This window comes from Rhea pennata, chromosome 21 (genome assembly GCF_028389875.1).
Source record: "Rhea pennata isolate bPtePen1 chromosome 21, bPtePen1.pri, whole genome shotgun sequence".
In the NCBI taxonomy this organism is placed as follows: domain Eukaryota; kingdom Metazoa; phylum Chordata; class Aves; order Rheiformes; family Rheidae; genus Rhea; species Rhea pennata.
The window spans coordinates 3,418,664-3,488,820 of NC_084683.1; the positions used below are offsets into that span (position 1 = coordinate 3,418,664).

The 70,157-nt window shown below is 52.5% G+C and overlaps 1 protein-coding gene and 2 pseudogenes across 1 annotated transcript in view; 1 reads left to right on the forward strand and 2 right to left on the reverse strand.

Annotated features, from left to right (window-relative positions):
• The first annotated feature begins 1,199 nt into the window (after positions 1-1,199).
• LOC134149722 (uncharacterized) lies at positions 1,200-19,629 on the forward strand (annotated as a pseudogene).
• Positions 19,630-23,703: 4,074 nt separating this feature from the next.
• On the reverse strand, positions 23,704-24,514 carry LOC134149723 (exosome complex component MTR3-like; annotated as a pseudogene).
• A 25,066-nt stretch (positions 24,515-49,580) lies between these two features.
• LOC134149725 (capping protein, Arp2/3 and myosin-I linker protein 2-like) overlaps positions 49,581-70,157 on the reverse strand; it is a 27,553-nt gene continuing 6,976 nt past the window's right edge. The window contains 28 exon segments of the mRNA XM_062592933.1: positions 49,581-49,747; positions 50,048-50,365; positions 50,793-50,864; positions 51,138-51,174; positions 51,522-51,641; positions 51,985-52,381; positions 52,931-53,034; positions 53,347-53,401; positions 53,484-53,659; positions 53,962-54,075; positions 54,677-54,772; positions 54,847-54,940; positions 55,876-55,944; positions 56,801-56,973; positions 57,142-57,199; positions 57,587-57,683; positions 63,012-63,093; positions 63,367-63,436; positions 63,792-63,896; positions 64,043-64,119; positions 64,507-64,584; positions 65,150-65,259; positions 65,724-65,810; positions 66,227-66,321; positions 67,155-67,243; positions 67,332-67,407; positions 68,828-68,913; positions 69,763-69,833. Coding sequence (XP_062448917.1) covers positions 49,581-49,747; positions 50,048-50,365; positions 50,793-50,864; positions 51,138-51,174; positions 51,522-51,641; positions 51,985-52,381; positions 52,931-53,034; positions 53,347-53,401; positions 53,484-53,659; positions 53,962-54,075; positions 54,677-54,772; positions 54,847-54,940; positions 55,876-55,944; positions 56,801-56,973; positions 57,142-57,199; positions 57,587-57,683; positions 63,012-63,093; positions 63,367-63,436; positions 63,792-63,896; positions 64,043-64,119; positions 64,507-64,584; positions 65,150-65,259; positions 65,724-65,810; positions 66,227-66,321; positions 67,155-67,243; positions 67,332-67,407; positions 68,828-68,913; positions 69,763-69,833 — 3,173 coding nt within the window.

The window sequence follows — 70,157 nt, forward strand, 5'->3', positions numbered from 1 at the left end:
CAAACATGGACTTTGTGAAAGCTAATAAGAACATAATAGTGTTTCATTAGTGGTAGTACTGTTAAGATAACACGGGGAGCTAAAGAAAGCAAACTTTAGGAGGAGGGCTGATCTCCATTACTAGACCAACTGATCTGGCTGGAAAAATAGGAAAACTTCCTGACGTAGGACTTGCATTCCCCAAAGCTTCTCTGTCTTTTTCAAACTGGGAGATCTGAAAACGAGGTTGGCTTTTTGGTTAACCTTTTTTCTTTTTTTTCCCCCTATGATATTATGTAAAAAACCACCTAAATTTCTGTTTGTGCGTGAATTAGTGTTTAGCACTTCGTTGGTAAAAGTAAATTGATGTAAGCCAATTTTCACCGAGTGACGATTTTAACCAATTTCACTGAGTGTCCAACAGTTGGACAAGAACTAGGTAAATGGTGAAAATTACCCTAATGTTTTTAATAGGACTTTTCCAATTGTTCAATTATATTGATACTGTTATCTGGATAAGCACATTTGGTCAATATTGAGTAAATGTAAATTAAAACTGTTTGCAATAGTCAAATGAGCTTGTAAGTTTGAGAAGTACGAGCCACAGAACGAGTGTTTGGGAAGAAATCTGTTGCATCTATAGGTTTCTAAGCAGTTGTTCATGGAACAGTTGATGGTTGTCAAAAGCTGGTTAATCATAAATCTGATGATAGCATTTTTACTACTTCTAGTTATATTTAAAAGGACAAAATATTTTCCTATTATCTTTCTGTGATATCTGTTTCTTTATGAGAATAGGATCTAAAGGGGCTGTGTATGGAAATCACTGAAAGTGTAAAATTTTCTAGTGGAATTTGAAACAGGACATACACTACAAAAAAGTTTGTGGATTCCCAGGTTCACTTTTATTGTGTTACATATGGGTTAGACTGAGAGAATGCTTCTAAAATCAGTATTGCACGATCGTCAGTCTTACTGAGCGTATGTTGGAAATCTTGTATGATACAAGGAGTGTGTTACACTTGCCTTTGTGTGAAGATCACTATGAGAAGCTTGAAACAAGAGGGAAATGTGATCAGAGAACTCATTGTACGGTTTATTTAATTAGAAGACAAAAGCCCTAGCAGTGCCCGAAAGCTCTTGGGATTTGCTGCTGCTTAAGGAAATACGACGTCAGGCAGAACCGCCTTAAGATGACAGACTGCTCTCAAAGACTTAGGATGGAGGTAGATTGTATGTGTATGTGTATAGATGTTTATGTAAAATTAGGGGCACAGAAGTTCTTGGAGTTCAGTAAAGGGAAGTGTGAAGTCCTCACTCGGGTGGGAATAACCTCTTGTGCCAGTGCAAGCTGGGGGCCGACCAGCTGGAGAGCGGTTCTGCAGAGAAGGCTCTGGCTGCCCAGGTCGTCAACGAGCTGAACGTGGCCCAGCACTGTGCTGCCTACGAAAAAGAAACCCAGTGGTATCCCGGGCTGTGTTAGGAAGGGTGTTGCCAGCAGATTGTGGGGAAGCGATCGTTCCCCTCTGCTCAGCGCTCGCCAGGCCATATCCACAGTGCTGTGTCCAGCTCTGGGCACCTCAGCACCCAGAGAGACAGCGTGGACCTGCTGAAGTAAGTCTGGTGAAGGCAATAACGTGGTTAAGGAGCATACGAGGGGAGGCTGAGAGAGCTGAAGCTGTTCAGCTTGGAGAAGAGAAGGCTCAGGGAGGATTGTCTGAGTGTGCATAAATCCCTGCTTGGGAGAGTGTAAAGAAGATGCAGCCAGACTCTTCTCAGCGGTGCCCAGTGACAGGACAAGAGGCAAAATGGGTACAAACTGAAACACAGAAAATTCCACCTGCACACAAGAAAACAATTCCTCACTATAAGAGTATTTGAACACTGGAACACATTGCCCAGAGAGGTTGCAGAGTCGTTGTCCTTGGAGATACTCAAAACCCGACCGGACACAGCCCTGAGCAGCCTGCTGTAGCTGCCCCTGCTTGAGCAGGAGGGTTGAACCAGATGATCTCCAGAGGTCCTTTCCAATGCCAACTGTTTTGTGATTCTATGATAAATAGATATAAAAAATACACTGAACAAAACCGTTAAAAGGATGTTCTATTCATATGCTTTCTGCTGGTCTCAACTTCTTACAATAGGTGTAGGAGAATGAACAGGATTATTTTTATGGTTCGGATATCTTAATTACTTCATTGCAACAGTTGTCTGTGCTGGTCCATAGACTTTAAACCCCACTGCTAATTGCAACTGCACAACCCAATACTTTTTAATAACAGGAGACCAGTTGATGTAATCTGAGGAAAATAATGCTGCGCAGCACTCCATAGAAACAGCTTCGGTCTCATGGTGATTTTTTCTTGATGGTGAACTAAAAACAGTAATGCTCCACTCCCTGCCCCAGCTTCTAAGCCTTTATAAGCACCCCAGTATCCTTCTTAGAAAGGAAGGATGTGGGCTGCTCTTGTCAATCGAGAAAACTTGGTTTGAGGTAGTTAGCATTGTAACAGTGTGACCCAGTGCAATTTTTTAACTATATATTTAAATATATTTTTAATCTGTTACTATCTTTTTTTGCAAAGTGAATCTCTGGACATCTAACTATATATTGTTACATGTGGGTGTGTGAAACTGAGCCTTGGTTTTACGTGCAGCCAGAGGCAGTGATTATACAAATGGTATGTGTGCATTTGAAATACAGATTACGCATGGATTTTTAAGTGGCAAAGGTAAGTGTGCCACTGTTAAGAGTGGAGGTGTGTTACAGTTTTCATCCGTTCTAGACATTTAGTTTTGTACATATGGTACATAGTACGGATACATGAGCCTATTGCCTTATGAGCCTTTTCCCTTAAAGACCTTCTGTGCTGTATCTTGGCTCTCCCCTCCACTATGCTCTTGTTTTTCTTTTTCTCGCTAGTGACTGAAGTGGCAATTGTGGGCTGCCGCAGTGGATGACTGCTGGCTATGCTCTGTCTTCCTGGTGGCTCCCGAAGGCTCGCAATCCAACGCCGCCCGTCTCTGGAGGCTAAAGACAATGATGCATTGCAGATTACAACAGTTGTTTCTGACTTAAATTCCTGGTTTTGCCAAGAGAATGATCAAGGAGGCCTGCAGGCCCATGATTTTGGTGGCAGTGAAAGGCTTGGGTCCCTGTAAGTGTCTTTACCAGGAGGTTATTCTCCCACGACAGCATTTCCAACCAGGGCGCTGTATCCGTGCTACGTGATACTTGATGGGAATGGTCCGTGTTGCAACTTTTGTATCTGTACCACCTGCTACTTGGTGAGAATAGTCTAGTGCTGTAACTTTTTAGTGCCTAGAACAATACCGCTGGGTTAAGCGGCATACAAACAAGTAACTGACAAGGTCTCGGAAATCTGTGAGAAAGAACAGCGGTTGGTCACATATAGATTCTGTGGCTTCCAGCCACAGAATCACCATGAGAAGCAGCCAACATGAAGGTCAGAAGCTGAAGAGTAGTGAAATAGCGACCCCCAAAGCCAAATGTGGCCTCCAAAATAAGTCTGCACGCATGCGCAGTATCATAGCCCGGTGATGCAACCGGGGCAGAGTTGGGCTAGACTCCCCGCACTTGCTGGCCCCAGGTGCAGGGACTCCCGCCTACCGCAAGTAATCATAAATGCTGGAGTTTCCCGAAGGAGAGAGAGGCTGCTACACAACAGAGGACCACGTTGCCTCCTCGGGGACGCCTGAGAAGATTGTGCCTGCCGACTCTCCCTCTCACCATGCAGACGATCGGGACAAGCATTGAGGTGGTCCTTCTCAAGATTACCATCGGGTCGGTCTGTTTGTAAGTATCTCCTAATAAACTGCTTGCTACTGAAGAGTGTTTGTGTGTGTGTGTGTGTGTGAGTTTGTGCTGGCTGGCCAAACCGGATGTTTGGCCCCCGGGAATCTAACTAGGACAGGCGCTCCTCAAAACAAGCCTCCCGGGAGTGCGTTTGTGCTGAATTGCAGCAGAAGCAGAAGCTGGTGCTGCACACAAAGGGCTGGGGCTCAGCATCCGCCCCGTCTGCTTTGCCAGGTTTTACAGCATACAAGACAGTGCTGTCCTTTGCAGCAATCCCTGTCTTTGGGCACCATCCCAGCATTTTCTGGTATTTTAGATAGTAGATTGAGGCCCCTTTTCCCAGACTGCTAAAACCCTGAGCAGCATTGCAGAAGTCCATTTGTAGCTGCCTTAATCAAATACTTTGTTTTCTCCTGGCTGTGAACGTGGTTGTGGTCAGTGCTCTGTGCTAGGGGAGGGGACTGGTAAAGCTGGTGGCGGCTGGTGTGCTCTCCTCTGGTGTTACTAGTGCATGCCAGCCCGATGGACTGGGGGCGCCCACGGCTGAGCTCTCTGCTGGCAGGAGCTGTCCCTTGAGCACTCCTCTCCCCCACTGCTCCCTCCCGTGGAGACCCTTTCCCCAGCAGTGGTGAGGAGCAGGGGCACAGGGTGGCGTCCCCCGAACTGCACGGCCCTTAGCGTACCTCCTTGCTGTGGTGTGATGAAGATCACCAGCGCAGGGATCTGGGCTCCTGATGTCAGCTTGGCCAGGTATTGCTGTGTCCTACAGTCACGTGTGCTGGGCTCAGCATTGGGGAAGGAGCCCAGACTGATCCCCCCACATCCCTCTGAGGCCCACTGCCACCACGCAGGTGGCAGCATGGCCTTGGCACCAGGGGCTGGTGGAGCATGGCACAGGCTGCCATGTGACTTGGCTCTTGGGAGAAGTAGCAACCTAGAGCCTGCCAGCGCAGGGCCTGTCTTGTAACCCCTAACCACAGCTTGCATGGAGGTGAGTACCTGCCTCAGCTGTGGACACCGAGCAGGAGCCCCATGTCTGCCCCACTGCCAGCCCCAGTCTGTTCCTGACCTGTGAGCAATGTTGGCAGTTGGCTGGGCTCGGGAAGATGGCAGGAGCACCTGGGAGGCTTTAACAGCCCTATGCATGCATGATGCCTGCTGTACACAGGCTCTCACCTTCCTGGCTTGGTCTGGCAGTGGTGTCTTACTTTTCTCCTTGTTGCCCCTCCTTCAGAGCACCAGTCCATTGACTTAACAGGAGCCCCAAGGAGGGAGGTGGTGAAACCTAGGAGGACAAGAGATGTCTTGGCTGTGGGGGGCCCTGCCTCAGAGGTGAGCTGGCTGGCACGCCAGGCTGAATATGATACTGACAGCACAGCCTCTAGGGCACCTTTCTCAGGAGCGTTGTTGGGGAGCAGCATGGCTGTGATGGCAGCTTCCCCTTCAGGGAAAGGTGCGAGTGCACCACAAGCCTGCCCGAAGCCTGGTCCAAGGATGCAGTCAGAATGAGGCAAAGAGGAAAGGGGGAAAGGAAGGGTCTGGTTGTTGGGGCCATGAGACAAGGCAAGATGATCTCCATCTCTGCCCCAGAGCCATGCCTCCTCTGATACAGATGTTCTGGTGCAGGAGCTGAACGTGACAGTGTGCTTCCACACGAGCCCATGACCTGCGCCCGCTCACACAGCCCCTCCAAAGCCCTTCCCGACAAGGTCTCTGGCCTCAGCTGACTGCTTTCCTGATACCTGTTCACCGATGACGCTGCTCACCACGTCCTGCTCCGCCTTGTGATCCAGTGTGTCTCTTGTCATCCCCTTCTGAGCCTGAGAAAGGGAAGGAGGCATTTGCAGGAAGGGGGATGAAGCCAGCCCTAGTCCTGGGGGCACGGCTGGCAAGTGGCAGCATCACCCCCCTCCTGAGATGCCTCCCTCCCATCTGACCACAGTCCCTTTCCTGTGGGGGGTAAGAGGAGCGCAGAGGAGACGCATCCCATGACTCTGATGGCAGACCAGCAATAGCACCCGTCTCTTCCTTTGGCTCAAGACCAGCTTGGAAGGTTTCTTCCCTGGAGCTTTCCAGGGACAGTAGTGTCTTCCCTGCGCTGGGGAGCAGCTTGCCAGCTGGCACAGAGCAGTCTCCGGCACTGCCACCACCACCCCTGGCAGATGCATCCCGACCAGCTCCCTGCAACCCCATCTGCCTGCTCTCAGCATGCAGCGAGCGGTAAGTCTGGGTCCCCCCTGCCTGCTCCCGGCATGGCAGCCATCTCCCCGCGAACACTTCCACTGGGTGCTGTTGGTAGTGTTCGTTCTTGCCTGCTGTCTATGTGCAGACCCTCAATTTTTCTCACTAGTTTGAATATGGCTCCTCTACAGAGGCTGACCAAGCTACGTCTAGGTAGAGCAACAGAAGAGGGCTGCTGGTGCTGTGCATGTCGGCGAAGGAACTTTGTGAGCTTGCTTCAGACCTGCTGGTCTCTCCATCAGCTTTGGAGTCTCAGGCTCTTGTCCAGGCTTGGCAGCTCCTCTCCTTCCCCCCACCCCAGCAGCAGGGACCTGAAAGCAAAGACGTGGGGAAGCTCCTTGCCTTTGGTGTCATCCCTGCCTGGAGCTACCTGCTGACAAGCCCCTGGGAAGTGTCCTGGGGGTGAGCAGGAGTTGTGAGCAGCCCTACCCCACGCAGCCCCCTGTCCATGGGGGAATGACCCTGCCCTGCGAGGGCTACTCCTTCACCCTAGAGCTTCCCCAGCCCATGTTCAGCCTATTTGTAGTTATCCCTGTGTTGTCCCCAAACTGCATTCTGTTATCCAGTGTGCAAGCACCCAATAGACACACAGGGTCCAGAAAAATTGTTTATTTCATTTCTGCGCAGAGATGGGTGCAAGGTGGTAGATCCACAAAGCTAGCACACCTTCTCTGCTTCTTAGTCTTCTACCCTTGTTTTCCTTGAATCTTGTTTACTATTTGCAGGGTTTTTTTCACTGCATCGCTCAAACAAGCGTAGCAGTGTTTCTTTGCCAGGAGACTTGCCAAGTGCTGAGCTGATGGTGAATCAGCTGGGCAAGCTGGTGGGGGAGCAACCTGGAGCAGACACTGACTGCAAGAAGAGTGAGGAAGCGATGGCCTGGGATAGCAAGCAAAGGTACCAGGTGGTGTGTGTCACGACAGCAGCAGGAATGCAGGGAGTTGTGGTGTGGGCTGCACAAGGAGCCACTGGAGAGGGCTGAGGAGTAGCAGGCAGAGCCAGGGGTGGCCTTGGAGTGGCTGTGTGCTCTGGAGTTCATGAAGAAGGGCAGCCTGTGCAAGGGTCATGGAGTGCAGGGGTGGAGAGAGGAACCTTGGTGGTGCTTCCCAGCTCTCAGCTGCCATCCTGGCACCAAAGCTGAAAGCAGAGGCTTGAAGACAAGGCCATGGGGATGGGTATGCCCATGGGGACTGCCAAGGCTTTGTGCTGGGGGTGCCCACAGCGATCCCCAGGGCTTGGTGAGGGGTGTTGCCATGGTGAGTAGCAGGGCTTTGTGATGGTGGTGGCATGGTGCCTCCAAGGCCATGGTGATGGGGCGGTCTCCATGGGGACTGTGTCCCTGCTGTGAGCAGAGCCCCTGGGGTCCTCACTCTGACGAGAGCCACTCCATGAGGAGGCAGCAGCTGCCCTTGGGGTCAGAGTAGCAGCTCTGCAGCAGAAGATCATGCCGGAGGACAAGGAGCAGCAAGCAAACAGCTGCTGCCAGGCTGCACACGCACTGCCAGGCACGCCGGAGCGCAGGGGTGAGGTGAGCCACGGGGCTGGAGGCAGAGGCAGGCAGCAGGCATGGGAGCTGCCCGGGGAGCCCCAGGCTGGTTTGGCAAAGGAGCTTGGGTGAAAGAGGCAGGCAGGAGCTGCTGCGGCCAGGTGGGAATTTCTTGCTGACCCTGAGGATTTTTCCTGGGTCAAAGCACAGCAACCTGCATGCTCCAAGGCCCCCACAGAGCCTGTGAGCTCTGCACTGAGGGGCAGAGAGCAGCTCTGGGCCCAGCTCAGCCAGGCTGCGTGCAGTCAGAGCTTCCCTTGCACACAGCCCTCAGCTTGTCTGCTCTTCAGCAGCCACCTGTACCAAGGCAACCGCCTCCACCCTGTGAGTTCTTCTGCCCACAGGTGGGCCAGCAGGAGCTGCATGCAGCAGCGCAGCGCAGCTGGAGCCCAGTTTGCTCCCACCAAAGGCACAGGCTGCCTCGGCTGCCCAATGCACAGGGCTCACAGGCTTCCGCACATGTCCTCGCAAAGGTGCAGAGCTCAGCCATGATGATGGCTTTGAAAGCATCTGCCTGACTCCTTGGAGCTGCCGAGGAGCAAGTGGGAAGTGCTGGCAAGGAGCAGGAGGTCTATGGCTGCCGGCAGGCTGACTGCCTGTCTCAGCCTGGCAGCCTGCAAGGACATGCTGGGGGAGCCCAAGGCAACTGCCTTTGCCCGTCTCTTGCCCCAGCACTGACAAAGCCTCTGCCCAATCAGCCTGGCTAGCAGGAGAAGCAGAGCACCCTCTAGAGCCCTGCCTTGCTCTCCCCTGCTCCTGCCAGGGCTCAGCTCCAGTCGAGGCTGCCTCCTGCAAGGCTTGGCCCTCTCCCAAATGCTTCTTACAGCCCTGTGTCCCTGGCATCATGTACAGCCGGAGGCCCAAATTCCACGAGCATTCAGTTTTTTTGGCTTTGTACGTCATTTCCACATGGCAGATTTTGGAAGGACATGACTTCTTTGGGGTGTCTGACATGGCATTTTCATACACCACCTGCTTTGCCATCCCACTGCTGTTTGTGCTGGCATCTCCTTATTTATTTTATTTCCCTCACATACACACCCCACTTAGGCTTTCTCAATGTTAGCATGCTGCTGAAGCAAAGGAAAGGAACTGGGGTGTGTGGTGGCGGTAGGCAGGGAATACAGAGGGTGTTGAAAAAGTGCAGAAAGCAGGTGTGCAAAAGTAGGGGACTCTGCTGAAAGAGTGAGATTTTTCTGCTGTCTTGCTATGGGCAAAAGCCGGAAATGGAGAGCAAGAAGAGAAAAGAAACTTCTGTCTTTCATAGCAGCTCTATGGAAAGAAGCAGAGACAGGATGCAATGAGGCCACATTGGGGCCCCTCACCAGCAGGCAGTGGGGCAGGGGCTCATTGTAAAGGAGTTTTGGGTGACAAAACAGGAAGAGCATCCCTCCTCCTCAGCTACAGAGGTGAGCCAAGGACAAGCAGCAAGTGAGAGGGAGGACTGCTGGACCAACACCATCAGCCCAGGCAACAGTTCCTTTTTCCCAACGCTCCTGCAGCTCCCTGGGAGCCTTCTGGGGCTCCTGTTTGAGGAAGCACACAGAAACTCTGAACTGAAAAAAACTGCTGTGGGTCCCAGGCAAAATCCTGCCTGAGAGGCTTGTCTGGCTCGAGAGACCATGTGGCAGCCAGGACTCCTGGATCCGGGGGCTGGGGCTGCCCTGATGCCCAAGGCCCCTCTGGAGATGAAGGAATTTATCAGAAATGTTTGGGAAATAACTGGGGGAAGGGAGGGGATTGCTTTCCAGGATGTGAGAGGAAATCTCTCTGCTCCCTGGCTGGGCCATCTCCAGGGCAATGGCGTAGTGAGCCCCCACATGATACGAGCTGAGGTCACAGCAGGATGTGCTGCATCACAGGGAGGTCTCCATCGTGCCATGGGTGGGGGCCCTCACTTCCCTGCGAGGCAGGGCTTCAAGAGCTGGGCTAGCTTTCCCCCACACTGTTCTAGTTAGATTCCTGGGGGCCAGACATCCGGTTTGGCAAGCCAGCACAAACATACACACACACAAACACTCTTCAGTAGCAAGCAGTTTATTAGGAGATACTTACAAACAGACCGACCCGATGGTAATCTTGAGAAGGACCGCTCCAATGCTTATCCCAATCGTCTGCATGATGAGAGAGAGAGTCGGCAGGCACAATCTTTTCGGGTGTCCCCGAGGAGGCAATGTGGTCCTCTGTTGTGTAGCAGCCTCTCTCTCCTTTGGAAAAATTTCCGGTATTTATGATTACTTGCGGTAGGCAGGAGTCCTGGCACATGTGGCCAAAAAATGCAGGGAGTCTAGCCCAACTCCGCCCCGGTTGCATCACCGGGCTATGATACTGAGCCCGCGTGCAGACTTATTTTGGGGGCCACATTTGACTTTGGGGGTCGCTATTTCATTACTCTTCAACTTCTGACCTTCATGTTGGCTGCTTCTCATGGTGATTCTGTGGCTGGAAGCCACAGAATCTATGTGACCAACTGCTGTTCTTTCTCACAGATTTCCAAGACCTTGTTAGTTACTTATTTGTATGCCGCTTAACCCAGCGGTATTGTTCTAGGCACTAAAAAGTTACAACACAGACCATTCCCATCAAGTATCACATAGTATCATGCAGATGGGGAAGATGCTACCTCAGAAGAAGTCAGGGCTCTCAGGGTGTGGGCAACTGTCTTTATATACCCCATGCTCCAACGCCTGACCGTCTTGGTATGCCTGTGCTTGACTATCTGCTGTGTGCTTGTGCCTTTGCAGAATTGGAGAGCCCAGACGGGACCCAGTATACAGACACAGTCTCACCAGTGACAAAAAGGTGGATAGAACATGTCAGTGGCCCTGCTGGCTGTGCTCTCACAGAGGCAGCTCAGCACAGAGGAGAGACATTTGCCTCAGGCTGTTGCAGGCTGTTGCGACTATGGAAGGACAGCAGGACTGACAGTAACACACCGATTCTTTCTCTCTTTCTAGGTTGCTCCAATTGTAGAGGCTCCCAGTGCAGTCCTCAAACCACTGAGGATGGAGGCAGGATGCCAGGGTGTGTCCCTGTACCTGTCAGCATCTTTGCCATCATCATGAGCCTCTGTGAAAGTACCTGCAAGTGAATGAGATGAGGCTGTGTATGGATGCGAGGGGTTCGATGAATGTGCTTGGCTTCCATGGGTGACCTGGGGTGAGGGTTCACCTCCTGGTACCTCTGCTGTGCTGCACATTCTGCATCCCAGAAATGTTTTTTCTGATAGCCCACTCAGCAAATGCTATTGTTCCCCTTCCTTTTCCTAGAAGGTGGTGGTGCCCTGTAGGATGTGTGAAAGACCCTTATAATGAATGGCAGCATGTGTCGAGTGCCTTTGTGTGAGTGCCCCAAAGCCTTGGTAGCTTGAACTGAGCCCAGTTCTTAGGCTCCTGTCTCTGTGAGGGCTGAAGATGTGCCCAAGGTCACATTTTCCATGGCACCAGCACTCAGTGCTTTGTGATCCCAGCTGTGGAGCCCAGACTCCTGCTGCAGAGGCTGTGCAGCCAGGAGACCTGGCATTCCAGCAGCCCTCCAGCCTGGAGCTGTCTCTTTGTTTGGGCCTCATTTCAAAGGCTCTGCATCCTTTTTCCCTTCACAAGGGCTCCATCTAAGGAAAAGAAAGGAAGCGAAGTTACTTTGGGCTCAGGGGGCCTTCAGGACTCTACGTTGTATCTGCAACTTCTGTATTCCTAAAGAAAATCCACATGCCCTCCCCTCACCACCTTCCTAGCTGGAGGTTCCTGAGGGCATGGAGGTGGGAAGCAGCAGCCTGCTCTGCCCAAAAATAGCAGGATCCTGCCCAGTGTAAAGAACCGCATCATGCAAAGAGCCAGCTCTGTGCCTGATCTTGTGCTCATCATTTGCACATGCCTTGTGAGCCTGGAGTGCCTTGGCCACCTTTGGTATTAGTGCAAGAGCTTCCCTGTGTGTCTGGGTTTTGGAGTCAAGGGAAGGCCGTGAGGAGAGCAGTGCCAGGGGCGTGTGCAAGTGGGGAGTGCCCTGCATGTCTGTCTTCTTGCTGGCACTTCGTTGCATGTAGCAGACGAGGCAGCTGTGTGGGGCAGAGACGGTGGCACAGCTGGCACAGCAGAGGTCTGGTGTTATGTTGAGGGCTGTTGCAGTGCTGAGTTGCTCTGTCAGTGTCAGACAGCCTTTCCAGTGCAGCTGCTCCCTGGGCTGATTCCTCAACGTTGCCCCTAGAAATGGAAGTGGCATCCTGCTGTCAATTTGTAGGTGCTTGTATCCGTACTATGTGATAGTTGATGGGAATGGTCTGTGTTGTAACTTTTTAGTGCCTAGAACAAAACCGCTGGGTTAAGCAGCATACAAATAAGTAACTAACAAGGTCTTGGAAATCTGTGAGAAAGAACAGCGGTTGGTCACTTATAGATTCTGTGGCTTCCAGCCACAGAATCACCATGAGAAGCAGCCAACATGAAGGTCAGAAGTTGAAGAGTAATGAAGTAGTGACCCCTAAATTCAAATGTGGCCCCCAAAATAAGTCTGCACGCGGGCTCAGTAACAGCCCGGTGATGCAACCGGGGCGGAGTTGGGCTAGACTCCCTGCATTTTTTGGCCACATGTGCCAGGACTCCTGCCTACCGCAAATAATCATTAATACCGGAAATTTTTCCAAAGGAGAGAGAGGCTGCTACACAACAGAGGACCACATTGCCTCCTCGGGGACGCCCGAAAAGATTGTGCCTGCTGACTCTCTCTCTCATCATGCAGACGATTGGGATAAGCATTGGAGCGGTCCTTCTCAAGATTACCATCGGGTCGGTCTGTTTGTAAGTATCTCCTAATAAACTGCTTGCTACTGAAGAGTGTTTGTGTGTGTGTATGTTTGTGCTGGCTTGCCAAACCGGATGTCTGGCCCCCAGGAATCTAACTAGAACAGTGTGGGGGAAAGCTAGCCCAGCTCTTGAAGCACAGCACTGGAGCTCAGCTTTCTTTGCTCTTGTCATGGTGGCAGGTTGGGAGCTGTTGACACCTGGAGCTGAGGGGGCAGGGGGTGTCAAAGGCTACTGCAGCAGGGCCCAGTGCATGGTGATCAGTGCTGCTCTTAGCCCCTAAGAGTCCTTGGAGTTTTGTGGTGAGAAGGAGGGATTTCTGGTGGGGAAAGAGCCCTGTGAGTAGGAAGAGGCTCAGAGGAGAGGGGAGCAGGTGTTGGCATGGCAGGCCTGGGCTTGCAGCAGCTGGAGGAGGTGTTGAAGGCCAGCACGGGGCGAGGGTGTCAGGCTGTCTTTGGCAGGAGACTGTTGCCAAGTGCTGAACTGATGGTGAATCAGCTGGGCAAGCTGGTGAGGAGAGACTTGTAGCAGGAGCAACTTAGAGGAGACGGTGACTGCAAGAAGAGTGAGGAAGTGATGGCCTGGGATGGCAAGCAAAGGTGCCAGGTGGTGTGGGGAAAGGCAAAGCCCTTAAGAGAGCAGCAGGAATGCAGGAAGCTGTGGTGTGGGCTGCACAAGGAGCCACTGGAGAGGGCTGAGGATTAGGAGGAAGAGTGAAGGGTGGCCTTGGAGTGGCTGTGTGCTCTGGAGTTTATGAAGAAGGGCAGCCTGTGCAAGGGTCATGGAGTGCAGGGGTGGAGAGAGGAACCTTGGTGGTGCTTCCCAGCTCTCAGCTGCCATCCTGGCACCAAAGCTGAAAGCAGAGGCTTGGAGGCAAGGCCATGGGGATGGGTGTGCCCATGGGGACTGCCAAGGCTTTGTGCTGGGGGTGCCCCCAGTGATGCCCAGGGCTTGGTGAGGGGTGTTGCCATGGTGAGTAGCAGGGCTTTGTGATGGTGGTGGCATGGTGCCTCCAAGGCCATGGTGATGGGGCGGTCTCCATGGGGACTGTGTCCCTGCTGTGAGCAGAGCCCCTGGGGTCCTCACTCTGACGAGAGCCACTCCATGAGGAGGCAGCAGCTGCCCTTGGGGCCAGAGTAGCACGTACCCAACAGAGGATCAAAAAATGCAGAATAACCCAGAAGACCTTAGGTTCATTAAGGCTTTTTAACATATTAAATTTCACACCCCTAAATGAATAATGAGATGGAAATGACATGATAATGATGTTACCACCTCTTCTTCGCTTCCTATGCTAATTAACAAGAATGTGAAAGCGCAAGCGCAGGGCGGTTACCCGAGGTAATGAAATTGTAACCAATAGAAAGATTTGTGTAAAATACTCCCTGTAAAGTGTGTATAAATCAAGAATGAGAGGGGGAGAAGGTGTGCTAGCTTTGTGAATTTACCACCTAGCACCCATCTCTGCGCAGAAATGAAATAAACAAATATCTCGACCCTGTGTGTCTATTGGTTGCTTGCACACCGGGTAACAGAACCCAGATTTTGGGACAACAAGGGAAAAGGCACCTCACCATTGCAAACATCAGCTTGCCGGCCTGCCAATGGCCTCTCAGGGCCTCAGGCAGCAGCAACCTCACAACAGCAAAGAGCAGCCCTGCAACCAGCACTGCACGAGCAGGCACTGCTTCACAAGTCACCTCACAGGCACCAGCAGCAGCCAGCGGCCTGCCACTGACCGCTGACGCACAAGGCACAAGGCACCTCACAAGCCTGCCTACAGCTCTGCCCTACACGCAGTGTGCCACAAGGGCCCTCACAGCCACCACCAGCACCAAGGGCAACAGCACTGGCAAGGACGGTCTCAGGCACACGTCGCCTCAGCACCACACACAGCAGCCACGCCCCTACCATTGCCCTCTTCGGCATGCCACTCATGTACAACTCTAGCCACTTCAGCACCACCAAGAGCACCCACGCGCCTCGCACTGGCCTCGAGGGCCTCATGCAGAATGGACCTCACAAGCCTGCCCACAGCTCACCGCAATCACGCACGGCTGCACGAGTCACCTCACAACTACCAACAGCATCCAGGGGCCTGGCCCTGGCCTCCGAAGCACACAGCAACAAGGCACCTCACAGGTCCCCACAGAGCACTGGCCTGGCAGACACTCTGCCACCAGCAGCCTCCCAGCAACTAGCAGCAGCAAGCGCCACAGCCTTGCCAATCAGAGCCTCGGGCACAACTCACCTCACAAGCACAAATTGCAGCCAGGGGCCTAGCACTGACCGAGCACGCACTGCTCCACCAGTCACCTCGCACAAACACTAACAGCAGCCACGTGCCTGCCACTGCCCACTAAGGCACGCAGGCACAAAGCACCTCAGCACAAAGCCTGCTTACACCTCTGGCCTCTCAGCCACTGTGCCACAAGCAAGCAAAGAACCAGCCACGGCACCAACGGCCAGAGCACTGCCAAGGAGGGCCTCCCACCAAAGTCGTCTCACAAGCCCAAAGAGCAGCCGCGGGCCTAGCATGGCCCTAGCATGCACTGCTGCACAAGTCACCTGGCAACAACTGACAACAGCATCTGACAAGCACTGCCCACAAAGGCACTGTACCACAAGCCAGCTCCCAAGCACTAGCAGCACCCATGGCCTGACACCCAAGTGTCAGCCCAAGTGGCTACAGCTTAGTGGCACAGACAGGGAAGCTAAGGTTGCTCTTTAAACCCTCCAGCAGACATTCAGCTCTTCCAGAGACCCCAAGCTCCAGCACCGCTCCCTCTGTGGGCAGGTGAAGCTGCTCCTGCTGCCTGCAGCGACACCCTTGGCCCTAGGGGGACCTTGTCTTCAACTGCCCTTCTAGCACATAGCTGGAGAAGGCTTCCCACTCCCAGCAGAGCAATGATGCTCCAAGCAGAGCTTTGTCTCACCTTGTGCTAGGTTTAATCTAACACTCATCAACTCTGCAAGAGCTGAAATGGCAAAATGAGCTTCAGCATCTTTCTTCCCCCAATCCCCTCCTGGTTCACAGAGCATGATTTATTACAACCATGTCAGCTGCCTGCATTGGAGGTGATTTGCTGACAGATCACTTCTTAATTTGGAGCTGAGTGAGCAGACAGCAAGGGACTGTGAAATTTAACATCAGAAAGCGCTGAATGCAGATTTCCAGATAGCAAGGCCTGCTCCAGCTGGTGCTGCACAGGGGGATCTTTCCATTGAGGACACCCAAATACCCTGCTTGGCTCTGGGGGCAGACTGCTGCCAGCACAGAGCCACCTTCCCGGTACTGTCCTGCATGGAAGCCTACTTGTTACCCTCTAAGATGCCTCCTGCTCCCCAGGCAGAGGAGGAGGTTGTGCAGGATGAGTGGATGTCCCTGTCCTGCTGTGCCCACATGTTCCTCAATGTGGCTGTCTCACAGCAGTGCTGTGCCATGCTGTGGCACGTCAGTGGTCACTGCAGTGTGAGTGACTCTCTCTTCTTACCTCCTGCAGCAGTAATTGTGATCTGGACTACAATCTCTACAGGGATGACTTCCCATACTGGTGAGTGTGGCCTCCCAGGCCTGGGATGTGCTGATTGCATGTGGGTTGGCAAATGATCGCAGCTCTGTTGACTGATAGCAGTGAGCTGGGTGTCCCAGGCTGGCAGCCCCAGGCATCTGTTCCCCACTTCTAGGAGAAGTTTAGCAGCACTGCCCTCTTCAAGGAACACCTGTACCCAGACTCCCGGGGCTGCATACCTTGAGGGTGGAGCAGCTGGGACAGGGACAGTGTGTTGGCCTGCTCCAGCAAGGGGCAAGGCCAGGGTAGGCACTGTGACCTCCTGTAATGCAGGTATACCTTTGCCTGGCACAATCCCTCACCCGTCGGTTTTGCCTGAAGGAACAGAGCCAGAGATGTTAACCTGTCCTGCTGCAATGCCTTCTAGGGCCTGCTCACACTGCTGTGGTTTTGTGCTCTTGTAGGGTATATGAGTACCAGAAGATCCCGCCCCTCATTAACCACATCTCTGTCAAGGCCAGATGAACTCATGTTGGGGCAGGAGGCAAAAGTAGTCTAAGCCCCCAGCCTGGGATGAGGAGCAGCACCAGCTCCATGACAGGACGGACAAAGTGTAAGTGTTAAGTGGCCTGGGTAGAAGGGAAGGAGCAAGGTGATAGTTCCATTAAGCCCTTGAGGATGCTGGAAGCATTTTGGTGATCACAGAGGTTGGAGATTTGCTCATGGAGACAAGATTGTGCTGTGGGAGGGAGAAACACAGTGACACAGACTCACAAAGTATCAGTTCCCCTGGTAGTTGCTAAGCCACAGAGGCCTAGGCTATGTTTCTTGATGCTTGACAGCAGTGCCTGTGCCTGAGTGAATTGCTCGGTGCTAACCTTGCTGCTGTGAGTCCCCTGCTCCAGCAGAGAAACAGCCCATCCTGGGCTAGCTGCCTGTCTGGGGGCTGTCTCCTGAAACCATTGCCACTGCCCAGAGACGCGATTGCCCTGGGAAGGCTGAAGGAGCCTGGTGGGAGGATGCTTTGGAGCATGCTGCCCCCGGATTGTGGATTCCCCTGGCTCTGCCTTTTCCCTGTCTGGGACTCTAACAGCTCCTCTGCCCACACTGCCTGTAGTGTGGGCCGAAGAGCTGCATTCGATCAAAGGGGAGCTGAGTCAGAACAAGGCACAGGTGGACAGTCTGCTGGAAAGCCTGGACCGCATGGACCAGCGGAGAGACCGTCTCTCAGGTGAGGGGATGTTATACATGAAATACTTAATCATGATGGGGAGAATCCCAGCTGGCTCTGACGTCCATGTGTCTGTACAGAGCTTGTACAAGGCCAGCCTGCAGGTACAAGGAAGCCTGGATGCCAAAGTGTGAGCCTAACCCCAAGTAGGAGCTGCTAGGCAGTGTGAAGTTGAGGGGTGGGCACCATCTCTGCATGCAAGGAAGTGAGCTTGGCCTCCAGAGCCTGCTGGAAAATTCCCTGGGCCTCTCTCCTTCCTAGTAATAGGAAAGCTGACCACAGACTTTCGGCATCATGGAGTTTTACCCCCTGCCCTGCGAGGATAAGACTACTGCTCTGCTCAGGCACTCCAAGTTTTTGCAGTCTCTGTCCCTGCAGGATCAAAGGAGATTGAGAAGAAAAGGGTCGAAGTGGATGCAGAGATGCCATCCCCAGCAGGAGAGGGGCCACGGGAGCCCCAAGGGAAGGAGGGATCCAGAGCTGATGGACACAGTGACCTGCGCAACATCGACAGTGCAGAAGAGAGCACAGACACTGAGGAGACAGTAAGGCCAGGGCCAGCTTTTGTACTGGGAGGCAGGGTGCACCGCGGCCCTAGTTACCTCCTTTACCAAACCTTATCTCTACTTGAGCCCAGATCTCTCTGCCCTGGGGTTTGTGAGGGTTTGTGAGGGCTTGGAGGAGGATTCAGGGCTGACCTACTGCACAACTCTGCACGATGAGGTGTAGGAGCAAGTGCTGTGTTGTGCTGATGTGTAGCCATAACCAGTGCCTAGATGCTGGAGGAGCCCTGAGAAGGGACTTCTTGGCTGTGGCCCTGCCACTGCCTGTATGGGCTCTGCTGGGATATGCCCGGAGTAGAGGAGATGCCTAAGCAGTATGGCTGTCCCTGCCCCGGGGTTCTAGGGCACCTGAACTGCCCTGACGTGCTGTCTGGGGCTACAACTTTTGTAGGTTTGGGAAAGGCCCAAGGAAGGTGGTGATTTTTGCCCGTGCAGTTTATGGCCCTTTACCAGGCCTGCGGCCAGCCCTCCCCGTGCTGACTGCTACCAGGACCACTCCTGCTCAGCCCAGACTGGCCCTTGCCAGCACGCCGGGTCCAGGGCACAGCTTTGGCTCCCAGGGCCTGTGCTCTGCAGCACTAGATCAAGCTGTGTTCCCAGGATATGTTTGTGCCCAGGGTCCTTAGGAACATGGAGATAGAGCTGGCCCCTTTCCGGAGCCCTGAACCAGCATGGCCACAGGAACTCCTGCCCTGCAGCAATGGTGATCAAGAGAGCCAGGCAGGGCAAACGAACAGACAGCCCCTGCCCCATACCTGTGCATCATGCAGCTAACAGCTGTGAGTGTCCTACTCCAGCAGTGCAGGGGTTAGCCCAAGGTGCAAAAACCATCAGCATGCAAATATCCTTTATCAAAGCTGTTCAACGCAACAAGCACCTGCAGCTGCTTCTCACATGTGCCTCCTCTGAGCTTTGAGTCAGAGGTAGCCATCTGCCAGGGAGGCTGCACTTTCCCATGTAATCACACAGCCCTGTGGGGCTGTGGGATCCCAGCTGCTGCGATGATGTGCAGTGTTGGCAGCATCTGCTCTGTGTCATTTGGACTCAGCACCTTCAGCTCTCTTTGCCCCAGCAGTGCAGGATCTTGGGGTGACCGACAGGCTGATGACAATGGGAGTGGAGATAACCACTTGTGGCTCTCTCAGTACCTGCAAAGATACTGCAGCCAGAAGGAGGATGGGGAAGCAGGGACTGTGGCCAGGCTAGGGCTAGGGAGCCGCCCGCTCTGTTGGGACACTTCTCTGGTGGCTCCTTGTCATGAGGAGTGGAAGGGGTGTCCAGAGAAAACAGTGGTGGCGTGTGGCTAGCTGTGACAAGGAGGCTGGAATAAGTCAGTCCTAAAAATATCCCCTGCTCTCTGATCGCCTCATACAAGCCATGCCTGAGTGGGCAGACCTGCCTTTACCCACCTGAGGCAGAAATGGACTCATGAGTTGGAGGGTGTCACTGGTCTCTGGGCATGTGGTGGCACAGGCATCCATTTCCCCAGGGCTGGTTGCCTTGGGATGCCCCTGGATGACAGTGCAGGCTGCTATGCCCCCCACCCTGCTACCCTGAGGGCACACAGCAGCAGGCACTGTTGCCTGGCCAGCTCACTGCAGAGCCCTATCTGGCTGCAGCTGTGATGCTGGCAAAGCCTAGCCTGACTTGTCAGCTGGGCACAGTGGTGATCTGCAGCTCTTGTGCCCTGTGCAATACAGAGAGAACAGCCTGAGGCTGCTTTGGCACTGAGACTGTTAGGGGGTGACTCCAGGCTCCCTCCCTTGACTCTGAGGCAGAACAGGTACATATGCACAGGCCATGGTGCTGCTGCGCACTGTGCTGGGCAGGGTGATGTGTCTGGTCCTGCCGACGGGGCCAGAGGGTTCCTCATGGAAAGGCCATGCTGTATGTTTTTTCTTGCAGATGAAAAACCACACATCAGACCTCGAGGGGAGTCAGTAAATGGACTGGGATACCGTGGCCTTCCTGGTGGGCCAGCAGTTCCTGTCTTGTGTTCGTCTTTCTTTTGAGGCCTACACCTAGTGCCACACATGATGCGAAGTACCCACTGTCAGCACTCATGCCTAGCATGGGCATCCCCTGCCTCTGTTGCCAGCAGCCCCATGTTCCGCTCCTACGAGACTTTGGCCTGCTGTGGTAAGAGAAGCCTTTGTGTTTGTGCTTCCCCCCCCCCCCTTCTGTTTTTAGTCTAGGGATAAATAAATGTGTATGGAGGGAGGGAGGGTTAGAGGGTAGAAGCAGAAAAAATCATGTCCCAAAGGAACATCAGTGTTGAGCAGAAATCTAGGCCACCTTGTGAGCAAGGGTCCACCCTCTTCTCTCACTGTGCTGCCAAGGGAGCAAGGAGGCCCTGGAGCTTGGTGCAGCACACTGTATCACAAAGGACCCAGCACCATTAGCTCTTCCCGTGCCAGGCACTGCACCAACGCCTCTGTGTGCTACACAGTTCACATGTCAGCCTCCTGTGCCCTGAAAGCATGTCCTCAAGCCTGCCCTTCCCACAGCCCTTGTCTGCACACTTTGAGCCCCACAGGGAACTTGTGCCAGCCATGGCACTGTGTGGCCTCTCAGAAAGTGTGGCCTCTCAGAAAGTTCAGCGGGTGCCAGTACAGCCGGCCAAGGCGCTCAGAGCTGCATGGCATCATGTCGTGACAACCCCTGTGTGGTCGTCCTTCTGCTGTACCATCAGAGGCTGTGCAGATGAGTACCGCCCTGAAGTGGCTCCAGGGGGCCTTCACAGCAAGGGCTGAGTGTTTCCGGGGAGGGAGCTGGGTCTGCGCGCTGAGCTCAGCCTCAGCGCTGGCAGACGAATGCAGAAGGCTGGTGTAAGCTATAGTTTTCCACCTGTGTCACTGGCATCACAAAACAGGGCAAAGTTGCAGCTCTGTCTCTTCTGGGAGGTGACAGGTTGGAAATACCCCTCATTGCTTATGGGAGGCCCAGTCATCAGGAACTGCACATGGAAGGGGCCTTTGCAGCCCGTTCTGTTTGGTCTGGCAGCTCCTGCAGTTCGACGCCAGCAGCCTAGTGCGGTGTAGTGCAAGCCCAATTGCTGCCAGTCACCCACACTCACAAGTGTGTCTTTGTTGGTCACTCCTTGACTGTTCTCTGCTGTGCTACCCGACAGCACTTGCAGTCACCAGGACTCCCACTGAGCAGCTTTGTCACCAATAATGGGAGGTGTTTGCTTTGCCATCAGGCACGTTTTGGCTGTGTAGACAGTGGCAGGAGAGTGCTTTGGGACTTATCTTCAGCCAAGGAACTCATGGTCCCTTTCATTCTCCATGTTCTGCAGAGTTGTATCTTATTTCAATGTCTCTCATTTCTAGGTCGTCCTTCTCTTGCTGGTAGGAAATTGTTCTGTATTTCTAATTTGCCTTGGTAAAAGAGTGTATTGCGTTGGAAGGAAAACAAAATAAAATTTGTATTTCTTTTCTCTGGTTATTTGACTCTGATGTACTTTTTAACAAGCTTAATGCACCCACTTTTCTGCATCCATGAGAGAATGACTTTTCCAAGCAGCTGCCACACACAGTCCTAGGATATACTGTGCAGTATATACTGGCTACTTCCTTGGAAAGGTGCTAGCTGCCTCTCCACAATGCCATGTGGCAGAAGTGGCATTAAAGAGAGCAGGCCTCTGAGTCCTCCATGGATGCACATGTGCACTGGGGACTGCTCAAGGAAGCAAAGGTTTCTTGAGCTGGATCCACGTGGTCTCAGGCAGGTGGAAGGTGTGAGAGGTACCATTGCAGCTCCTGGGTGCATGTGATTAAAGCTGTGTCTGAACACTACACTTTGTGTCGTTTCTACCTCTAGCTCCCCAGTCTAGCTCAAGCCTCCCACGGACCTGTGGGAAGGAAACACTGACAGCAAGAAGAGCTGCGCAGCTGTTCTGCAGCTCAGCATGGGCTCCTGTGACTTCACGGTTTTAGGAGGAAGAGGATTAAGGCACCCTCCTGGCCTACAACTAAGTGCTTTTCATGCTGCCTGATTAAAAGTAGCTGCAGCATTTATCACTCCCAGGACCAATCATGGTGTGAAGCTGTCTTGGGCTTTGACTGTCCTGTAACCCTAGGCTGGTACCAGCCTGATTTCTGTTAGGCTCTATGTTACTGCTATCCATCGCCCCCTACTCTGAGACTGTACTAGTTATCCCCAGTCCACAAGGTAATTTGCTCAGCTGTGGGATTGTAAGCAGCTGCTTTGTCCGTAGATGAGCATCCACTGCAGTGCTCCCAGCTCTGCTCCCATTCACCTGCCCAGAGCTCACCGCAGCGATGGTGCAGTGCGGGCGTAGGTGTGACAAGCCAGCCCTGCTGAGTCACAAGACCAAGCACAGCGTGGCTTTTTTGCATGAAGTTGGTGTTCTCAGTGGAAACACATCAGTCACCGTCTTCGCCCAGGATATTCCTTCTCAATGGGCTGAGGCAAGCCTCAGTGTCCTAAGGCTGGTGCAGCATGATGCAGCCGGCCTCACAGGACCAGCTCCACTCCATCCCCAGTAACAACTCAAAGGTCAGAGTCTGGCAAGTCAGTGCCCATCTGCCTCTGCACCTCCATGCTACCATTGCCCACAAGATTCTGCCTTGCATCAGCCCAAGCATCTGACAGCACAATGCACAAGAAAAGTTGTTCCTGGGCTGCGCACAGCCCTGCTTGGCCTCAGTGCTGCTCTCTCCTTGTGACAACCCAGGGCCACGGCACCTCCTTGGTTCATGGGACGGCTCAGCACAACAGAACCAGGAGGGAGTCAAGTGTGACTCCCGCTACTTGTTTTCCAAAAATGAGGTTTGATGGGGAAAAAAAGGGCCACTTGAGCGAGCTGTGCTCCTGGCAGAGAAACAACCTCCCTGCAGTGCCTGGCCCAGGCCACCTCTGGGCTCAGTGGTAAGGGCAGCCCTGATCTCAGGTCTTGCCTGCATCAGGAACAGAGGTAGACTACATTGGGCAAAATTTGCTGCTGTAGTTGCCACTTCTAACACCAAGTTGCACATAACCAGGAGCCAACAGAGGAATGTCCAAGTGTGTGCGCAGAGCCCCCTCTTTGTGAAGGACTGAGCCTGCTGCTTGGCAGTCAGTTGGACAAGTAGCCATGGACTAACGGTGCCAGGCAAATGAGCACATCCTTCAATGTCTCGCTGGCAGACCCAAGCAGGCCAAAGACTCATCAGAAAAGCTGGGTTTATTATATACACTAAAAAAACCAAAAAACAAAAAACAGCCAAAACATGTCTCTCCACCACTCCGAAGCACTGTCCAGGCAAGTCTCTGTAAAGTACAAGCAACACACAGGCTGTAGTGATAGATGGTTCCTGCCAGGGCTGCTCGAGTCCTGTTGTGTGGATGGTTGTGGTGGGGTGTTGGTAACGGACAGGCTGGACATGGCAGTCTCATCCTTGGCACCAGGGCCACCTCCAAGCTTTGGGCCTTGGTGAGTCCAGGGGTGGCCTAGTAGACTCTGGTGGGCTCCAGCAGCGCGGGTGGCTGACTGGGGGGCTCCAGCAGGTGCGAAGATGCTCTTGGGGGGATCCAGTGGTTAAAGCAGCTGATCTCAGCAGTGTCAGTCCCTTTGTGGGGGGGGAGGGTCCAGGAGCACTCCAGTGGTGTGGGGGGGGGGCACAGGCAGTCTCTAGCAGCTGAGGTGATAGGGGGTTCACTCCGCAGCAGCTCAGGCAATGTGTGTGGGGGGGGGCTGCTTTTGGAGGGCTTAGGTGGTGTGAAGGCCGCTGAAGGTGTGGGGGGGCCTCTAGCAATATGGACGGGCTGCTCAGGCAGCAGCTGGGGGTTCTCTGGGAGGTCTGCGGTGCTGCGAGGGGCTGCTCAGGAAAGCTCTGGAGGTCTCTGGCAGTGCAGGCAGCTGCTCGGCTGGGCTCCAGCGGGCTCGGGCAGTGGGGGGCTGCTGCAGAGAGGCCTCTGGCAGTGCAGGGGGACAAATCTGGGGGCTCTAGCAGTACGAGGCCGCTCTGCTGGCCTTTGGGGCCTGCAGCAGCGGAGGGGGCCCTTCAGGCCGGCTCAGGCAGTGGAGGGGGTGGCACAGCACCAGGCAGCGCATAGGAGGCTCTGCCGCAGCACGGGGTAGGGGTGGTGGCAGCCATCGAGGCCGAGGCGCAGGGCCTGGGCCCCGCTGTCAGGGGGGCCGCCCTGGCCACAGCCAAGCAGCCCCGACACCTGGTTGAGGGAGGGCAGTAGGGCCACTGTAAGGAGGGCGGTGGCGCTCCTCGGCCTCACTAGGCTGCAGGAGCCAGTAGGCGGCAGCAGCGCTGGGCAGCCGGCACAGGGCGCAGCCCACCGCCAGGTCCTACATCTCCAGGCTGGCACTGGCGAGCGCCAGCGTGGCGGCGCTGAGGGCGGCGGCCAGGGCGGAGCTGCCGTCCTGCAGCAGCAGTGCGCTGACAGCGAGACGCGCGTGCGGGTAACGTGTCAGCTGTACAACCGGCTCCAGCACCTCACGCAGTGCTGCTGCAGCCGCCTCGCGCTCTGCCACTGCCTCGCGTGCTGCTGCCTGCCTCCCACACCCGGCGAAGGGCGCGCGCCGGAACTCACACACCAACCGCCCCGCCACTGCCACGCCGCCCGGATCTGCTGCTGCGGCTGCCTCCTGCGGGCCCCAGGCGGCGCACAGCACCTTGGTACCGCTCACCAGCTCCACGTAGGCTGAGCCCTCGGCCTGGCTGAGCAGCCCCAGACATGTGAACAGCGGCCGCAAGGCGCACGGGTCCCACACCTCCTCTTCCTCCTCTTCCTCCTCGGCCGCCGCCGCTGCCCACACCTCCGGCAGCTGCGACTCCTCGGGGCCCTGCAGGCGGCGGTGATCCAGCGGCATCCTCCGGCCGGCCACTCCGCGAGGAAACTAGGGGAAGAGGGAGGAAGGGAGGGAGGAGCCCGGCCCAGCCCCCAAGCACAGCCAGCGGTGCACGCGGCAGGTGGCCTTTATTAGCCGAGTTGAACCCCCCTCTAGTGCCCCCATCCTTACCTCACTAAGATCTGCAATCTCCTTCTGCACATCCTTGTTGGGAGCTCTCTGCACTTTCACTTTGGCATCCAGGTCAGACAGCAATTTCTTGAGGCTGTCTACTTTCCTGAGGGCCTAGCAGAATAAAATTCAAGTTATGTTTTGCAGAGAGAGTTACCAAGCTGACCTCTGCCCAGAACCATATGCTGCAGTTCCAGACACGGAGACTCCTTGCCATTCCCACACTCAACGGAGAGCACAGTACCAAGCCTGAATAAATTCTGACACTTACCCCCCCAAGAGGACTTTAGATCTGCAGCCTATCCTGCAAATCAATGTGAGTTCGCCCTGCAGCCACCTCTGGGATCCACCCTATGCCCTTCTGCCCCACTAACATGACAGCTAGAGCTCAGACTCCTCCAGCTCTCTCCTCCAGCTATGTCATACACAGAGACTTCCAGCACAACCTTCACTGACAGCAACATCCTTTTCTGTGGCTGGGCTGGTGGAGTTCAAGCTAGGAGTCCTTTACGTACTCATAACGACACCCTGTGGTGCTGAGTTATCGCAGTAGAAATACTGGCCAAACTTGACTGAAAGGAACCTCGGTAGAGGGTTACCATGTGCGTGTGCATGCTCCAGTGATTTCCTGCAGTGCACAGATTTCACAGAAGATTATCTCCTGCCTCTCCCTTACCTTTCGAGCTTCAGTACCGGTGACTGCAACTATCCTCCAGATGCCTTTAGCAATTGCTTCTTCTGACACAATCACAAAGGGGCCAGTACGGCTGGAGTTCCGCAAGTGCCTTTGAAAGAACCCAGACACAAACTCACAGGAGACAGTTAAAAATCTCAACAGGTATCAGCACGGGAACAAAAAAAAAAAATAATAATAAAAGGAGATGCAGCAAGAGTGGAGACAGGACTCAACTCAGCCATCAAAAGCCTAAGAGGGAAAAAAGGGTGGCAAAGACTATGCTCCCAGCACTGCCATAGACTGTATGTGTGGGCAGGGACATAGGTGTACAGGCAGTTTTCCTGTCTGCAAAGGCTGATAGGAAACACAGCTTTACTCAGGACAGTGCACTGGGAACGCTGAGGCTTATAATCATTACCTCAAGCTCTCACCCTTCTGTGCCCCGCACACACTACAGCAGACCTTCAGGAACTTAGGATCCACAGGGACTCCTCTTCACCCACTCCACTGCCTTCCACTGCCTGTCCAGATACTCACGTCCCTCCGCAGAACTCAATAGAAGTGGTCGAGCCTGCGGGGCCAGAGGGGTCAGCCAGCAGCTCTTCCACAGGGATGCCGATTGAGACCACACGGACAGGATCGGGGTAGGTCTCATCAAAAACAGCCCGCAAGCCTTGGATAGCTTTGGCTGCTGCGAGAATGCAGTCCTTGGCATACACAGTCTGCAGAGGACAGGAAAGGAGTGCAGATAAGAGCTGGTCCTGTCAGCTGTGACCAAAGGCCTGCATTCCCACAGAATCCTGGCTTCCTCTGAAATATCCTAAAAGGAAAGTTATGTACCTCACAGGAGTGACAGTTTGTTGAGCTGCAGGGATCCCAAATTGTTTAACAGCTACTCCATCTTCAAGTTTTCTGATACCAGGACCTGCTCAGACCCTGTGTGCTCCTGCACATTCAGTGATTTCTAACTACAAACTCCCAAGCAGCGCAGAGGGTTCCTTCCACGGTCTGCTCTGAGACAGGGCTTGTGCTGGGCAGAGCAACTCTCTCACATCATAGTGGGTCTGGCTCACATCACCAGCCAGGCCTGAGAAACTACTCTGTCAAGTTCTCCTTGGCTCTCATAGCTAATATGACACTAGAGCAGGCAAGGAATTACTCCACTCCTAGAGAGGCCTCAGAACCAGTGAACAGAGCAAGGTATCAATCAAAATTTTCTTGAGGTCATTCAGATCTGTGCACAATACTGCATCAGTAGCTCAGCAAACTCCTGCTGGGCCAAACTTCCAGCATCCCAGATCATACAAAAACTTGACCCAAGGCATTTTTTCCTAACTACGTCCCTATGTCCCTATCCAGCTGAACATAAAGACTGAACACAGAGAGTCAGTCCATGTGAGAAGAGTCAATGGGAACTGGTGACCAAGGCAAAACTTATCTTTGACCTGGAACATTTTGGGGAATGGCAACAAACATAAACCCATGTTACACTGCACAGTTCAGTCACAGGGAGGAGAAAGCACAGAATGAATGGGGTTCGCACCAGATTTCTTCTGAAAACTGGTGCCCCAGTCGTCCACTGAGGCTAGTTCAGACACTGTGGTAAGCCTATGCCTGGGTCTGCCAGGAAAAGAACAGGATCCTTTCTACAGGATTGGGACAGTGAACTGACTGAGTACCATCCCAGCCCACAAGGTCCTTCTGAACCTGACAGCCATACCCACCTTCGCTTCGTCGATTATCCGGTTGATAATTCCTTCAACTTTCTTGATTTCCTGGGTAGACAAGGCTCCCTTGACCGTGAAGTCAAACCGCAGCTTGTCTGGTGCCACCAATGACCCCCTCTGGTCAGCTTCCCCCAGCACTGAGCGCAGGGCAAAGTTGAGGATGTGGGTGGCTGTGTGGTTGCTCATGACTGACCACCGCCTGGTCTGGGGGAGGAAGCCACTGTTAAATAGGGCCTTGCACTGCAGAGTCTCTAGCAAGGGAAGTGCATTTTATGGTGCAGCTTCAAGAGAAACCTGAACTAGCCTGAGGAGACCAGAAACAGCTCATCAAATCCACTGCCCTGGAGCCTTGGCTTAGGGAGTAGGGCATTTCCCATTCGATTTGCACACAGCATTTCCCAGGATGTCGCCTCACTGGGCCTGTCTGAAAAGAGGCCAGGGACAGACCAGGTCACAAACACTGTCTCCCCTCCTCAATAGGTAAAAGCGCTGCAAGATGGTAGCCTTCCTTTTTGCTCCAGAAGAGCTCCTTCAGGGAAGGGAAATGCATTTTGCAGACTTGGGCTTAGCCTAGCGCTCACTCAGCAGGCTGAGCCTGCTACAGCAATGTCTGGACTACGGCAGCCCACCCAGGCTCTCAGCTGTCATCCCCAAGACAGTGGGGCAGCATACATGTCTCAGCTCCCAGTCACGCCCTGAACATGATTCTGCTACGGACCAGCAAAAGCCGGTGTCCGTAGCTCAGAGCCAGCAGGGTGTTATCTGCCTTGCAGAAGGAGGAAGCCAGATCTCAGGCAGGAGGGCCACTACTCCAGCTCAACTGGAAGAGCCATGCTACTTGCCTGCACCACATGCTGCAGGGAGAGCAGACTCTCATCCCAGAGCAGCACTAATGGAAGGAAATGGCTAAAACCTCCCAGAATTGAGAGGTGAAGCCATCTATTATTAACTCACCTCATCAATAGACAGATGGACTTGATCTCCTACTTTCAAACTCCCATACAGAGTTCCTGTGTGAAGCACATAGCCCCCTCAGACTTGCACATTCTTCACCGTGAACTCTGTTTTCTGTACAAGAAGGGAAAGGCATTCAGTGAGCAGAGGGAGACAGACCAAGTGGGAGACAGACAGTCTAGCCAGAGGCCTTGACTGCAACTGGAAAAGCCTCAGCTGAAGGAAAGCTGGACTGGTGCATGTGATATGAGCAAGCTAAGCACCTGCAGGCATAGTATGCAGGCTGCAAAGCAGAGAAATGAATGAAGGACAAGGTGGGGCACAGTTATGGGGCATGGCAGAGCTGAATCAGCTCCCCACTTCATGGCTCAGAAGCACCATGTCCCAGCACCACCACTGCAGACACCTGCATCCTGGTGACAGCCTAACACTACAGTATGAAGTTATGAAGTTTAGTGAAGCCTCCCAAGAAGCAGGGGAGCAAACCCCAGCACACCTGTGCTATGCCGCACCCCCAAGAAGGAAACCTGTGCAATGTCTGATGCCTGCTATGGACATGGAATTGCTAGAGCTTGTTTGACACCTTCTTCCTCTCTGAACGCACCCGCCCAGGCCCCAGCTCAGACTATGACAGGCTCTCAAGCCCAATCACATCCTCACTGCTGGCATCATCCTTGACCATGTAGCCCTCGTCATAGATCTGCCCACCCTGCTCAGCGTAGAAGCAAGTGCGTTCCAGTACTATCCCACACTCCTGGCCAGTGGACACTTCCTCCACAAACTTCTTCTCCCTGCGGATGGCTTTCACTGTGGCCACGAGGCTCCCAAAATCTGTCACCGGGAGGACAGGCAGTGTCAGTAGAATAGGAAAACCTGGCAGATACCATGAAGAAGCAGAACTTCATAGCAAAGGCTCCCAGTTATTGCACAAGCTCATGGCAGTTATACAAACAAACAGGTGTAAAGAGGAAGAACTAGGACAACATTTAGCTGAGGAAGAGGGAATTTGATTCAATACTTTTCAAGGCAGAGAATGACACTTCTTTCCATACTTTCACAATACAAGACAGCAGCATGTGTGGCTATATCAAAGAATTAGCAGCAAGAGCCAAAACCAGCAAGCAGGCCAAGGACACTAATAGATTGAGGAGCATCTGCAAAGTTGTGTGGCACTGGCAATGGGCTGCATTTCGGTGAGTCATCAGTCACCTCCAGCCCTCGGGCCCTTAGCTCTTCGATGGCCTAAATGTCCAGCATTAGAAGGTCCTCCCCTCCAGCACCCTTGCCTTGGGATTTGAGCTGCAAGTGACAAGCACAGACTTTGAGATTACCCACTTCAGCACTGGCTTGCACACACCAGCCTGGACACACAGCTCTCACTCTCACATTCCTAGGATCACCTGGCTCAGAGCTATGCTCTGGGCAAACACCCGCCACCTGGTAGAATGCTCCCACCTCTTCTGGCTTCAGAGCAGGCTGTTCCAGCACTGCCCAGCAGGCACTCAAAGCAAGTCTGAGCCCAGCACAGGCAGGTCAAGTACTTGGCCTGCTCATCCATGCTACCCTATATTGCTGTACTGCATGTGTCAGGAGACACATCCAAGCTACAGGCCTGACTGGACGCTCTGCTTCTCAGACAGGGAGACCCAGGACTTCCATGGGAACAAGGGAAGGTGCTCCCAGGACTTCAGTAATTCTGTCTGAAGGCTGAGTTAGAGGCCACAGGCCTCATAACTTTAGTGTACAAACACAGCCTCAGCTACACAGGAAAGGCATGTCCCATAGGAAGTCTCGTGGTGTGCTCCGGACTCTCCCATAGGGCACAGAGGTGTGAGTGTACACATAAGAAAGGAGCAGTCTCATGACCAGAAGCTTAAAGATTGGGAATTCTCCTTGCATCCTCTCAGACCAGTGCCCCCTCGAGCTGTTGTCTACCTGTGCGTTTTTCCGCTCTTCTTCAAAGCCCTCCATATCCACAACAAGGCCCTTCTCCTCTGCAGTCAGCCCAGTGAGATCCACAGGAAAACCATAGGTGTCATACAGAAGCCAGGTAGTGTCACCTGCAGAGTACAAACAGTAGTCAGCACTCCTGTTCCTTGAGCCAATATCCCTTTTCCTGCTCTCAACTGGTTGTCCCACCCAATTGGCTCTGTGCCATGGCAGTCAGTAATTGGCAGGGTAGAAAACAAGTCTCTGGTGAACATGAACACCTGATAAGCTCTTCACTGGCATGCTCAGGGCAGAGAGATCACACTACCATGTTGTGTCTGGGCTGCTGCAGATCTAAGGAAGCGAACACAGAGGAAAGAAAAATGGGGTTGCCCTCCGCTGAGCAACAGGCTTTTGACTCCAGCTCTCAGCTCCCAGCCCAGCCAAGCCCTGACTCAGCCCCAAATGATAAACATCTTTTGGTGCATCTGGAAAGAAGTCACAGCCTTACCGGGGATGTTTTTACTGTCTCCCAGGCTCTGGATCTTCCCGTCCAGGATGCGACGTCCTCTCGTGAGCGTTTTCAGGAACTGATCCTCTTCTTCGTTGATGATGTCCTTCACCGTATCTGGGTCCTTCAGCTCAGGGAAGGCACCTCCCTACACAGCCAAGAGGATTAGCCTTTCAGCATGGTGATCTGCACATGCTAGCACATATAGCAGAGTGAAAAGAGAACTTACCAATGACTGTACCACAACATCAACCAGTGTAGCAAAGAAGCCCTTGGGGGCATTGAGCTTCTCATGGGAGTTGCGCACAGCGCGTCGGAGAATCCCTTTCAGCACATACCTAGGAGATAGCACAAGCCCTCATGCTAACATTACATCTCCGATTCATGCTCGTAAGATCCCTCTGTATCCACCTACCAGCATCCCCTTCTAGGACCAAGAATGCAGGCTTGTTTACCTTCTCTCCATATTTTCTCTCAGCTAACTGCTCTTACCAGCAGCAAGCCAGAGGTGAAGTTCCTGGCCTCAGCCCTGTTCCTCAGACTCACTAGGTGCCCAGAACCAGTCCTATGAGTGGTACCCACTACACAGTGCCCCAGCCCAAATTTCATTACATTTTTGACAGCAGCATTACTGCAAGTGTAGCTCTGTGTCCACCTGTCCATAATGATCCTTTCTGGGGGTTGATACAGTGGGACTGGTACTCACTAGAGCATTCAGACTGACGTGTCTTCATCTTTTGGGGGACTGTGCTGCAGGGCTTTTTGAAGTGTCAAATGTACTGTGACAAACATTCCTCTATCTACTGCTCTAGTGATGCCTTCAAAGACATTTCACAGACTCACAAGACTCCACTCCCCTCAGGAAAGCTGTACTGAACAAAACAGAAGCAGCAGCAGCATGGCAGTTCCCTTCTTACCCTCTGCCAGTGTTGTCAGGTCTGCCCCCATCAGCAGGGGCCAGCGTGATGGTTCATGCATGGTCAGCCAGCACGCGGTAGGCCGTATCTATGCCATCTGCATCATCAGCACCAACCTGTCCCATGTACGGCCTGGCACCACTGCCCTGTGCAGAGAGGAGGCAATTGGCACAGCGGGGGGGATCAGCACCATGGCAGAACTGCAGGGGAAGCACCTAACAAGTCAGCCTCATCTCCCCTCCCTTCCCAGGGCTCAGAGACGGCACACTCCTCTTACAAGAAGCTGAGCTGATGTATCCAGGGAAGACAGAGAGCTGCTGGGCTCCACATGGTGCCACAGCCTGCATTTGCAGGGCCAAAGGATGTCCAGGGCCAGGGGGAGGTAGAGTAAAATTACCACAGCATAAAAAACCCAAGGGAGCAGAGGTAGGGAGAGGGACAGAGTGGATGGAGATCCAAAGAAGAAAACATCTGTTTTGTGCACTGGCTCTTAGATTCCAGCCTGGCATTAACCTGCCCAGGAAAAAGCCTTTCCAATTCTGTCATGTGGGTCCCAGCTTCCCTTTTTTAGGGATGTCTCTATCTCTACCCATGAGAAAGACACTGCTGTAATAATGGAGTGGCTGCACATGGTGCAAATCTTGCACCATGGGCCAAGGTCCTCACAGTCAGGCTTCCAGCACATCCACACACAGCAGGAAAACAACAAGAACACACTTGCTTTGCCTAGCCGATGGCTTTAACATATGGAAAGGTGGCCCTCTAGCTCTAACTCTGAAGTTCTGCCCCACATCCTTCTGAGGATCAGGAAGTATCTGAGCTTTCCGTGTTTTCTCCAGTACAATCTGCACCTGGAGAGCTCTGACACTTCCATAGGAATAAATGTGTATTACACAGAGGGCTCATGACAGTTAGTTCCTGGCACTGGTAACAGCCCTCCCCACCCAGGAAGACAGAATAATTGCACATTGGTTCTGCAAGTGACGATTCATGGTTTAGGGCAGAGATCTCCTCTCTGCAGGGGATTTCTGCAGATTAGCACAACTTGAGGTTCTGGGTAGAAGTCTGAAGGACAGATTCTGTCTCTGAGTCTAGTACTCAGTGGCAACATGTGCTATCTATCATTGGCAAAAGGATGGCTCTTGGCCAGAGCATCTCCCGTGTCAGAGATGACCAAGGAGTACACGATTAGGACAGCTCACAGGAAATAGATGGGAAAGCTGCACTGCTCATGTCCCTCACTCTGCACTGGAAACATACCCCAAGGTAGCAATCAGTTGGGCCAGCCTGAGTTTCTACCCTCCTCAGCAAAGGACAAATCTGCAGAGCTCACCATAGCTGGGAAAGCAGAGATCTGCAGACACTATCCCTGCCCAATCACCTCCCTACATCTCCCTGAGGGTCCAGGAAATAGGGAAACAGACAAAGCTGGGTCAGTCTTCAAGCCCAGACTACCCTGTTCATACCTTCTGTACGGCTTCAAAATAAGGAATGAAAAGGTCACTGTCGTAGTTGGACATCTTGTTCTGCAGCACAGAAACCAGCCTCTCCAGACCCATCCCAGTGTCAATACTCTTCTTGGGAAGAGGTTTCAGACTCCCATCAGCTTCCCTGACCAAACCCAAAAGGAAAGACAAGCCATTATGGAGAGAGGCACTGCAGAGACATGCCCATCTCTCCTCTCCATGACATTCTGTTGCATAAGATTTAAGAGACAGGCGCATACACAAATCACACACAAGGGAACTGTGATAAAATATAATTAACAAGAACCTCAACAACAACCTAGACCCAGATCAGGATGGCATCTCTTTCCCACTTAACCCCTACTAGTGAGCTGAGGAATCATTCCTAATTTGCCCTCAAAACCAGGTATAACCAACCTCTTCTGTTCAAGCTGGCTGGGGGACAGAACATTGCAAAGTGCACAGCTTCTTGAAAAAAAGGAATGGTCAGCAGTCCCAAACCTGTTGACCTCAAGAGCCTGATGGGAGACAGGAAGACACTGAAGGGTGACCCTGCAGGACTGAATGAAGAGCAAGGCTCATATGGATTCTCCCTCAGTCAATGATAGCGTGCCCAGCCTCCAAGCGCCACGACTCCTCTAACTTCTCAGTGCTGCAATACCAAAGTTCAAAAGCTTTCTACAAGGCTTAAATTGCTGAAGGTGTTTGTAGGTACAGGAATGAGGCTGTAGCAAACAGCAAAGCAGTAAAGAGACATCTGAGTCAGAGGGCCGAGAAAGTGGCCAAACTGCTAAGTTGGGGTTAAGGCTGACAGGAGAGATGGCTTGTGGTTAATGGGACTCTACACGTCTAATGAGGAACAGCATGGATAAATGCAAGTCCCAGGACTCATAGTTCAGTTGTGCTCTCCATTCAGCAGCTCAGAAGAAAAATGGGCAGAACGGTCAAAAATGTGGTCTTGTGCTAGGAGTCATCACTAACTACACAGCCTGAGTAAACTCCCATGCAAAACCGGAGCCACCTGGAAATGCAGGTCTCACCCACTAGTGGAACTGTATGAACACCAGGTTCCAGATTTCCAGGACATTGGGGTCATCCTGATTGACCAGGTGCAAGGCATCTCTGTCCCCAATCCGGTCATAGTGGATCTCGCTTCAAGGGCCGCAGGGGCCTGTGTCTCCCATTTCCCAGAAGTTATCCTTCATATTGCCAGGCAGAATCCTACTCTCAGCCAGCTGTTGAACAACAGAGACTCATGGCAAGGCAGGAATCCCCTGAATTGAGGACTATATCAAAGAGATTTCAGTTCAGCAATTCCCTGAATGGGCAGAAGAGTGGTCAGGGCCCTGTGACAGACCAAGCCAAGAGCTTAATTCTCACGATCCTACCACCCAGATTCCTTGCTGAGTAGGCAGAGGCCTACAGAACTTCTCAGTGAAGCCTCAGTCAGGAACAAAAGTGGCTATCTCACTTTAATGCATGCTAGGCAGGTTTTGCCCTACAGTCTAGATCTGTGTCATGGGGTTCATAACAGGTTTCACAGGGGGCAACAGCCACAATACCAAAGGCATTTCATTGCTATATCAAATTTTGGCATACTCACAGCTTGACTGCTAAGTGCAGTTCTGATTTCCACATCTCAAGGAGGGTGAGGCAGGGGCAGAGAAAGAACAGAAGAGGGCAACTAAAACTACCTAAGGGTAGAACTTCTGCTTTACAAAGAGAAGCTAGAAATAGTAAGAGTCTTCAGTTTGGAGGGGAGGAGGTTGAGGGTGGACTATGACTGAGAGTTACAAAAATCCAACAGGCTCAAAGTAGGATCAGATATACTTTAGAGGTGCAGGTCCCTACAACATAAACAGAATAGAAGGGTATCCCTCTGTAGTAAGAGCACCTGCAGAAGATCTGTTGAAGAGTCAGTGACTGGCAGAGTACATGATAGCAGGCCCAGCATGTGAAACTACACATTGACCAAATTCCCATCATGCCCAGGCATGCACATTCCATTTTGTCAACAATGTCTAGCTGCTTCCCGGCCAGCAGCTACTCAGGCTTAGCAAAGCAGAGACAAGGGAACAGTTCTAGTAGACTAAGAAGCCCTTAGGATACAAGTGGAGCCCTGTCTGGGCGTCCCACTCGTGTGTCTGACCCATGCCTCCGGCAGCCTCCCATCAGTAACTCCTCTGTGCGATTCCCAGGGCTTCCCGTGCAGTTTGGAGCGTTAAGTCCTTTATTAAATCTATCCTGTTTAACCCCTCATGAACTCTGAGTGTCACCAGTATCCAACCCTTCCTTGCCTGCCTTGTGGTCACACGCTCTATTGTCCTTAATCCAACAACTGCAGATGCTGGAAATGGATGAGGAAAAGAGTGCAGACCACAGCCAGGCCCGCCTGTTCTTTTTGAATAGCATCTCCTCCTCCTGCTGTCAGAGACAACACACTGAACTGAAAAGATTGTTGGTCTGACCTAGCAGGGCACTTATGTTCTTAAGCTTATACAAGAAATTTTGAATTGGAAGATCTAGGGTACAGGTCTTGGCCTCTTCCATCTAACACTAGTGCTTCCCTTTGGCTTTGCAGTTCTACCACCCTGCAAACATTATTTGTGATATGCCAGACATGCCTGTTACTCTGCCACATAAGGCATGCCACCTTGTGCCGAACAAAGGCAGACAGTTGCATAAATTGTGAAAAATTAAAGATTTCCTGATGCAAAGGAGCGCCCGTCAACACAAAGCTGTACTTTTGAGTGCTGGAGACAGGTCCCAGATGCCTTCCTTGGTTTAGACTTCCTCTCAGTTCAAACCCACCTTTCTCAACAGTATTGACCTCTTGCATCTGCTGGCTAAACTGGGTAGAACTACCAAAACTCAGAAGTGCACTCACACTTGGGCAAGCAGGACCAGAGACATCTGTCCCCCTCAAGCCACAAAAGAAGCCTCCAACGCTGCCTAGCTGATACCTTCCCTATTGCTTATCAAAACATGCAGCTTCCTTGATTGTAGGACCTTACCCCAAATCCAGCCAGATCTGCTTGCACTCCAGGTCTGGTTGCAATCCTGCAGCTTCATTTCCACCAAAGGAAGTAACATAGAGTCTTTCAATAGGGATGCCAAACTCCTTGGTGAGAAGGTCCAAAGCCAGTTTGCAAGCAAGTTCCTGTAGAAGGAAAGATGAAGTAAGCAAGTAAAAGGAAGCTTCTCTTCAACATGCAACACCCGCCCATGCAGAGTATCAGCTGCGGTACTCACTAGCTGACTACAGTCTACCCAGCGAGTCTCTCAAACATGCAGAAATCTTCTATGCCTGACTTAGGGTCATTCAGAAGATCAGGAAACTAGTCTCCACACAACATTTCAGCCAAGTCTCTCCAGACGTCTCCTTGTGCTATTAGGTCTACCAGACAGAAGCTGGACCAGAACAGCTCTCCACAGAGGAAACAGTCAAGAATTTACAGACTTTCGTTATAAGAAATATGCAAACTAATATATGTAACGCACAAGGTACACGGAACATCTCATATGGCTTTCCAAATGCAGTCAAATTAGCCCCTAGAAGGTTCTCTGCCTAAAAAAAAACCCCTTTGAAATCTGCTGTTATACTGTATTCTTAACATCCCTTTTGCGAAGTTGAACCCTCCTCTAGCAAGAATCTTGGGCAACAATATCATTATGTTATGATCACTCCTCTTTGAGGTCATAGTCAGAGCATACACAACTTTCCATGGCTACTGCCAATAAAACCTCTACCTGAAGACACCAAACCAGCAGTGAGAATATAAGCACCTTTGTAAACACTAAGAGACTAATCTCAAAACATCCTGCAGTGTGGGGTTTTTACTCCATGTTCATCTATTCCAAAGGAGCACAACATGCCTTGGGAACCTTTGGAACTAGTCTTGAGTAGAGGTCTTTTCTTTCCTCTTGGTACATTTGTAGACAAACACTTTGCTGAAATCATGGAGATGGGCAACTTTGCGCTAAAGATTCAGAGCTGCCAGTTTTACCTTGAAATAATCCCCAAAGGATCAGGACCCCAACATCTCGAAGAATGTGTGGCGGTAGACATCCTTTCCCACATCATCCAGGTCATTGTGCTTGCCTCCAGCTCAGACGCACTTCTGAGTGTTGGTAGCTCTTTTCAGTTTAGCGAGTGGGTGTGAGGGGTCAATAGTATTCAGGAAGATGGGTTTGAACTGAGAGGAAAAAGAAGAAAGAAATCTAAATGAAGGAAAAATATCATAAGCTCACTTTCAAATGTTGCTAGCAAAAGCAAGGCAATGAATTTTATCCACCTTGTGATATGCCACCAGCCTGGACACACCTGAAGTAGCATTCAGAAACATCAAGGCTGCTGTCTCCTACATGGAAGGAGAAGTAAAACTGGCCGTAACTCAGCACATGTACATGTTCCTGGAGCACATCAAGCGCCAGGACTTCCAAAGGGACTGAAAGCAGCCAGATTCCCAGCTGGCAATATAGTTAGCAAAAACTGTGTGCTGATCTCCTGCAGAGCACTTTCAGTAGCCCAGCCCCAACCACTCATTAAAATAGTTATTAGTCATTTGTGCCAGGATTCTTCATGCACCTATTTGCAGCACCAGCTGTGGTCCAAAGGGTCAAGGAAGGGATACTGGCAGTGCTCCCACGGCTGCACAGTCAACCCAGCAGACTCAGGAACTTCTCCTAGTGTTTCTACCAACTCTGCAATAGAGCAGGAGACTCCAGGAGATGCACCAGCTACCTCTTTATAACAAAGTGATTAAAGGAGATCATGAAAACAGCAATGACTTTCCAACAATCCATGGAAGAGATTGTAGTTTGTTTGAAAACCCTGTCTTCAGGATATAAAGGGACAAATCTTAATCTCACTAAAATGAAATCAGAGGAATGTGACCAAGCTCAGCCCAGAGACCAGCCACTAAAATATGAAGAGAAAACTGAATTCCCTGCAAATTGAAGTGTTTACAGAGCTAGTCACACCTGGAGCAGGCGTTTATCCAAGAGGAGAAAGGCAAATGCATTGCCATCTAAGAGGCTACAAGAGGCTTTAGACTGCACCTAGAGCTTGACAAACTATTGGTAAGTTCAGGCATCCAGGAGGAGCTTATTAAAAAGGGGTGGGCATTCCAAAAGCTCTGCAGACAGCTTCATAGATTTCAACTGCTACAGGCAATGTCCATAAGAACCACAGTACCAGAGAGGGAATCCTACCTGATTCATGCCTGCATTGGCAAAAAGCAGTGTGGGATCAGCCAGGGGTATTGTAGAAGAAGAGTGCACATAAGTGTGCTTGTTTTCCTTGAAGAAGTCAATAAATCGTTGCCTGATCTGGCTAGCTGTTAGTGTGACTTCCATCTTAAAACTGCAAGCCACAGCTGTCAAAAGCAAGTGCAAGGGAAAGCAGCCAGGCCTTGGTGCAATCTGAGGGGACAGCAAAGAACAAGGCTCTTACATCAAGACATCACGTTGTCAACTCAAGCACTAACATCAGGATCACTGCCTTTATCCCTTAAAAGGGGTTCCTCACATTAACAATTACTTTAACCAACTCCCCAGTTAATTATCAGTCCATTCCAAATGGTGCTGATCCAAAACCTACCCCCTCCAACCTCCCAGATGTCTGCAGTTTTAGCTCTAGTTACCTGTTTTTTGAAACCATGTATTTGAAGATCCCAAGTTCACCTGGATACTGAACTGTTAGTCAGAGACTGTGTCTGCCTTGCCCTATCTCTGGGGAGAATTGCTAAGTCCTACAACCATTCGAGGTGAATACATCATAGGATCGTAGAGTGGCTGCAGTTGGAAAGGTCCTCTGGAGATCGCCTGCTCCAACCCGCCTGCTCCAACCCACCTGCTCCAAGCTGGGTCAGCTGTAAGGATGCCTGGAAATCACCCCTGCAAGCACTCACATTACCTTACCCACACCAGTGACAGAAGACCAGCTCCTGTGTATTGTACCTGGTACTTAGCATTGTCCTCGCCCTCCGAGAGACGCGAGAAGAAAAGCCTCTCCCAGTGGCTCCAGTACCAGCGGTGCTGTTGCCTCCACCCTCTCACCACTGTCTCCCTCGCGGGGAACCTTCCCCCAGCCCGCACCGTTCTGGGAGGCAAAGAGAGGTCGCGGGGGCAAGCCCAAATACCAATGGCCCCCCAAGCCGCCCAAAGCCCTGGCAGAGGTCCCGCAGGCCGTCGCAGTCACTCCAGCCCCCGCATCCGCCATGGCCGCTGACAGAGGCAGGCTCCTGGCACGCTTTGCGGTGGGCTCGCGCCCAGCAGTGCTGCGCATGCCACGAGCGCCTTGCCGCCAGCACCCAGTCTGGCGCGGCACCCCCCAGCCCCCTACCTGCGCGGCTGCCGCCGCAGCCCCTCGCTCTGCACCACGGGCCACGCAGCAAGAGCTGCCCCGCCCCCGCTGACGGCACCCCCTCTCCGATTGGCTGTCCTCATCATCGTTGCTCAGGATAAGCCCCACCCCCTTTGCCAGGCCAAGGGGCGGGGCGGCAGCTACCTGATGCAATGGTGGGGCATGAGGCCACGTGACACGGCTGGGCGGAAGCTGGGCGGAAGCTGGGCAGGGCGCCGCCATTTGAGGCACCACGGCCCTGCTGTAGAGAGCTGCTGGTGGCACCGGGCGGGCAGCGACGTGCATGTTCTCTGCGCATGCTCTCTGCGCATGCTCTCTGCGGGTGCTGTGATCCCGCCTTACGACAAGGCCTCGGGGAGCTCAACACGGGCTCGCTCTGGTGCGCAGGCCTGAGGTGCTGGCGTCTGAGGGGCGACAGGCTGCTAGAAAGGCCAGGGCCAGGGAGGGAATAAGGGGGAGAAAGAGCCAGTGCAGGAAGGGTGGATCCACTGGGTGGCTGCCAACAGTGATCAAGGCCCTCCTTGCCTGCCTCTCGGTCAATACGGCGGGGCCCCCTGCGTGGGATGTAGCAGTTGCAAAGTGGGTCTGAGGGGAGCAGTTCACAAACAAGATGTACTGCAGTTGTTCAATATGCAGCAATTGTGCTCACTTCATGCAGTCAGGGATCTGCAGGTAACGGGAGGTGCACAGCCTGAGTGAAAGGGGCAGTGTTTATAAGGTAGAAATGGAGAAGGTTGACCTAGAGGAAAAAAAGTTCACTGTGAGGATAGTCAGACATTGAAAGATGGGCCCAGAGAGGCTGTGGGATCTCTTTTCGTGGGGGTTTTAAGACCTGGCTTGATCAGGCCCTGGGCAACCTAGTGTGAAGTCTGTGTTGAGCTACCTCTGAAGGGGGTTTGGATTTGAGTCCTCCTGATGTCCTCCCCATTCTTAAGAGTCACAGGGTGCTTTGACAGCATGGAGATCTTGGTTATATTTGTCTCATCTCTTTCCCACAGCAACCCTTGGGAAACCTGCCCTCAAGTAGTGTTTCCTGAGCCATGACCTGTGCCCTGGCACATCTGTGCTGCTGTCTGGTTGGCCAAAATGGCGAAGATGGCCGAAATGTTGGCCATTACCTTGGCTAACAGTTGGACGTTTCCAAAGGTTGCTTGCTGCTTGGCTTCTTCAGCTTTGTGCTTGGCTGGCTGGCAGCTGTTCTCATCAGATCTGGTCCTTCAGCTGCCTTTTTCTCATGTGTATTTTCTCCTTTCCCAGGAGCCTAGAAAGAAAAAGAAGAAACTCTAGTCATGTTGGTTTCTAATGGGAAGTCTGCTCTAGGTGCTGCCTTGTAGATAGGAGCAGGAACAGGCAAGACTGTATAGTGCAATTGCTTGCATGGGTGATTATGCCCATAATAAAAGCCTTCTACAGTGGATCAGTCTAATGCCAGCCATTCTCCGAAATGTACACCCTGCATGGAGGCCTTAGTCTACCCACTGAGATGGAAGGAAACATTGCTTCTTCTTCCCATGCACTGTGTCAGCTGAAAACAGGTTTTTCAAATTTAGCTGCCCCTCCACCATTTAGCAGCTGCTGGCAGAAGCCAGAATATTTCTCTGGTGAGTGCCAGGTCTGAAACTACTTGGATCTTCAAGGAATAGCCAGCCTGTCACTTTCCTCCGAGAGGCTGAGCAGGGCTGAGCAGCAGAGATGCTCTTAGACACATCCAGATGTAACAGACCCATCCCCACTACTTTCCTCTTATTTCCTCCCCGATCTTAAGCTCAGCTTGCCCCAAATATTGGGCCAAACACAGACCGTGAGACTTCTGTTTAGACTTTTTATGTGGAAGTCCCTTGTATCTTTCAGCATGTTACTCACTTCTTCCTTCCCCAAATCCATGCTTCTGGGCTGGTTTTGGCTGCAGGAGCCTTGGCTTAGCAGAGATGTGTTGGTCTGATAAGCCTCCCTGCATTGTCCTCCAGCAGGGAGAAAGGTGATGGCTGTAGGCTTAGTGCCCTGACAGCTGGAGACAGCTGCCTGCGGAGAGCTGTGGGCCTCCTCTGCTGGCACCTGGATGCTCTGAGGGAGATCATTTATACAAGTTGAGCTTGCCAGCTTGTATAATAAATGCCAGATTTCACACCTGTTTAGGTCTCTTCTGGTTTGTGGTTGCGTTTCAGGCATCCTTCCAAGCACTGAAAGGAAGTGATCCTTATTCCATGATTACAGGGACTGCAGCTGGGGCTGCAGGGAAGGAATCAAATCTTGGGAAACTGGGTGATGCTGCCAGACGGGGGACATCTGGCCCCTTGTTCACCATGCTGGGGAGCTCCTGGCCCAACCTCGGCCCCTAGCCTGGCAAACCTGAGCCTGGGAAGCTGCTGCCAGCACTGTCACCATCCCCACAGGAGCCCAGAGCCACGCCATGGCCTGTGGGAGACTGGCAGAAGGTCGCATACAGCTAGCGCAAAGCTCCTGCTGCTGAGGTCCTGTGGCTCATTTGCTGCCAGTCAGGATGTTCCTTTTTTTTTGTGTCGTGTGGATACCATAGGGTCTGGGTGTCTCTACTGCTGCACCTCCCTTGTCAGGGCTTCCTCCTGGTGCCACTCATCTGAGAGTTAGTGGGTCAGACACAGTTTAGGATGCCATCACTGAGAAGTGGGTGCGTTTTGCTGTCAGTGGGCACTTGAGTCTTTTGCTGGGATTGTGTTGCTTGGTGTGTGAAGCCATTGCTTGGACTCTGGAGATCTTTTTACATTTTTACAATCTGCTGTTCAGATCTGGTGCCTCATCTCTTCTTTTGCAGGTTTGTGTACGAAAACAAGAACATGTCTTCTTCTAAAGTCTATGTCTTGCAGCCTTGGATTGCAAATCTCTTGGTGAATTATGAGCAGCTGGGTATCAATGAGAATCTCCTGGCAGGCCAGGTCCTGCAGGTAGATACTGAGGGAACTGTCTTAACTTGCACAAATAGCATTTGAAATCTGAATTCCTGAAAATACTCAACAATTCCCAGTTCAGTGGTTCTGGATGGGTGACTCCTCCTCTAAGCTTTTTTGCTTGATTGTTTGGTTTTTGTTTTTTTGTTGTTGTTGTTTTCTGAAGGTGGAGTAACTGTGCTGTGCCCAGCTCTTGTGGCTTTAGCTAGCTTTTGTGCTTCTAGTATGTGTGATATACTCTCGTGCAGAGTCTTTCCTCCAAGCCTCTCACCTGAAATCTGCCTTTCTCTTCTCTGTGTCCTATTTTTTGTTTTGCCACATTATTTGGGATGAATGGGCCTGATAGTGGGCAGCCTATCAGGCTGAAGTGGGACTTGCTGAGGAAGAGGATGTTCTGAAGGTATCACAGAATCTCAGAATGGTTGAGGTTGGAAGGGTCCCTTAGAGATCAACTAATTCAACCCTCTGCTCAAGCAGGATCACCTGTAGCACGTTGCCCAGGATCATGTCCAGATGCCTTTTGAGTATCTCCAAGGATGGAGATTCCACAACCAATCTGGGCGATTTGTTCTAGTCTCTGTTATCATCACAGTAAAGAAGTTTTTTCTTATATTCAGATGGAATTTCCGATATTTTAGTTTGTGCTCATTTGCCTCTCATCCCGTCACTGGGCACTACTGAAAGGAGCCTGGCCCCATCCTCTCCACTTCCTCCCTTCGGATATTTGTACACTTTGATAAGATCCCCCCTCAGTCTTTTCTTCTCTAGGCTAAAGAGGCCAAACTCTCACAGCCTTTCCTCATGTGAAAGATGCTCCAGTCCCTTCATCACCTTAGTAGCCCTCCACTGGACTCTCTCCAGTAGCTCCAAGTTTCTCTTGTACTGGGGAGCCCAGAACTGGATGCAATACTTGAGATGAGGCCTCCCCAGGGCTGAGTAGAGGGGCAGGATCACCTCCCTCGACCTGCTGGCAAGGCTCTTCCTAATGCACCCCAGGAGACCACTGGCCTTCTTGGCACAAGGGTGCATTGCTGGTGTCTGGTCCCCTGGTCTGGACTCATAATCCCTGTCCTGTCTGATGGTGAGCATACGGCTTGGTGGGACCAAAATAGATAGTCCTGTCCTGCATGCTGGCTAATCTGAGAGATCCGTTTGCTTTGTGATTCAAGGCATGGGGCTGTAGGTCACAAAACCTGCTGCTTAGCTCCTGGAAAGCTGTAGCAACATGCAGTGCTGACTAAGTCTTTGGACAGTGACCTATCCAACACGGCAGAAGAGAGCTTTAATAAGGGAACTCTTGCCTATTTAAGGCCCTATGGATTAAATAAAGGAAGAAGGAGAAAAACAGCAGAGCTGGGACAGTGCTGCTTTGCTTGCTGACTCCTCTTATATGGTGTTTGAAGCTGTGACATTCTCTTCTAGGCCAGAGCCCAGAACTGGACACAGTACTCAAGAGGAGGCCTCCCCAGGGCTGAGTAGAGGGGCAGGATCACCTCCCTCGACCTGCTGGCAAGGCTCTTCCTAATGCACCCCAGGAGACTGTTGGCCTTCCTGGCCACCAGGGCACATTACTGGCTCATGGTCAACTTGTCATCCACCAGCACTCCCAGGTCCTTCTCTGCAGAGCTGTTCTTCAGAAATCTCCAGAGAAGGAAGAGAATGACTTTAATAACTCTGATAATTAGTGCAGTTCTGTTTTCCTCTGCTTCGTTAGGGCACGTGTCGTAAGCCTCCCAGGACCACTTTGCCTTCATTCCCGCAGTTGGCTTGAATAAAAAATGCTTTGTTTTGGCTTCTCCCCACCTTGACTTTGATTACTCTCCCCAGCAATGCTGCCACAAATGTGATGCATCCTCAGTTGCATTATAGTACTGAGTCTGCTTGGTCCAGCCAGGAGGTATGGGCACATGTAAGACCCCAGGGTACTGAGGTGAACTTTACCCTCTAGCGTAATGGTAAATGGTGACATCCTCTTCTAAGAGTCTAGGCTCCTGATTAAGCATGGTGTGCTCTCTTTGGCCCCTGGAACACTTTGAATGAGAAAATGAGACTTTTTTTTCCTTTTCTCTTCAATCTCTTGAAAGGCTTTGAGTGAGCCAAGTGCTCCAGGCCAAGCTGGAGCTTTGGAAGCACCTGCAAGAGCTCTGTGCACAAGAGGAGCCCAAGGGAGAAACTACTGCTCTGGACAGTGCAAGATCTGATGCAGGCTGTCTGATACCAGGAAAGATGTGTGTTTGTGGTGGCAACTATTCTTGCATGTCCCTCATGGGGACCAGGTTTGCAGGGCACTTGCAGCTTCTACAGAGTTTCTCGTGTACCAGAGTGCAGAAGGTTGGCAGTACTGTTCATCTCCTCCTGGGAAGTGTGGGCTCTGTGAGCATGATGCAGTGGTGCCCCAGCATAGCCAGCTGGCTCTGCCTCTGCCTGCCTCAGCAATAAGATGGTCAGTCTCTCTGGTAGTCCCACTGAAGAAGGGGCACAGAGGGAGGTCTTCGTCCTGCCTGCCCGCCCTCTATGCAGTGTCTCTCTCCACTCTGCCTCATAGAGGGGCAGGCTGAAGTTTTAGAAGAAGCCTGGCTGAAATGAGGCTGATGGGAATGGGCAACCCAGGGCAGTGGGAAGCTCTAGCACGCCAATTTTAACTGGAAAAAACATTTCAGAGTGCCCCTTTGAGCACTGTATCTCTGAGACCCTGCACACAGTTCTTTGTAGCCATCACAAGGTTGGAAGTGGATAGCAGGATTAGGAGTGGACAGCAGCTTTCTTTCCTCTGCAAGCTCATTAAAATCGATTCCCTGACTTGCTTTTGCAGCTGTGGAGTCAACAGCATTGTCACAGAGCTCAGAGGCTTCTCTGGACAACCCCTTGGACAGGCTTCCTCCAATATCCTTGACACTGACTTCCCCAGAAGGTAAGTCCCTGTGCTGTGCTGTGCAGCGTGCAGTGTGTCTTACGGGGACTCTTCTCTCATTGGATAAACACACAGCTCCTCTTTGATTCTGGACTTCTTTCCCCTGGCCAGGAAAGAGTGCTGTGGTGGCCTTAGATCTCCAGTGTTAAGTTCTCTGTACCTGCCTCCTTTGCGCTCTGATGCCTACCTCCCCAGTGGGCATATGACAGGTTGTGCTACCAGCAGTATGCCCCTTTCCCTCTTGCCCAATGTGACAATGTTTTCTATCTTACCAGAGAAAGCCTTTCAGTGTGGTTCTCCACATGCACCAAAGGTGCAACTGGACATGGCTGCTGACAGCAACACTCCTGACTTTCTGAAATCATCTAGCCAGGACTCTCCCCAGAGCTTGTTGCAGGATTCCCCAGTGGAGACTTCATCCCCTCACTGCTCCAGTCATACAGCAATATCAGTGCTGTGGAGGCTGGCCTGTCTCAGGCAACATCAGCTGCGGAGGCAGCCTGCAGAGCTCCCTCTGCTGCTCAAGACCCGCAAGTATCAAGGTGCTTCCAGGCCAACCAGTTGTCTCTGTCTCCAACTTTTCCTGTCCTGCCCAGTAGCCGCTTGGCATCCCTAACTGAAGGGACACCTCACAGAGAGCAGGCAGACTCCAATGACACAACTTTCCCTCCGGATGTGACAAAGGTTGGCCTGGCTCATGCTAGGACTCAGGGGGATGCCCCATGCGGCAGGAGAAAGTCTGTGGGTGCCAAGAGGAAGCTGTTGGTGGGAGACAGCCAAGCACTGCCTGACCTCCGTAGGTCCCTCCGGGGACTGCAGCACAAGCAGCGTTCAAGTGGCGTCCCCCAGGGCAGTGAGACAGACTCTATCAGGAAGCTGGAGTTTGTGAGTGCCCGGGGAGCAAAGAAGAGCAGAAGAGAGGTGACCAGGCTGCAGCATGGAGGGGAACCCCCCAAGGAGGAGAATGAGCAGGCATCCTCACTGAGTGGTCTGGACTCCAGGCTAGAGCAGCGAGGAGCTCTGCAGCCGGTAAAGATGAAGTGGCTGAGGCCTCTCCTTGTCTCTGTGTAACAGTACCTGGCTCTGGTGGGGTTGTGCAGTTGAAAACAGGTGTCAATGGAGAGAGCAGAACCAGCCCTCCTTGCCTCTCGAAGAGGCATAGCAGAGCTGCTACGCACAAGGTTCAGAGAGGGTCCATGGCAGTGGGGTCTTAGGCAAGGATGCCCTCATGCTAGGGAGGGAGCATGTGCCCCAGCTTGGTGGAAATTGGTGCTCCATTGGAGCCTCTGCCACATCTCCAGGTAAAGTAGGATTGGAAGACCTGGGACCGAGTGAAGGAGAGATCCCTGACTTTCTCTCTGCTTGTCAAGGGGTCTTGGGACGTGTGGAGGTGTGGTGTTGCTTTTGTGGCTGATTACCCACGGGAAGGCAAGCCAAACTCCGATTCCAGGCTCACTGTCCCTTTCCCTTTTGCAGTATGTGAAGGAGAAGCCGGTCCAGTACAGGTATGAGGCCCCATCACCTGAGCTCTGCGAGCAAATAAGATCCGTAAGGTCAGTGCAATGATGGGCATGTTCAGCCAGGTCTCATCCATAGCCGTGAGTGGAGCCAGCTGTGCCTGTTCTCCAGGCGTAGTTAGCTACTGCTGCGCTAGCTCTAGGGCTGCTGGCCCTGTGCCACCTGGACATTGCTGTTTACATCTCAGGATACAGTCCCCTTGGAGACTCCTGCACTGGGTCCCTGCATCTTTGTTGGACCTTGAACTCTGACTTACCCTTCACAGCAGAACAGAGACCTACTGTGTCCTCTGACCAGGCAGACCACTGCATGCAGCAGACAACTTCATGTGCCCACATCCCTGGCACAATGTTGCCAGCTGAGTCCCTTCTCACCCGGGCTCACATTTTGATTTTGCAGGATCTCAAAGGCAATGCTGAAGTGGGCCTGCTGGATCCTTACAGACAGGGAGGTGGAGTCCTGAGCCAAGACGTTGTGGAGCCTGAGTACGCTACAAGTGGCCTCTTGTCTTGTTTACTGGTTCATCAAAACAAACTGTAGAACTGTGTGGGAAAAGCAATTGGGGTGGTGGGGGGGAGGAGAGACATGACCAGAGCCCTTGTCCCCAAGGGAACAGCTGAATGGTGTTGACCTGGTTTTGGAGACCCAGGCTCTACAGATGCTGGGGACATGACCTGTTAGAGGTTAGCACCATCATTTTGGGAAGGGGAAAGGAGATATGAAACAGTGCTACTGGTGAGTGACCCAGTGCACAGCCTGTGTATGAGCTAGCCCCCTTTTCCCACCTCCTTGGCACACTGCTCCTTCGTGGAAGCATCACAGCCTAGTACAAGTGACCCGGCCTAGCCAGCAGGAAGGGGACTTGTTCTGATCCCACTGTAGTATAGGCAGCAGTAATGGCAAAGATGCAGCCTAGAGGCCCTGCAACGTGATCCCCCTTCTGAAGTCAGTGCAGTAGTTTGGAGGTTTATTGATTGCTTTGGGTAGGGTCCTATGCTGTTCATTACAAAATAGCCTTCAGAGTTATGCTGTGGGGATTAAAAATAAAAAGCATATATTTTTTAAATACACAGCTCTTGTATAAAAAAAAAAGGTGGTAGTGGAGAGGGGAAGCAAGTATCTTTCTTCTTGTGGTAAACATCAGTGTAAGTAAGTAATGCATTTGGTCCAGAGGTGGAGTGGAGGTGATCTGCTCACAGTTGACACAGGAGAAAGCCACATGGTTTTGGGGGTGGTGCCGGTGACAGCTGGAGAGCTGCAGGGATGGAGAGGCAGACATGGCTGTGAGTTCTGAAAGGCTGGATCACTCATAGTAGTGACTACAGAGCTGCATTTTGAAATGTGATGGTTCCTGTTCCCTCTGATACAAATCTGGGTTTTGAGGTGATGGAGAAAGTGATAGCCCCTGTGAGTTGAGGAGTGGAGCTGGGAGCAGGGGGGCTGGTATGCCTGGTGACAGGACTCTAGTAACACTGTTAACAATGTCTCGGCTGACGTGCACAGCTGGGTTGTTTGTACTTCTGCTGCCTGCTCTGCCCCTTGATCCATTCCTAAGATTGTCAGCTTTCCCTATGACCATCCACAGCCCACAGGCATGTCAGCAGAGGCAGTCCGTGGAAGGCGATGCTGCTTGGCATGTCTCTGCTGTGTTGGTCATCTGCTCTTCAGATGGGCTCCAGCCTGGCCCGGTGCTGGGGAGACTGTGCCCTGCTTACACTGTGTGCTGCCCCAGGCAGTGGGCAGAGAAGCAGTTGCAAGTCTGTGCCCTTCTGAGAACAGCTCATGGCCTGGCTTTTGGTTCAGCTTGGCCGGTGGCCCCAGCCGCTCTGTGATGAGGCCCCAACCAGGCTGTCCCTGCAGCAAAAAGTGGCTCTGTTGCCTTTGTAACAGCTGATGGAGGAAAAAGTGAGGCTGGCTGGCCCCTCAGCTGTGTCCACAAAAATCTGACATGGAAGCAAGGTGCGGAGCATGCCTGGGGTACTTTGCGCCCTTTCCCTCTGTTCCATGACCAGGCTGTGTTGCTAATCACACTATCACTCTGCACTTGCTTGCAGGGTTTTATTGGAAAGAGTGCAGCAGCATGCAGGGGCTCGCTGTCCCAGGGCTGGCTCCCCCTGGCCCAGCACTGTACTTCTTTGGTCTAGCGTTGAGTCTTGTGCATTCACAACAGCTTGTGGCTGGTCTTCTTTTGCTTCTGCTCCAGGCTGCAGCTCCTCTGGTGTGTCCCCAGTGCTGGGCTGGTCCTGCATCACAGCATCTGGAAAAGCCACAAATACTGGTGTTAGTGTGGAACAAGCCATCACTGCCATCACACTTACTTTAGGAAAGGGCAAGGCAACTCAGAGTCTCCTGTCGCCCAGCCTTACCCATGCTATCCAAGGATGGGCTGGGCTCGCTGGTCACCTCTGGGTCCGCAAGGGAGTTGTGTTTGTTCCTCCATTTCAGCACAGGTGACCGCCGCAGACGAAGGGGGATCATTACATCTGGAGGAAACAAAACGCGGCATTACGTAAGCTGGCTATGTGGTTGGTGTGGTTGAGCTTGAAGGTGAAACCGGGAGCTGAGAGCACTAGTGTCATGAGAGCAGTTTTCTGGATGTGGCCGCAATGAATGTGGCTTCCCCAGTGTGTTGTAGGAAGCACTGCGAAAGGGAAAAGGGGATGGATGGACGTTGGGGGCTTTTGCCCTGCTCTGTTGATCTGTTCAAGGAAGGCGCTGGAGGCCATGTTCCCATATGCATTGCTGTTGTATCACCTGCATCCCAAAGTAAGCTCAGCCCCTTGGGGCTGCACCAGAGGGCAAGAGTTTGTGCTGCCAGGGTGAAGCCATCCCCTCCCTCCTGTTGTCTTCCTGTCTGTCCTGCAGATGAGCCAGGGCAGTAGGGCTTTTGCTAGGCCTTTGTCATGGGCTGTGCCTGTCTGGCTGAGTCATCCTCAGCTGCTGAGTGCTTTATTGAATGGGAGTGATGAGGACCTCCTCTACCCTGAGACAAACCCAGCTGCACAGACTGTGGCCTTCAGGGCTGGGTGCTTCTGTTCCCCAGCACCTGGGGCTCCTGCTCTGGCCTTGACTTATGCTCCAGCTCCATCAGGCTCTCTGATTCCCTGAGCTGGTCCTTGTGGATGGAGACAGCTCTGCGGTTGGTCCCGCTCGGCACAACCAGCCCCAGAGCCAAGTGATTGTCTGGAAAAAACAGGGGGAACTGCTGGCTGGGGAGACAGTCCCTGCCGCAGGCATGTCCTGTGATTCCTCCCCAGCAGCCCTGTCAGGGTGTCCTGGGAGAGCCTATGGGGCACATCAGGGCCAGGCAGAGAAGGGAACCAGCGTTTTTAGGTTTTGAATCCATTTCCTCCCTAGAGGAGGATGGCTCAAAGCTCAATTTTCAGCTGGCCTCTATCCCCAAATTCCCACAGCACTGGCTGCCTCTGCTGTGAATGGGCTAGCCCCTCTTTACGGTCCTTTCTGTGGCTTGTATGCCCATACCTTCAGCATCAGGAGGTGCTGGCAGGCTCAGTGGAGTGGTGCTGGTGCCCGACTCCCCATAGTGGCTGACCCTCTGCAGCAGCGCTGTTGGTGTGCTCCTCCCAAGCCATGACAGGCTGCTGCTCCATCCCTCTTGGCCTGCTGGCTCCAGCTGCCTGCTCTGTTTGGGGATGGGGAGGGAGTGCCAGGGCAGGTCTGAGCTCTTCCCCTTCAGCTCTGTGTTCAGCTGCTTCTCCAGAACTTTCCAGGCTGGCCTGGAAGCAGCAGAACCTATGCTGGCCTCCATCATGTTGGCCGGGCTGCTCCGTAAGGATGTGTCTGTGGGAAAGGCAGGGCAGAGCCATGGTTATCCCACGTGTAGGGTTTTCCCCCAGAGTCTGGCTCTGAGGAGGGCTGGGCAACTCTAAAGTGCTGGCTGTCAGCCTGCACCTACCCAAGGGACACAGGACATAGGTGGGCTTTGGTCCCCAGGGCCAGCAGCAGGACAGCAGCTTGGGCTGATGTCTCTGTCCATGTATGCAACAAAGGGAGAATGGCTGGATTTCCTTCTACTACGGCCAGATCAGTACCCTGAGCAGGGTGTCTGTGCCCACCGGCTGGAGCAGTGGTACATGTTGACTCCAGTGTGCTGGCCCCATAGAGCGCTGCTGGATGCTAACAGTGGGAAAGACTTAACTCCCCCCACTGGCCAATCCTCTGCCCCTGGCAACTTGTGCACGTCCACCTGTGCCCACAGCTGACCTACCTGTGGACATGGAGTGTGTGCGCGCCTTCAGGGAGGGTGGTGGTGAGTCTGCTGAGCTGTCCACAATGTCCCCTGCAAGCACAGGTCATTGGTCAGCAACAGTGTGCTGAGTGGGTCACCCCCATGCCATTAGCACCCAGTGAGGTGATTAAAGCACAGGGTAAAGCAGCCCTGAGTGAAACTGGTGATGCTTGGCCCAGTTCCTGCTAGCTGTGTGCCATGGGATGTGGGGGCTGGCCTTGCTGTGAAACATGCATCCAGGAGCCCATGGGGTCCTAAGGATGCCCAGTTGTGCCACCCTCGGTGAGGGTCAGGGCAGATGGGGGGCAGGACACAGCACCTCACTATCTGAACCAGCTTTCTTGATCTCGCTGTCTTTGCTCTGCAAGAGAAAGAAATCTGGTGAGGTAGCGGTGGGATTGCAGCACCAGGGCTGATGGGCCTGTGACCAGCAGTGTGCTGCCAGAGCTTGAGGGGAGGAGCATGCGTGGCATGGATGCATGCTGGTGAAGAACGTACAGATGGCTAGACACCTTCCATGATCCATGCACTGCTTCCCTTGCAGAGGGTTAGGGGACAGAGGCTACGGGCAGTGATGACAGACCTGTATGCTGTCAGGTCTGGCCTGGGCAGGGGAATGAGACTGGGGCCTGAGTCACCTTGTCCCATGGGCCACCATCTCCACCTCCCTGGGTGCAGGATGTGTCCCTAAAGAAGAGCCGATCCCACCTGCTGCTTCTTGCCCTCGGTGGCCAGGCCCTTTGTGACACCCATGCGGTGGAGTTTGATGTGCACACGTTGCTCGAAGGAATTGGGAAGCTCCCTGTCATTCTTCTCCAGGTGCCTCTTCTGCAGGAAAGACACAGCCATGCCAGGATGTGTGGTGAGAGAGGCAGCACTCCTCACAGGACCAGCAGCACTAACCTGATGGCCTGCTGAGTGCATGGTCCCCCAACCCTAGTTGTACCCTATGGTTACTGAGGCAAGGACACAACCCAGTAGGGCCTGTCCCCAGTCATTGCTCACGGATCCCCACATCCCTGTGGTGTCCAGCCTGCTCTCCTCTCCCTCTCAGTCATGGGTGGGCTGCAGCCCTGTGCCCTGGTTCTGTCCCACAGTCCCTGATGGCATACAGCCCCAGTACCATCAGCATCCTCGGTGGCTTGCTGAGAACTGCCATGGCAGTGCTTACCTTGTCGTGCCTGACCCCAAGTGTGTCCTCATCCTCCCCGGACAGCAATATAAGTGACTGAGACTTGCCCTCCCGTGAATACTTGGGCCTGATCCTGCAGGCAGAGTCAGGAGTCTGGCTGTGCTCAGGCTCTGTCTGGGGCTCGGCAGCAAGGCTCCCCTCCTCAGACTTGCTCAGTGGCTCTCCTGCCTTGCTGGGGGGCCGTAAAATGTCACTGAGCACCGACCGTCTGCTTTTGGGGGCTGTGACACTGCCCTCAGGCTCCTTCTCACACCTTGAGCCCCGGCTGAACTTGGGCTTCTTGAATGCAAAAAAGGTCCCAATTTTCTTCTTGAGGGTGCGAGAGCTTGAAGATGCCAGAAGCGCTGATCCAGGGCAGGTCCCCTGTGCTGTGGGGCTGGGGAGAGATGAGGCATTGGGAAATGTTAGGTCAGGGCTGCCAAGGGGTTGTGTTTGACCCAAGGACCCAATGCCAGCCCCGGATGCTGGGCTCAGCCAGCCCTGGGTAGACCTGGGGAAGCTCTCACAGCATGGTTCATCTAGACCCTGGTGGATCATTCCCTCCTTGTTGTGGGACAGACCCCCACAACTCTTATACAACTGTTCTCCCCCCAAAGCTTGTGGGAAGCCAGCCCTGCCTGCATCTCACCCAACAAGTGCCTTCACAATGTCCTCCTGCCAGTTTGCCCTTGAAAATGCTCTCTGAGGCCAGGCAGAGCTCTGCCCTACCAGGTGCCTAGGGTAAGAAGTGCTGTGGTGTTGTTTTCCCAAGTATCCCTTTAGCACTTGGCCCTGACCTTGAGCCAGCAATGTTTGCATGGCAGTGTGGATTGCAGGTGGTGGTAGTCTGCAGAAGCATGGTGCACCAGGGGACAGGAGCATGCTGGGGGTGCTGGCTGCTGGGCCAGCACTACTGAGAGGACTGTGGGCACCCACTTTCACTTACAGCAGGTCCTCTGTGATGAGCTTCTTGGTGAAGAAGTCCTCAAGGCCCTCATCCACACGGGTGATGCTCCTGTCCTCACTGTTCTCACAGGCCACAGGTTGCACCTGCAAGCAAGCATGGCCATCATCTGGGACCAGGCCTGAGCAGCAGGTGGGCAGCAGTAGGTACATCTCCCTTACCTACCACCTCCTGGGAGGCCACACAGGCAGGCAAAATTATACACCATGCATGCATATGTACATATGCGTCGCATACAGGCGTATCCTCTCCCATGCATATGCACGTGCAGACCTCTCTGCTGTGCCAGGAGGAGGTTGTGGATGCCAGTGCAAGAAAGGACCTGGAAACCCTTTGGGCTGGATGGGCTGGCACCTCCACAGACCAGGACGTCCCCTTCCCTGTTCCATGCATCTGGCCTTAAAGGCCACTCTCCCTGGCAGCACAGCCACATGGGGTGACTCCAATCTTGAGCTGCCCCATGGGAGAGAGACAACTGTGCAGCAGCCCATAAAATGTGCAGCTGAGCAAAAAGGGAAAAAGTCGTGTCACTCACTTCAGCTTGTTGAAGACATCAGTGACCATCCGGTCCAGGACAGAACCGAGGTTGAGGGGGTCCTGGAGATAGATGCGCTCTGACATGGCATTGACCAGCTGGTCCCTGACTCCCCTCTTCTGTACCATGGCCGGGCACAGGTTGTGCACTGTGTACAATATGGCTTGCATGATCGCCTGCAGCAAATCCAGAATTTAGGGGTGGGAAAAAGGAATTTTATGCATCTTTTCTATCAGAATTCAGATGTTTTCCTATTTGTCTCAGGAGATGTTGTGTACAGAGGGGACCTGAGTGATGGAAGGTGCACAGTAGGTGCTCTGCTGGAGCACACTGTGTGTCAGGCTCAGAGCAGCTGTCATCCCTTTGGCAGGACAGTCCCTGCCTCTGGGGCTTTGTCACATCTTGGGCTGAGGCTGACAAGCCTCCCATGCCACTGGTGGCTCCCTGCTTGCTGCAGTGGCTCCTAGCAGGCACCCACCTGGATTTCCTGGCCACAGGCCTGTGACACTTCCTCTGTGAGACATTCCATCTTATGCTGCAGCTTGCCGTTCTGGTATGGGGTGCTTCCTGCTTCATACAACAGAGGCAAAATCTGCAAGGGGTGGAGAGAAAGTGTGGATGAGCCTATAGCAAATTATCTTTCCTCTGCTTGGCCATGTATGGTAGGCTCAGTCCTGGTCCACAGCTGCCTTGTAGCAAAGCTCTCCTTGCATTAGCTGGGGACACCCAGGGATCTACCAGCCACACTGGACTGAAGTTGCCCCCCCCAGCCTCTCTTCATTCTTCTCCCTCTCGGTCATTCCCTGCGCACTGCCCCCAGAGTCCATTAGCTCTCCTCTCGTTGTGCCCAGACAATCTGCTCTCACATTGCTTATCTTTTCCTATCCCTTCCAGTATCTCTGCAGCATCAGCACTCTCTTCTTTAGTTAAATCTCTCTAGAGGCCTTCCCTAACCCAGGAAGCTGATGAGTAACCTCTTTCTCACCCTGTTGCAGGAATACGTACTCACCATGCACAACCATTTGTCCCTAACATTTGGAGAACAGCGCCAGGTCCCTGCAGAGCATCTTCACCATGGTATAGCCTCCAGGTGCTACCAGGAGACTTGGCAGTAAGTGGCAAAAGCCAAGATTACTCATGCTGGAGCAGAACAGCTGGCTGTACAGCCAAACATGGTGGTTTCATGTACTTGCCTGTTCAGAAGAGGTGGTCAGGATGCCCTGCTGCAGCCAGAAGGTTTGTGTGAGCAGCATGTGTCGCATTTGGTTCCTTGTCAGGCAGGGCTGGATCTGCAGCATGTAAATAACCCCGTGAGGAGGCATCTTTGGCACCCCAGCCCATCTCCCCCAGCCCCCAGCCCCACCTTGTGCACTGCCTCCTCTGTTTTCTCAGGGTTGCTCCGATACACCTGCACCACATCATTCATTGGCAGGGGCATAGACTTGAGGGTGTAGTTCCTGTGAGGCAATGGCACAGGTGAACATCAGGACAGTGGCACTACCAGCCCCTTTGCTGCAAGCAAGCATCTACATGGCATCTCCTGCCTTGCAGTGGCAGAGACCCTGGCACATCAGCCTCACGGTTTTATCTCCACCATGAAACACCTGTGTGGGGAAAGCATTTTCATGATGACAGGGCTTGTGGGGATGGCTAAGCTCGAGCAGATGAGTAAACTCCCCAGGGTCACAGTGGCTGCCTGTCTGTACTCTCTGGCCACTCAGACTGAGACCCTCTCGACTCAAACCACTGGAGCCCCTATAGTGTTTTGCCTCCCTGTGCATCTGCATGGCCATGTATGAGACCCCACAGTGGTCTCAGTAAATGAACATTTATCTTCCATCTTTTGTGGGCAGGAGGAAGCAGAGTGCCAGATCCCCACAAAAAACAACCTATGCCTGAGCAGATCACACTGTGCTGACCGTACGCTGACTTTGGTATGGTTCAGAGTGACAAAACTCTGTGCTTGGTTTGGATAGAGATCCTCAGCACTCCTGATGTAGGCTCTCAGCTCTGGTGGGTACCACAGCTTAGGAGCAAGACTTTTCTCCATGGCTGTAAAACTTGTCCCTCTTCCTCTTAAGTGATCCATGGTGCTGGAAGGGGGAAATGTGGGCCACAGCCAGCCTTGGGGCTCTGAAGCAACAGAGATGACTAATGAAGATGATGTCAACAGGTGCGTTGTGGGTTGCTTTGCTAGCTGCAAGGCCAGGGCCGTGTAGTGACTACACTGTATGGAAACTCCCCTAAGCACTGTTTCCAACCCACTGGCTCTGAGTGAGATACCCTTTCTGCATTTAGTGGGAAGAGGGCTTGGGAATGGTGATGTCCTGGTGCTAGAGTCTCTTGTGCATGGTGGTAGCAGGGCAGGTCAACCAAACAACCCCCTCTCTACCTCTCCAAGGCTTGAGCCACCTCCAGGAGTCCGTGGCCAGTTGTGTTGTTCCTGTCCCAAACCACGGTCCTGCAAAGAGTACAAGAGTGAGTCCTCTCCAGACCAAAACAGTAGCCTATGTCAGCTCACCAAATGGGACACCAACCTACTCTCCAGCTAGGAACTGATAGCTGGCATAGAGGGCAGGTGTCTGGCTGCCAGGAACAGGCGGGGCCATGACAAGCTATGCCTGTCCTGCTAGGTGCCAGGAAGCCTCAGCCAAGCTGACCCCACAAACCAGGAGGCAGGGAAATGGGGTTAAAAATCTTAACCTCATGATTCAAAAGCTAAACTTTTCTCCTGCAGATGGCTGCAAAGCAGCTGGATGTCTGGAGGGGATGCACAGCAGGGCAGCCTTACTCAGACAGGCATCACTCTGCTGGCAGGGGCAGAAGTCCCACAGAGGAATGTCTGCAGCTGACAGACCTTTCCCAGCTCCCTCTCTCCACCAGAAACTTTTACCTTTCCTTTTCAGGAATAATTTGGTAAAAAAGTGACATTTTAGGGACAAGAAACTGCTCTCTGCCATCTCTTGCCTAGGGCACTGATAACAAAGCATGGATGAATAATGAGCACAAGGCTCCAGCTCCAGCACTCTGAACTTCATGGGAGCCTGGAAAAGAGCTGGCAAGTGCTGGTGTGGAGCTGCCATGCAGAGGAAGAGATTTAACTACTCTCCTTCCTTTCACATGTCCTGTGTCAGCACCAGCAGCTGACTGCCAAGAGAGATATGGTCACAGCATTCAGCTGCTTGCTGGGACTGGCAGGGTTGCATCTGTGGTGCCAAGGAGCTGCAATAAGCCTCTTTCAGTAATATCAGTATCATGAGGACTATTGTTTCAAGACCACCTGCCACAATGTGAGAAGGATGCACTTCCCATGCTACCTGAGCTTTGTGTTGATTTGCAGGGCTTTGGCTAGCATCTTGGCACCGGTGTCTCCCATGGCATTGCTGCTGATGTCCAGAGCAATGAGACTGGTGTTACAGCCCAGGGCACTGAGCAGGACATTGGTTCCCAGCTTGAGGCGTGACTCAGCCACTGACAGGGACTGGAAAGTCTGAAAGGGGGAAGAGGAGGGAGAGATGTGTCTGTCATGCCAAATTGGACAGCATCCCTGGAGCGGAGTCTGCACAGAGCCCTAGGGTCATGGCGGTTGATGAGAGGCAGGGCACAGGCAGGATGGCTGGGGCAAGTAAGGGCCCCTGGTGCAGCAGGAGGTACCTACACAGTCATCCTCTTGGGTAATCTGGACAACACGGTGCAGGACATCCACCAGCCCATCTCTGCAGGAGAGGCAGATAGTTACACATGCATCCCAGCATCACTTCCCCCAGAACAGCAAGAACAGCTGGGAAAGCTCAATCCTTCTGCCTTTGCCCAAAACCACCACACATCTGTCAGCCTCCTTCCTGACTCCTACCTATGTTTCAAGAGGCTGTGACCTGTGTCTGTGACGCCTGCCCTCCAGCACAGACTGGGTCAGGAGCAGGTGACAGTCCCCCCATGAGTCCCTGGTATAGTAGAGCAAGCAGGCCTTTGAAGGAAGACGAGGCAATTCCTTGCATTCCCGATTGGCCCAAGGCTCAGATGGAGAGAGAGAGAGAAGTGAGGCAGGTGCATGGTGCTAGAGCAGCCACTGGCCTGAAGACAATGCCACAGGTTGCACTTACTTAGATTTGATGTTAAAGTTATTCCCCAAAGAGACATGGCTAATGGACTTGCTTCTGCCAATGGACAGCACCAGCATCACCATATCAGAGTCAAAACCTATGAGAGATGAGTGCAGCCATGAGACACCCAGTAGGATGCTCTGAGCAGTCCAGACCACAAAAGCTGGACCAAGGTGATTGTGTGGCCTACAAAGGGCAACCCACAGACCTGCCATACTGCCCCTGCAGGCTGGCAGAGGGGAATCCCAGGCAGACCCTGAATGTCTTCATCCTCTTCATGGCTCTCCCACGGAGGGCAAAGACCTATTCATCTGCCCCTGAGAGGGCAGGTAAAACCAGGGGCTGAGAGGAGTCTCACCCAGCAAATAAATATCCCCTGTGAGAGTCTTGCGATTTGGAACTAGGGTGGCAAGGCTGTGCTGAGCTGCAGGGAGCACTTATGGCACTTATGGGGCTACAGAGGAATTGCTTTCTGCTGCCCTCCCCCCTCAGCCCTGTCCCAGAATGCACCCAGACATCCTTCCTGTAGTTAGGGCCTGTACCCCCATTCTCATGATTACAGCTTTCCCAGGAAAATTCAGCAAGCAAAGGTTATATCCTATCGACAGCAAAACACAGAGTATCCCCATACTGCCACTCTGGTGATCCCCAGAAACTGGGAAGGAGGTCAGCAGGACTCCAAGGGACTGGTGAACCCCAACGCCTACAGAGGAGGTCAGCAGGTTCCCAAGTGGCTAGAGTGTGGCTTATGGCCCGGCTGCTGCACATGTATCTGGGCAGGGACCTCTCACCCCATTACTCCACCGTCCCAGGGCAAGGGGCACCCAAGACCTACCAGGCAAAGCCCAAGACAACATAACTCCAAGAGGAGTTTTCTCCAGCCCACTACCACAGATTTGTCCTTGACTGCCTTTGCACACACAGAGTGATGGAGCTGTGGCCAGGGAAGGGCCCTCCCTGGCATCGTCATCCTCCATGCAACCCCCATCCAACACAGCAGAGAAATCAGTGGCATGCCAATATGCTTTAAGAGTCCTTGATCTTTGCAAAACGGGTACTGCATTGGCTGTGACCAATGTTTTAGGGGCATCTGTCTTTCCCTCTTCTTTTTTTAATTTTTAACTGGAGCACAATGGAGCAAACAATTGCTGTTATTAAGTGACCACTGCAAAGTCTGTGGTGCTGAGATATTAGCTGGAGGACTACTGGACTGCATGCAGCTCTTAGGCACTCACTATCCCTCCAGCACAGAGTTTCTATTTGGGGAAAAACAAAATAAAACTACATTTTGGAAAAGGTTGGCTAGAGATTTTTGGAAGGCAGCAAGTTTTTGGAGCATTTGTGAGTCAGGGAAGCCATGAGCTGATTTTGCACAAGTTTCTGAATGACTGTAGAACACGTCAGCTTTCCTAGAGTGATCCAGCTATAGAGGCACTGCATGATATACTGTGAGATCTTTGTGAGGCCAGTTTAAGATATTACAAGGACTTGCAGGTGGAATTAAAAAGGCTGTAGAACTGATGCTTGCAATAAGTAGGATTGCTCTCTCGCAACCCTGTGGCTTCAGAGGCTGTGGCAGGCTGAGGTTAGACGGGGCAGGGATCCTGTCAGGGACTGAAAGAGTTTCAGCTCAGACAAAGCTTTTAAACATCTTGGTTAATTTCAAAACTCGAGCTTGCAATGTTAGATTACTTTGAATTAAGTGAACTGTAGAAGTTTGTGGCAAGAAAGATGTGAAATGAGAATTATACAGAGCCTGAGGAAAGAGAAGTCAGTAGCCAAATAAGTTATCCCGCATCCTGTGATGAAGATGCTATCCTTCAGCTGAGTCTTGATCGGATCCATCCCATTCCCCAGCACAGATGGAGGAGGATTGCCCTTCTGTTAGTGATACTGGGGCACACATAAGCCCTGGCTGCTGCTGGAAAAGAGCCCGGGTCCTGGTTACCTGCTCCACTTAAAGGAAAGCTACCTGGGGAGCTGAAGGCTCAGAGTACATGCCCTGCCACGGGGCTCTCAAAAGCTGCAGCTTTTGCATGGTCATCATCTCCTGTCATTCCCTGTGCCAGTCAAAGAAACTGTGGTGCAAATAACCCAGTCAGATCTCCCACAGAATCACAGAACCATTGGCTCTAGGTGACCCTGCTTGAGCAGGGAGGTTGGACCAGATGATCTCTAGAGGTCTCTTCCTACCTTACTGATCCTGTGATTTTATGTAAGCTGATGAAGCGCAGGCTGGATGAGCAACCAATGAGGTTGGCCTTTGGCCTTCTTGGCCACAAGGACACATTGCTGGCTCATAGTCAGCTTGTCATCTACCTGCACTCTCAGGTCCTTCTCTGCAGAGCTGCTTTCCAGTAGGTCAGCTCCCAGCTCATACTGGTGCCTAGGGTTATTTCTCCCTAGGTGCAGGACTCTGCACTTGCCCCTGTTGAACCTCAGGAGGTTCCTCCCTGCCCAACTCTCCAGCCTGTCCAGGTCTCTCTGAAGGGCAGCACAGCCCTCAGGTGTATCAGCCACTCCTCCCAGCTTGGTATCATCAGCAAACTTGCTGAGGAGGCACTGTGTCCCTTCATCCAGGTCATTGATGAACAAGTTGAACAGGATGGGACCCAGTACTGAGCCCTGGGGGACGCCACTAGCCACAGGCCTCCAACTAGACTCTGTGTCACTAAGCACAACCCTCTGAGCTCTGCCATTCAGCCAGTTCTCAACCCACCTCACTGTCCAGTCATCTAACCCACACTTCCTGAGCTTGCCTAGGAGGATGTTATGGGAGACAGTGTCAAAAGCCTTGCTCAAGTCAAGGTATGCAACGTCCACTACTCTCCCCTCATTTACCCAGGCAGTCATTCCATCAGAGAAGGCTATCAGGTTGGTGAAGCAGGATTTCCCTTTGGTGAATCCATGCTGACTACTCCTGATCACCTTCTTTTCCTCCATATGCTTACAGATGACATCCAGAATGAGCTGTTCCATCACCTTCCCAGGGATGGAGGTGAGTCTGACTGGCTTGTAGTTGCCTGGGTCCTCCATCTTGCCCTTCTTGAAGACTGGAGTGACAATGGCTTTCTTCCAGTCCTCAGGCACCTCTCCGGTTCTCCATGACTTTTCAAAGATGATGGAGAGAGGCCTGGCAACAATGTCCGCTAGCTCCCTTAGTACTCCTGGGTGCATCCCATCAGGGCCCATGGATTTGTGGATGTCAAGCTTGCCCAGAAGATCTCTAATCCTATCCTCCTCAACCAAAGAAAAGTCTTCCTTTCTCCAGACTTTCTCCCTTACGTCCAGGATCCAGGATTCTTGAGGGCTGCTCTTAGCAGTGAAGACTGAAGGAAAGAAGGCATTCAGTAACTGCCTTCTCTGTATCCTTCATCACCAGGGCCTCCACCCCATTCAGCAGTGGGCCCACATTTTCCCTAGTCCTCCTCTCGTTACTGATGTATTTGAAGAAGCCCTTCCTGTTGTCATTAACATCCCCTGCCAGGCTCAATTCCAAATGGGCCTTAGCGTTCCTCACCGCATCTCTACATACGCTGACTGCATTCCTAAAATTCTCCCAAGTAGCCTGTCCCCTCTTCCACATTCTGTGTACTTTCTCCTTCTGTCTGAATTTGGCCAAGAGCTCCTTGCTCATCCCTGCAGGTCTCCTGCCCCGTTTGCTGCACTTCTTACTCATACGGATGCACCGCTCTTGAGCTTGGAGGAAGTGATGTTTGAATACTAGCCAGCTCCCCTGGACCCCCCTTTCCTTCTAAGGCCTTAATACATGAGATTCCTCCAAGTAGGTCTCTGAAGAGCCCAAAGTCTGCTTTCCTGGATGAGATACATATGAGGACATTATGGGAGACAGTGTCAAAAGTTTTACTGAAGTCAAAGGAGACAACATCCACTGCTCTCCCTTCATCTGCGAGGCAGTCATTCCACCCTAGAAGGCTTTCAGGTTGCTTAAGCATGATTTCCCCCTTTGTGAATCCATGCTGACTACTCGTGATCACCTTCTTATCCTTTACAATGCTTGGAAGTAGTATTCAGGATTAGCTGCCGCAGCACCTTTCCAGAGATTGAGGCAAAGCTGACTGGCCAGAAGTTCCCTCCTTCTTGCCCTTTTTGAAGACTGGAGTGGCATTTGTTTTCTTCCAGTCCTCAGATACCTCTCCTGATCACCATGACCTTTCAAAGATGATTGAGAGTGGCCTTGCAATGACATCAGCCAGCTCCCTCAGCACTCATGGGTGCATCCCGTTAGGACCCATGGACTTGTGTATGTCCACATTTGGTGAGATGCCCTGTGTCATGTGACAAAGTTAGCTGGTAAGTCGAGGCAGGCTTGATCTCTCCAGAGTGTTTCAAGAAATATTGGAGAAACTGCACTTGACTCTCTGTAGGCTCAGCAGCAAGCACAGAAGGAGCCAATGCCACACAGGCCCAATACTGCCTTGGCTCCACCAAGTGTCCAGCTAAACTAGTCACCACTTTTGAAGCCCAGAACTGAATTCTTGTTACACATTTCCCCAATAATTTTGCCATTTAACTAACTGATCCTGATGAAGTGCAGGAATTAAACTGCAATGGGTACATGGAAAATGAGCACTCATATATTTTTAACATGAGTCTGATGTTGCGTGGTTGAAATTACAAGAAGGCAGACCTGTACAGGGAAGAATGTCATGGACATGAGAGGTGAGGGCCACTGTTGCTGGCCAGAATTGGATGCAATGATGGAAAAGGTCTGGTGCATTAGGAGACTGCTGGATAGCAGGAAGGAGATCATTGTGGGGAAGAAGAGCACAAACAAGTCTTTTCCTGTCTTGGGGAAGGCGTGTAGGTTTTGTTTTTAGGGTAGAAAGACAAAAATCTCAGAGAAGTGATAATTTGCCTCGGAGGAATCCACTCCAGGTGTTTGGGTACTCACATCCTTGTGGAACACTGGTATGACTTGGTTGTCCTTTTGTACTTTGTCCACTAAACCTTTAGCTTAGATGCTTGCATAGCCTGTACTGTTGTGGCTGCTGCTAGTGAAAGACTAAGCACAGTCTAATTTTGTGTTAAGCAGCATGGTCAAAAGGTAGACAAGCATAGAAGGCGCAGCCGTAGTTCAAGGTGGGGGATTTCACAGCCTTCTGCTGAGACAAAGCTCTGGACACCGTGTGGGCACCAGAAAGTGGGTATACTTTGAGCCTAGTATAGGTGTGCAGTCATAGGCAGGCAAGGGCAACAGGTCAGCTATGGCTCAAGAGTGCAAAGAGTATCTCTGACAGCCTGATGTGACCCTGCTCAACTCTCCAAAGCTGCTCCATCTCCCCAGGATACTTCTACAAGCTTAGGAGATGCTGGGTCTAACTCAGCCTCTGCCAAACACCCTGAGGCAATTGTGCCCACAGGTGGAGGAGATTGCACTCCCAGATAAGGAAAAATGACCTACCGTTATCAGACAAATCCAGGTCACTGATGGAATTGGCATCAGAGATGAGATCCTGGATGACTTGGGCCCCCGCTGACCTCAGCTTGAAATAAACAGAAACATGTCAGTATATGGGAAGGTGCCAAGCCCTGCAAATATAAGCCTGCTGTCAGGAAGGTCACCTCAGCCCCATGGTAGTTGGGGATGGATCTTCCCATATGGGAATGAGCACCTGCCTCCTCTGCCATGGCCTCTTCCCCTCAGGGATGCACACCCCTAGGTATACAATATGATACCCTGACTGGAGACTGTGCCTCTAGCGCTGCTGGGCTCATACAACTCACGGCTGCTCACTCTACACAGGCTGCCCCCTCACCTCACAGCTGCTGAGATCCAGGTGAAGGTCACTGATGCAACTGTTGTACGCCAGTCCTTGCAGCAAAGCCCTGGAAAAGCCACCAAAGCCATTGGCTAGAGCAGTGTGGGTGCCAGACACCTGTCATAGGGCACCCTCTGTGGGCTGCCGAGTGGGACAAGAAGGATAGGGAAAGGGTTGTTTCCCAGCATGCAGAGCTCTGTATTTTGCCACTCTTATCCAGCATCCTCATCTGTCCCCTCTAACTTCAAAGTCCTAAGCCATGTCCCACTGGACAAGGCTCACCCATAATCTGCTTCCATTGGCAGACCCAGAGCCTCTCCATCACCCTGCTGAGCCTCTACAGGGGTAACAGGGGTGGCTCAGGCCCTGGAGCTGGACTCTGAGTGGCTGGATGTCTTGCCAGCATGCTGCTCCCATCTTACCTTACAACATCTGGAGGCAACTTTGTACCTGCCAGTGAAACATGCCTGAGGGCACAGGCCTTGCTGAAAAATTGCTTGATGGCAGGAGAGACATCTTTCACCCTCCTGAAAGGAAAAGCACAAAATAGCATCATCTTCTGTGCATGCCTATAGCTGGCACTGGCTGCCCACTGCCTCAGGAGGTGCCAGGCAGTCACTGGGCCATGATGAGCCATGGCACAGATTCCCTCCCTTTCATGTGCTGGGCTTACTTGTGTGAGTACACATTTTTGGAAAGATCCAGATGGGCAAGGCTGGTGCAGCATCCATGGGTCAGTGCTCCAAAGAGCTGCAGGAGGGAGTAAGTTGAGATAGGTCAAAGATCCAGCTAGCGCCATGGCACCTCATGCATGCCAGATGAGAAGAGACAGTGTGGGAGACCCTAAGGTAGGAGGTCTGCCCATGCTTGGGCTGCCAGCTACCACCATTGCTCCCAGCTCTCTTCTTCCTCCTGCTGAAGCTGGTGTCTCCCAGCCCACGGGATGCAGGACAATGTATTGCTGAGCTGGCTGCCATCATACCCCTCTGACCCAACAAGTTTCCTGGCCCTGGGCCTATGCAGCCCCATGCCACATAGGATGCAAGTAATGGGGCTGGGGACACCTGTTGGGGTGTGGCACAGCTTCTGGAGCTGGGCACTGATAACTATCTGGGGTCCCCCTGCTTGCGTACTCACGATGTCTAAAGAGCAGTCAGTGCCAGACAGGCTGAGGTGAGAGAGTGAGTCGCACTGGCAGAGGAGGTTCTGCAAACTCTGTCAGGAGAGAGGATTCAGTAGCTCATCCAGCACCCCTGGTATCCACCTTGGGTACCCTCTGACTCCCCATTCCGCAAGAATCCCAGCCAATCTGGCCAACTTCCTTCCTTCTAACTAGGGAGCAGAACTGAAGATGGTGATGAATCACACAGTGACCCACACTGCATGCATGGGCCATTCGGTGCCTGGGGTGTCTCCTTGCTCAAGATGCCATCTCCGATCCTCACGTGAGGACGGGGAGGTGTCTCCACAGCAGAGTCCCACAGCTGCTGTCAGATAGGCAGGAAGATGTCACAGCCATGGCTTTCCAGAGAGCCAAGCACCTCTGCGCAAATGCACCCGGGGATGCCAAGCACCTTGGTTTCAGACCCTCCAGCAACAGCCACTTCTGAGTGCCTGGGCCACACGCAGAGATCAGCTTCTGAATGAACCAAGGCAAGCTCTCTCAATTCTCTCCTAAAAGCAGCAAGGCCACCAGAGGAAGAGGTGCCCCCCATGTGTGCAGGAGACAGTCCATCCTACAATGTCAGAGCATTGACCCTTCTCAGCCCATAGCACTCACACTAGTGTCATCCATGGCCAGGATGCTGGGGTTCCTGGAGAGGTCCAAGTGCTGGAGGGAAGAGCGGATGGCTTCGTTAGCTGCTAGGGCCTGGCATAATGTGTTCGTTCCTGCTTGAGGGTAGGCCAAAGAAACAGATGCCCACGGATCTTGGACAGAGTGCATCCCTGCACTGTGGAGAGCCATGGAGCAGAAGAAGGGGCAATTTCCTATGTCCAGGGCAGCAGGACATTGTGTTCTTGGACATATCCTGTGCATGGCATCCCTGGGGGACTGTTCCTTCTCCTCATCCCGTGCACCCAAGTATGCTATGCCCAGCCAGGCTTTGCAACATCATTTTGGAGACATTTTATTTGCAGCCAGTGGTGAAGCTGCTTCTGGGCAGAGTGTGCCATTCTCCGAGATGCCTCATCAAGGGCACATGGCCCCAGCCCACCCATGCCATCCCCTCTGGGAGATTCTTTGATGTCAGCCTGGCCCCGCTGAGCCATAAATGCTGTGGACAGAGTCAGTCTGACTGGCCTCCTCACCGAGACCTGAAGGGGGCGGAGGGAATATTGTCTCAGGGCTGTACCTTTAGCAGTGAGTGATGTCCTGGCCAAGTTGAGGCTCTGCAGGCCCTTGGGCCTCTTCTCAAAGTGCCGGCTGAAGGCAATTATCCCTGATGGAAGAGTAGAAAGCCCTGAGCAGCCGTGACAGCGCAAATGGAGGTCTGGGTGCCTCCGCCACCCTTAAGTATTGTCCCCACAGTGCAGGCCAACAAGGACAGCTCTCTGAGCTGCTTGCTGCAGGCACAGAAACAGTGATGAGTGGCTTGGGCTGCCTTGCAAGTGCAGAAGGAGGCCATGGGTTGCTCCACGTGCTCGTCATCAGGCTACACAGGGAATTAGGGGTTGAGAATGGAGCCAGCCCCTTCCTGTTGCTTTCCCCATAGGCACGTCCAGGCAGGGAGCTGCTTTGCCCAGCTGCCAATGGGATACAGAGTTGGGGAAAGAGATGAAGGGAAGGCCCAGGACAGGAGAAAAATAGCAGTTTGCATGAGCTTAAACACATCTGCTACTGTGGGGTGTGGGGTACCTCTGTCTTCCAGCTGGTTGCCAGCAAGATTGACAGTGTGCAGCACAGAGTCAGGATGTCTGCTGAGTGCCTGGGCCATCCTCTAAGCGAAGTCACTGCAGAAAGAAGGGCTATGTGTCTGACAAAGGTACAGGCACCATTGAGAGGCATGGCTGCCCACTTTGTAGCCATGTGGGGATGCAGCACTGGCTCCTACGAGGATGACAGGCTCCATCCAAAAGCAAAGCCTCACCAAGGCTGCAGCCAGGTCTGCTGGCCTCCAGGCTGTGGGAAGGATGCTGTTCAGTGGGCTCTCACCCTGTCCAAGCTATGTGGCATCAGCACCCCAGTTGCAGGGACATCCAGCTCTGGCATGGGAGTGAGCTGGCCTACGCTGCACTATGCATGCAATGTGAGCTGGGCAGGGCTGCTAAGATCCTGCTCAGCACCATGCCAGGGCTCTGCATCCTCCTGACAACACTGGCAGTCCAGCTCTGCTGTCTTCTACCCATGCAGGGCAGGCTGCAGGGCCTGTGTATACTTTAATATTTCAGTGACCTTATTAAGGAGCCCCACCAGTCCTAAACTGGGAATCCCTCTGACATCCTTAGATCCCTCAGCCACTTTAATGAAGGTGCAAGCCCTGCCTCCAGCACAAATCAGTGCTTCAGCACCTGTGAGGGACAAGCATTCCCCCTCCTCCAGCCTCCAATTTACAAGGCAGGAGTTTGTCCTGTTAGATGCGGGTTGACATGGCTCAAATGCTTTACCTATGGATTCAAGTCTGACCAAAACTGTTCCTGTTTTAACACTTTGAGGACATAATCAGCCAAATAGCTGGAGTAAAGATAGAGGAAGCTCCCTGTGCTGACCAGAAGAAATTATCTAGTGCTGTCCGGGATACATCAATAGTACAGAATACCCTCAGAAAAGCAGTGTATTTCCTTACGATTTTAGCCCCCTGTTTTCCAGCACCAACTCCTCCAGTGTCACTGATTTGCTGAGCATATACAGGAGTTGCTCTGAAATCTCCAGGTTCTGCAGATAAAGAAAGCCTTTCTGAGAGCCCATCCATCTCCAGGAGACACAGCTCCACCAGGACCTGTGCCACATGATGGGCACTCACCAGTCTGAAGTCCTTGCAGTAGAGCTTTGTGAACCACAGATTGAAGGACAAGGCAGCAACACGCAGTGCCACGTCTCTGCAGGGTGACAAGGACAAGGCAGTCAGGGGTCAGATTGAGGGTGGCTGCCTGACAAAGCAGCCAGTTGGGCCCCACTCATATGCACCCCTCCATGGAGCACAAGTACAACTGCCACAGGGTGCACAGCCACAACCACACAAGCATGCACAAACACAATCTCCCCAGGGCACATGCACACAACTGCTTCCTGGTGCACTGCCACAACCACCCTGGGGTGCACAGGCACAGCCACAACTGGGTGCAAAAACAGTCACCCTGGAGCATGCAAGCACAACTGCCTCCTGGTGCGCAGCCACAACAGCTTTGGTATATCCAGCCACAGCTGCCCCAGGGTATACCTCCACAAATGGGCCCAAAGTGCACAAACACAGTGTTCACCAGAGCAGGACTGAGCAGTCAGGCTAAGGCATTTTTGGAGAAGGCCTGTGAGTTTAAAGCACCTCACAAACAGAGCTCAGTTTTACCAGATTGTTCCCGTGAAAAGAAAATCAATCAAAAATTTGGATGTCCCCATCAGAATGTCCATTTTTGTTTAAAATTCATCTTCATTTAAGGAACAGTGCATGTTATGCTTGACTGAACAGAAAGTTTCTTTCTGACTTTCTGGTCCAAAGAAATATCCAAAAAATGTCCCCATTCAGGTGGACCAAACACAGATCCTCTTTTCCCCCAAATGAAAAGCCCAAACCTTCTTACTATTTCCCAGTTGGTAGAGGAGAGCCTGGCCAACTACCTTCTCCGACAGATAATCCTTCACTCCTTCTTTCTAAGGTCACATCTCTGGATAGGTCTATATCTATCTAAATATGTCTAAATACATAAGTATAGAGGGATTGGAGGCCCCTGCTGATGGGAAGAGCTGCTAGGGCAACCTGAACGTAAGGCTCAGGGCACAACCTGAAATCATAGCCTCATTACAAGGCCAAAACTCTGTAACAGCAACCTGGGGTACTAGCAGGGCTGCAATCTGGAGGGGAGACAGAGAATTGCAAATTTTTGCAGCTCTTTTAGCAGAGCTGGTTGCTTTGCATAAGGAAACACCTGACAGACACGAGCTTGAAAGACCGACACAGTCTTCAGTTTTCACCTCCTTAGCTGGTTCTTAGGGTTATGTAGATGTTAAAAACAGATAGGGAAGTCTCTCTGGCCTCTTGAGACAGCCACCCGGAGGGACAGAGGTGGCTCTCAGAGGGAATTCTCCTTCTAATTTGGAGATTTCTCTGGGGAAACATCTGCCCACAGCCAGCGGGACATAAACCTACCATCCTTGGAACACATGAAGAGATAAAACCTCCAACAAGAGAATAGAAAAGCTCCTGCCATGGACAGCAAGGAAGGAGACAAGTGCTGGTGGATACAGGGCAGCATGGCTAAGGTGCTTGAGAAATGGTGTGCTCCAGGATGCACCTGGTGGGGCTGAATGACTCATCGGCTCTCCAAGTGGCTGAAATCCAGTAGGTTGAACTCCCTGCAGTCTTGGCTATGGTAGATGTTGTCCACATCCTGCCAGACAGACAGATACTCAGACAGGGCTCAGTGCCAGGTCTGGGGAAGGGCTTCGACATCTGCTAGCATGCCTGGCAAGCTGTGCTGTCAACGGAAGGAGCTGTATTTTGCCCAGAGGCTGATTCTTCGGGGACCCTTACCCAGAACCCATTTCCCATGGTTCTCAAGAGCCTAAACAGATGCTGGGAGCCTCATGCCTAAATCCAGAGCCTGAAACCTTCCTAGGGACAGAGGCAGCAAGAGCACGTGTCCCATACGGGTGCAACCCTATGTTGTAGTGGCTTCCTGACCGCTTTCACAAGGATTAGCCAGAAGAAGCCAATGAACCCCTTCTATGGTGGGGATGAGGGCCTGGAAAGATGTGAATTACAGTCACCTGGTGCCCCACAGGAGGAGGGGGACAGCCTGTGCTGCTGTGGCTGTGTCCCAACATGGCCAGTTATGCTGTCACCAGCTCTTCTCTTTGGAGATACCCATCAAGACTATGGGTTTCCAAGGGCTTTTCTTATACATCAGCCTGGGAAGCTTCCTAATCCAAGGTAACTCATCCCTCTCTACATTTCGTTCCACCACATCAAAAGAGAAGGGAGCACTCAAGCAGCGTAAAACTGTGATTTCCATCCCTGGGATGCTCCCAGCCCTCTGGGATGTTCCTTGACCTTGGCATACTCCCAGCCCTGGGAGGTAGCTGGTGCCCAAGATACTCCCAGCTCTCAGGATGCCTCTGCTGCCTGGAATGGCTGTGTGGCTGCAGAGTGGGGTGGAGGCACCAGCAAGCATCCCTCTGCCATGCCCTCTGAACAACCTGCTATGATTGTCTCCTTTCTGCAGCGTGGGTCAGCTTACCCACTGGATCTCCTCACGAAAGGTAAAGCCATTGTAATCACATAAAGCAGCATAAGTCTCTGAAAACCCACCTGCAAAGAGAAGGCAGTATTTAGGGCACTGTGAGCAGACCTCCCCAAAGGAACACTGAGGAGACATTTAGGGTAGGCAGAAAACAAAAAGTGGGAGGCAGAGGCCCTCCCTGCCCTCCTCAAAGGGGCTGCTGAGTCCTGCTCAGTCTACTGCCATCCTGAAAGGGAATGCACAACTCAGGGAGCTGAGGCAATAACTCTGCTCCCTTCACCTGATCCATGTAGGAAATCCTAGGTCCTTATTGCCTGTTCTCTCTCAGCATCCTTTTACTAAGAGGTTTTGTTTCCTTATAAACACAGTGGTTATGACCATGGACTGTAAAA